This window comes from Salmo trutta, chromosome 16 (assembly GCF_901001165.1).
Source record: "Salmo trutta chromosome 16, fSalTru1.1, whole genome shotgun sequence".
Taxonomy (NCBI): domain Eukaryota; kingdom Metazoa; phylum Chordata; class Actinopteri; order Salmoniformes; family Salmonidae; genus Salmo; species Salmo trutta.
This window is the reverse complement of record NC_042972.1, coordinates 32,497,609-32,569,697: the sequence shown is the minus strand read 5'-3', so window position 1 is coordinate 32,569,697 and position 72,089 is coordinate 32,497,609. Positions and strand designations below refer to the sequence as shown.

General features: G+C 43.5%; 3 protein-coding genes across 3 annotated transcripts; 2 read left to right on the top strand and 1 right to left on the bottom strand.

Moving 5' to 3' along the window:
- Window positions 1-3,710: 3,710 nt before the first annotated feature.
- LOC115149867 (vasopressin V2 receptor-like) lies at window positions 3,711-5,516 on the bottom strand. The gene is made up of 3 exons (XM_029692676.1): window positions 5,471-5,516; window positions 4,204-5,123; window positions 3,711-4,047 (listed from the first exon to the last, which is right to left on the bottom strand). The coding sequence occupies exons 2-3, from the start codon at window positions 5,066-5,068 to the stop codon at window positions 3,839-3,841; spliced, it is 1,074 nt and encodes a 357-aa protein (XP_029548536.1). The 5' UTR covers window positions 5,069-5,123; window positions 5,471-5,516; the 3' UTR covers window positions 3,711-3,838.
- A 30,556-nt stretch (window positions 5,517-36,072) lies between these two features.
- LOC115150562 (coiled-coil domain-containing protein 174) lies at window positions 36,073-40,015 on the top strand. Its single transcript, XM_029693994.1, has 11 exons — window positions 36,073-36,219; window positions 36,584-36,685; window positions 36,803-36,903; window positions 37,038-37,096; window positions 37,358-37,505; window positions 37,642-37,737; window positions 37,886-38,022; window positions 38,239-38,333; window positions 38,462-38,609; window positions 38,755-38,904; window positions 39,168-40,015. The coding sequence occupies exons 1-11, from the start codon at window positions 36,178-36,180 to the stop codon at window positions 39,794-39,796; spliced, it is 1,707 nt and encodes a 568-aa protein (XP_029549854.1). The 5' UTR covers window positions 36,073-36,177; the 3' UTR covers window positions 39,797-40,015.
- Window positions 40,016-41,254: 1,239 nt separating this feature from the next.
- Window positions 41,255-70,394, top strand: LOC115150561 (uncharacterized protein C3orf20-like). The gene is made up of 15 exons (XM_029693993.1): window positions 41,255-41,783; window positions 51,363-51,791; window positions 51,986-52,069; window positions 52,390-52,486; window positions 52,656-52,868; window positions 53,052-53,207; window positions 54,623-54,746; window positions 54,819-54,926; window positions 55,952-56,096; window positions 56,231-56,444; window positions 56,589-56,922; window positions 57,620-57,736; window positions 65,380-65,522; window positions 69,723-69,872; window positions 69,997-70,394. The coding sequence occupies exons 2-15, from the start codon at window positions 51,398-51,400 to the stop codon at window positions 70,109-70,111; spliced, it is 2,394 nt and encodes a 797-aa protein (XP_029549853.1). The 5' UTR covers window positions 41,255-41,783; window positions 51,363-51,397; the 3' UTR covers window positions 70,112-70,394.
- The last annotated feature ends 1,695 nt before the right edge of the window (window positions 70,395-72,089 follow it).

The following is a 72,089-nucleotide window of genomic DNA, read 5'->3' as shown; positions in this document are numbered from 1 at the left end:
ATATTTCAGGTTTTTATTTATTTATATATTAGCAAACATTTCTAAAAACCTGTTTTTGCTTTGTCATTATGGGGTATTGTGTGTAGATTGATGAGGGGGAAAAAACAATTAAATACATTTTAGAATAAGGCTGTAACGTAACAAAATGTGGAAAAAGTCAAGGGATTTTAATACTTTCCAAATGCACTGTAAGTATTGCCCCAGAATTTCCACATCTGTTCCTTCCTAACTTGAATGTCAAAACCAGAAAGAAAATACAGTATGTAGAAATGACATGGACCTAAATGTGTACATTTTAAAATAACTGCCCTTTTTCTTGCCCACAAACTGCTTTGATGATCAAATCGGTCCCCAAAAAATCTGTGTGGCTCTCCGTAGAATTTTAACATGTTATATGTGGTCATGCACATACCTTTACTAGTGAAGGGCATTTCAAGTCTTTCAGTTAGCCTTTTCATTCTGCTTCGAACAGCCCTTTGTTCAGTAGACATGATTGTGTTAAATAGACATGGGCGGGGCCTCAGACTGGCCTCCAAATCGCTTACACACACATACACATTACCTGTGATTGATTGACAGGCTGACACACAGTACAGCCTGGTTTCCCAGTGCTGCACAGTGACTGATCCTGGAAAAGAACAGCTAATAACAGCTTTCTGATGACATGTATTGATCTTTGGAACACTTCATCTGACAAACCATTCTTCCAATGCAACATTGTAAATGGAGCAGAAAATATGCTTATATCCATTCCCTTGGAAAGCCACATGATTCTGTTGTGTCACCTGTTCATACGGTAGAGCAGGATTTCCCAAACCCATGACCGAGTTTGGGAAACCTTGCTGTAGAGTAAGAGTGTTTTCACATGTAGTCCTCTTTAAAATAACCAATCTCAGTCCTCTTAAAGTGAACTCAGTTATTTTTGTATTCATACTGCCTTTGCCTTTGAATGAGGACTCAACTCTTTTGCCAGTTCACTTCGCCCATTTTGTGGTCTGAGTCTTCTTTGCATTCACATTGCAATGTTTAGAAAGGAACCACGATTTTTTCCCCAACATTCACTCAATGCACTCTGGGTTTTTACAAAGGACAGGTCAAGCCATTTCATCAGAACATGTTATCGGACAGCTAGAGATACAGTACAGGTAGCTTACTTTAAAAAAAAAAAAAACATTTTGGAAGCTAATCGATTACATTTAGTTAAAATATGACATAGTAATTGAGATCAGAAGATACTATTAACATGTGAATATTATTGGTAACAGCATAAACAGCAGAAGAATAACTGCAGATGAAATAATGCTGTAAATGATCATTGTACACCCAATGTAGGCTACAGCCCCTTTAAGGGATAGAATGTATGTTGTGATTCTCATCAAATACAGTATGTTGTGGCCTCTAACACTATTCAAACTCCACAATCGAATAAACGTCTTATATAGATCACATATTGCAAACAAATAATCTGAACTAAAATCTCCACACATATTTTGGAATTACTGTGCATCAGTGACAATCACTAATCAATATACAAAAACAGCTCACATTATTTTCTCTCTATTGTGGCACCAATGAAAAGGTGTTGCAGTAGACTAGTGGTTAGAGCGTTGGACTTGTAACCGAAAGGTTGGCACTAGGTTACCTGCCGCCCCGTTAGTAACACAAAGCTCCCCAGGTTCGCTTGTCATTATTCCCGCACGACACACTAGTCTACTGCAACACCTTTTCATTGGTGCCACAATAGAGAAGATGATGATGTGCTGGTTCGCAGAAAATAATGTGCTGTTTTTCTATATTGATTAGTGATTGTTAACCCACTGTTCCTAGGCCGTCATTGAAAATAAGAATTTGTTGTTAACTGACTTGCCTAGTTAAATAATGGTAAAATAAATAAAACATTGCCTTAAAAAGGGAACCGCAGTGCGGATTTCAAGCGAACCGAACTCAGACCACTTATTGAAACCGGCACAGTTGGGTTCGCTTCAGGGGCTCTTTTGAGCGGTCTGGGTTTCTTTGGCGTGTTCACACTGCACACAAAAATAAGCGAAACAAAAAAATGATCTGAAAGGGACCAAGTGTGAAACACCCTAAGCCTATAGTCAGGGAGAAACTATGGTAAGCAGCTCTTATAAAGATTCATACCGGTAAACCTAGCTTGATCCCAGATATGTTCTTATTCTTGCCAACTCCATTGCTGTCAGTAACCAGGTTTCCATCCAACCTTTTTATGCTACTAAAGTACATGTTGGATAAAAAATGTCGTGACAGATGATGAAAACACATTTGTCGGTAAAATGTTCTAAATACTCTAGACAAAATGGGATCGTTTTGTACAATTTATTATGCGAGAAATTGCGGTGGAAATGCCTTTGTGCTCAAATATTGATATACTGCAATAACCATCATATCTAAGTAAACTTGGAGTCACGCGATGACATGTTGTGTGTTCCTTCCACTACGACTCGGGAAAGCATGCAGTTTATTAAGCTACAGATGAAATAAGTTATGATGAACTTCACAGAATGGTGAAAGTTCACGGTGATGAGCTTGTTGCTCTTTTCCAATACATATTGAGGGTCTTATTCTGGTGACATATGATCGATGTTTGGCTGCCATTTGACAAAAAAAATATCTCGCTCTTTTGTCCATAATAATCTCATCATGTAGGCTATACGTGCGCTCTAGCCAACAGCGCTCAGATACACGACTGTACAGAATCTACTATATGGCTAGAGCGCACGTGCCAATACCAGAGTGGGCACACTTGCTCAATAAAGCACATTTATTTTGTGAGTAAACCATCTGTAGAGTTGAAAATGCGATGGAAACCCATTTAACTTGTATTTTCTTATTCGGTACATGGCAATTTATCGCTACAAGGTATTTTTTTTATCGTGCAACAAATCAATTTGATGGAAACACATCTTTAATGCGAAAATGAGCATATTGTTTTTATGCGACTTTTTAAATTCTTTAATATTCATTCGCATGAAAACCTAGCTATTGACTCACAAAAATGTGGTAGTTTATTTTATAATCGCTTGCACTACAAAATCATTGGTGTCTTTCTCAGTTTACAACATAGAAGATAAACATTAGAGAAGACTTTCAAGCATCGTTTTTTTGTATGTACAAAGTTAAGGTTTTCCAAAAATCTGTCTGGTCTCTCTAAAGTTGGCTTGTCGGCCTGTCTTGTTAAACTACATCAAACCTGGACTGTCTCTGTGAACACACAGCTTCTATTTTGTAAATTATTATTTCACAATGTCTCTGCCTGGCCTGACTTGCCTAGTTAAATAAAGGTTAAATAAATAAATACATAATCCTAAAAGCACTAAACAGCTTCTCCACTGTTGATGATGAAAGTTTGATCGTTTACAATAGATGTATTACATATAACAATAATAACAGGCAGTAAATGCATTCTATATGCCTGCTATACAAAATGTTGTCAAACAGTTTGCAGGTGTTAACATGGATTTTGTGAGATTAGATTTGGACGATTATTCACAAAAGGTACCAAACGAATCTATTTTCTGGACTCCACCGACATGTTGACCACACCTTGTCACAATGTCTCTCATTCCTATGTTGTCTGACATAGGTATTACAACCTTGATTTAGCTCCCTGTGACGCTCAGCACCAGCCTACAGCACCTTTATCCATTAGCGGTGCACATACCCTACGGTCAGCTCACAATTATCCTACCTATTTCTGGCTCCATTATAGTGAGTGCTTTAATGTCCCCGAAAGATCACTTGACATATCTTGACCATGATATCGAGGGAGTAAATAGCATGGAAATAGCCCGTCATTAGAGCTGCGTATTAGAGCTGCCTATTTGGAGTCGGAAATGCTTTTGAAGCTCACGTAGAGCGAGCTGACCACCGCGGCCTCATCATTAAAGGAGTCTTTCGCTTCGGACGGACTCCGGCACAGCACCGTTTCCAGCTTCTTGGGCAGCTGGCCGCTGAAGAGCAGGTAGATGCAGGGGTTTGTGCAGCTGTTCAGACTCGCCAACAGCATCAGGATGGTGAACGTTGTCGCTGCAATGACAATAACACACGATGAAATTACGCACAGGTAGACTAGCTTACCCAAAGTCAGAGGGCGAGTAAACAATAAATCACTAGGCTACATCGACAGTCATAATTGTTGACTTTTTTATTTAGTTATAATAAGATTGATATCCGTGTTCTTACTTTCCGTCGGCGCGTCCATGTCCCAAACAGACCAAAGCTGGACCATGAAGAACGGAGTCCAGCAGATGATGTAGACGAGCACAATAACCACCGTCATCTTCACGGTCTTGATTCGTGCTTTGGACACCCTGGCCACGCTGCTGGCTCTGGAGGGCAGTGGAAAGGCCACCCCGCTGCCCCCCTCCTGATGCGTCTTTAGATAAAGGTTGACCTGGATGGCTCGACAGATTTGCACCTGGCACACCACCACGGTCAAAATGGGTAAGACAAAGATGACCAGCGTGGTCCAAGTGATGTAGGTCTTCAGGCCCCAGGGCTGGATGAAGTCCGCCCAGCAGTCGAACACCCCGGGCGCCACCTGGACCCTCGAGAAGATGAAAATCTGAGGCAGGCCGCCCACGAGGGAGATCGTCCAGGCGACGAACACTGGGATGTTCCAGCGCGCGTGCCTCCTCTGAAACTTGACCATGGGGTTGCATATAGCCTGGTAGCGGTCAATGGTCATCACCACGATCATGTAGGTGGACGCAAACATGCCCACTACCTGCAGATACTTCACCAAGCGGCACACCAGGTCTGGTCCAATGAACCTGTCCGTAATGTCCCACATGAGCTGCGGGCAAACCTGGAAAAACGCAACCACCAGGTCTGCGATGCACAGATGGAACACGAAGACACGCATCCTGGAGACCTGTTTGCGCCGCTTCCACAGAACCAGTAATAGCCCGGTGTTCAGGATAGAGGCGCTTACGAAGATAACACTGAGCAGCGCGATCTCTACTTTGGCCAGTTTCTCATCCCTGGGCGTGTCCTCAACCTCCAGCATCATACTGAAGTTACCGAGACTGCTGTTAAACGGGTGCATGGTTTACTGATGGAGAGCGAAGAGGAGGCCAGCAACTTTACGCACGAGTGGTCTTCTGCAGAGAAACAAATACAAAGATTCATACACTGACACAATGAGAAACTTTGATATGCAATTACACTATTGTTATGATTTACCTACCATATCTGATCTGAACTTCTCAAATAACAATACAAAGAAAGTCTGAGTGAGTAAGTTAAATTGCGTTTTAGGCTAATTAAACTTCGAAATTACAATGAATAAATGCTTATCAAATACTGACATCATCACATCTATGTCAAAACAAAATGGCCTAAATGTCCAAATAGCTCAATGATTTCAATCCATCCCCCCAAAATATCTAAAAAATAGGACCATAGGCTAAAGAAACGTAGGCCTATAACTTAAACAAAGACAACTTACTGATCATTCGTTTGATTGAAGTGCGCAGGAAAAGTCTACTGACGAGGTGTTGCAGTGGTTTGTCTGGGTTTTATATTATTCGCATGGGAGAGGGTGGGGTGGAGCTTCAGCACCACAGTCCGCGCGTACAGCGGCTGACGCTTTTCATGACTAGAGAGCCATTTCCACTCTAGCGAGAAGCCTCAAATAGGATTACTTGTATAATTTTTAAAAATGCAAATATTGTTTTCTTTTTTGGCATAACGCGTTCGGGTCAGCTAAAATCGAATTAAATCTAAGTCAAACGTATTTGTCACAGGTATAAAAGGTGCAGCGAAATGCTTCTGTGCGATAGCTCCCTCAACAATGCAGTAGGCCTACATTAATAAATAATACACAATAATAACGAAAAGAGTTTAAAAAATAGAAGTAGTAGAAGTAATAGAAGAGGTAGTATGCATAGTAATAATGGACTGTATTTACACTATTTACAAATATAAAGTGGGTAGTGGAATCATTAATAGAACAGCATAGTTGACTGTGTGTGTATGTTCTGAGTGCTCGTGTGTGCGTGTGTGTGTGTTTGTAAGTTTGTGTGTAAAGGTTGGATGTGTCGTTAGAATGCAAATACTTTCTAGCGTGTCAGGCTGCTACAGTAGGTTGTCTGTACTGTATTAGGCTAACAGATGTTAGCATTGGACTGCACTAGGTATAGGCCTACTTGTTACATACAGTAAGCACCCAGTCTTTGGAAGTTGTCTCAGCCTGGAAATCAGTTTCCCTTTCCATAAAGAGCTCCATGCTTCTACATAATAATTCAGGTCTTTAGCCTATGTATTAGCTTCCTGGGAGAATGAGAACATCCCAACTTACACAGATCTGAGTGTTCCTGCAACCCTAACCCCAAACTCCAAAATTAAATGTTCCTCAAATAAGTAAGTTTCAGTAATACAAATGTACACTTTCAAAAACCAAAACTCGATACAATTATCATAATTCATAAGCCTAAGTCTGATGGTCGGTGGCATTGCTTATTAAAAATGAATGATATTATATTTCTTTGAGTGCACAATTGTACATCACCAGACACTTAACGATCAAGACGTCGGTTTCTCCCATGGGAGACCACGGTTCAGACCCCGCCTGTGACAAATGCTTTGTATTTACATTGATATGACAAGTTTTCATAATTGCACAAACACAAAATGGATCAATCCTGACAATAAACAATCTACCCTAATACCCTATGACCTATAGTCTCATCCTCCCTATATTGGCCTATCCAGACAGACAATCAGTCCCATCACAGGGCATGGAGATGTGCCAATGTAGCAGAACACCATTAGTGTTTCTAACAACCCCCAGATGTCATGAAACAGTCATTGTTGATTCCAGACAGACAGTTGACTTCAGCTGGTTAAATATGTTTCTGTGGAAAAATTACTCTGACACTGTGGCCCTTTGGGTCCCTCCTTCTGGAGGTGACTATCACAACTATATCACACGCTAGTGTTCATGTGGAACAAATGAAAAATCAGGAGAATTATATCACTAATTACTCTCACATGCCCATTGTAAAGATGTTGTGATGATAGGCGCCTTATGATCTGTGAATCTGACTGATAATATAAGATTTGGTGATCAGCTCAGCCTCTGTGCCCAGCTTGTCCTCCCCTCCCTCTGACTCGCTGCACATATTCCTCTGGATCAGAATCCCTGGGAATTGCAGGTGCTCCTCTGGTCTTATAAGACATACATCATTGGATTTACCCACTAAAGGAGAGGCAAGGGAAAGTTCAATTGGACACAGCCTCTCCTCTCCTGGGACACAGCTCACACAGCCTTGTGGATATCCAGAATGTGTCTCTTCCATGGGGAGAGATGTGGAGAAGGTGAGATCAGAGGACCCGTATTGTCACCAGAGAGTGAGTGACCTCAATACTGGGAGTCTAACCCCAGTTGGAGATAAACACTCAATACTTTCTTAGAATGCTAACACATCTGTGTTTTGTGCATCGTGTAAAAATCATTCAAAATGACTGATCAGAGAGACATACCTTTGGAGTCAGTCTTTTCGGTTGACTATATGAGAGAGAGAGAGAGAGAGAGAGAGAGAGAGCCCCATAGATCTGATTATCTGTCTATGGTACAGTCCTCCATGAACATCTTTTGAAGATTTTGAGGTTTTGGGCAGTGGGGGCAGCTGAATAGTGTAATAAGCCTATGTACACAGTTAGTATAGGGAATACAATAAAATACTTATTTCTCATGTTTTCTTTATTATATACTGAACAAAAATATAAATGCAACATGCAACAATTTCAAAGATTTTACTGAGTTACAGTTCATATAAGGAATCAGTCAATTGAAAGAAATAAATTAGGCCCTAATCTTTGGATTTTACATAACTGGGAATACAGATATGCATCTGTTGGTCACAGTACCTTAAAAAAAGTAGGGGTGTGGATCAGAAAACCAGTCTTTTGGATGGGGTGTTAACCCCGGTGTCCTGGCTATATTCCCAATCTTAAAAAAATATATATATATTTAACCTTTATTTAACGAGGCAAGTCAGTTAAGAACAAATTCTGATTTTCAATGACGGCCTAGGAACAGTGGGTTAACTGCCTTCTTCAGGGGCAGAACGACAGATTTTTACCTTGTCAGCTCAGTATCATGCTGAAACATGAGGTGATGGCGGCGGATGAATGTCACAACAATGGGCCTCAGGATCTCGTCACGGTATCTCTGTGCATTCAAATTGTTATCGATAAAATGCAATCGTGTTCATTGTCAGTAGCTTATGCCTTCCCATACCATAACCCCACCGCCACCACGGGGCACGCTGTTCACAACATTGACATCAACCACCCACACGACGCCATACACATGGTCTGCGATTGTGAGGCCGGTTGGACGTATATTGCCAAATTCTCTACAATGACGTTGGAGGCGGCTTATGGTACAGAAATTAACATTCAATTCTCTGGCAACAGCTCTGGTGAACATTCTTGCAGTCAGCATGCCAATTGCACGCTCCCTCAAAATTTGAGACATCTGTGGCATTGTGTTGTGTGACAAAACTGCACAATTTAGAGTGGCCTTTTATTGTCCTAATTTGATATTGATTACTGCACTGTTGGGTAGAGCATGCAAGTTAAACTGACTGTTGTGCATAGGACAATAACACATGACCCCCTTTGGATACATTTTGGGGAATTTAGTTTGAGGTCTCAAGCTACTGTTGCGAGTTAGAATAGTAGAATACACAAGGTCAAGTTCAGACTTTTGGTGGCCCCCACCCTCATCAAAATTGTCCATCCCTGGTGTAGAGTATATGACTGGGTGTATGCCTGATAAGAAAAGGTGTAGACTACCTAGGTGACTCAAAAGCATGTTAATATAGAGTGCTTTTTGTGGTGCAATGGAAACTCAAGGCACTGCAACGTGCTGCCGGAAGAGGTAGGGTTTGATGTCGTGCTTGTAATGACAGACAAATGTCAAACCATGTTCACTACAAAAATAGGAACAAAATTGCAACAATAATATCAGAGCTCCCTTCACTTCTAAAGAGGGTAATTGTACTACCACCATTTTATTAACCTCGTCCCCAGCCTCTATTGCTACAGCATAGAGACAGCTGAGAGCCGGCCGGGTTGGCGAGATAACCATTTTATTTGCGTCTTCTCTGTGAGTAAACATAAATAGACTGTAATACCTTTTTGCCACCATTTCAAACATTCCACCGTAGGGTAAAAATAAAATGCTGCACATTTAGAAAACAACTTTACAAGAATCACACTTTTGCATTTCAATTTTACTTGAAACAGAAACTGTTTAAACATTTTTAAGGCCAGGCACCACAGGTTGAAATACATTTTTTGATTTGTTGGTATTTTGATCCACTACTATTAGTATTTTCAAAAAGTACAGACTTTTAAGCAGGTTGACGTTTATTATCACGAATCTGCCCTGGAGGCAGATAGGGCAGCTGCAAATTCAAAATGATCTATATCGTAAACATTTATGAAAACAAAAATGTGCTTGTTGGTCTTAATTTAAGGTTAGTGTTAGGCATTAGGGTTATCAGTGTGGTTAAGGTTAGGGTTAGGTTTAAAATACGTTTTTATTACTTTTTCGCTGTGCCAGCTAGTGAGGCATGACCCCTCTGCAGACCTGCCTCCAGGGAAAGATTTGTGACAATTAATGCTAAACTGCAATTTTTTTAATGGATGAATACATCATTTCAAAGCTCACTACACAGAATTACACATTTAAAAGCCCAATTCATAGAGAATGTAACATTCTCAACTATATGTACTGTAGTTACTTACTTTGAAGAGATGGTGATTGGGTCTAAATTGAAATAGGTGTTTGATGTTTGATAATCAAAAGGAAGTATACTTGTCTTTAACTGCCATTTCCCGAAAGTCAGATGCCAATTCATTTTCCTCAGCTTCAGAAGCATCTACATTCACAACATTTTGTGTAGTTATCCTTAGATATATTCTCGAGACTTGTTGTAAATCTTTTATTCTAGATTAAATTGTCTTCAGAAAAATTTGACAAAAATGCATTTTATGTACATGTCTTTAGTATTTGACAGATAGAACGACAAAAAAAGTATTTAGCCACAATCTGCTCTGAGTAAATTCGCTCCTGGAGTGTCTTAACAAAATTATGCTGCGTTCATGTGCTAGTCGGAACTATTAAACTCGGAAATGTGTGACTTGCTAACTGGTTGTAGTTATTCACATGCCGTGTTCAACCAGTTAGCAAGTCGGAAATGTCAGAGTTTCATAGTTCTGACTAGCACTTGAACCCGGCATGAAACCAATATTTAGGCTGACTAATGCCGTGTTCACTTGCTAGTCGGAATTGGAACCTCTAAGTTAAAGGGAAAGTAAATTATTTACTTATAGCTTCCTATTGGTTGAATCTGATACTTCCCAAGTGGGGAACTCGGGATCATATTTCTATAATGAGTCAGCAAATCGGAAACTTCTGAGTTTATTATTTCCGACTAGCATGTAAACGCGGCTTTAATCCAGTGTCCAGAAAAATGTATAAGCATATGCACACATTTGAGATATAACCTACTTTGCATATTTTAATATAATATTCCCCCCAAAAATTCTATACAAAAAAGTATTACATTTGTATCTGTATTCAACTGCCCAGTGGTGGAAAAAGTACTCAATTGTCATACACTGCGCCACTTGGGAGGCCCCTACTTAAGTACTTTACACCACTGCTCATGCCTGGCCTTAACTGAGTTCAAATGATTTATTTCCCAATAAATAAGTAACCATTAATAACTATGTAGACATCTTCTGTATAAATATTGTCAAAAATGTACCTTACATGTAAAATACGTAATTGGTCAAGGTCCATTGACAGACCGTAAAACAGGCCACTTAGTAGAGACGTTCACTCCCCTGCCCTTAACATAAAATAATTACCTAAAATGGGAGGAACTGCGATGAAAAGAAAGCAAAACAAACCTTCGTCGCCTGAATACAAGCCAAGTAAAATTACTTATAAATCTACTTTGTCTCTTGAGCATCCTACAAAAGGAAAGCCAGCCACGAGCTGCTCAGTGACGCGAGCCTACCAGACAAGCTAAATGCCTTATAAGCTCGCTTCGAGGCAAGCAACACTGAAGCATGCATGAGAGCACCAGCTGTTTTGGACGACTGTGTGATAACGCTCTCGGTAGCCGATGTGAGTAAAACCTTTGAACAGGTCAACATTCACAAAGCCGTGGGGCCAGAAGGATTACCAGGACGTGTACTCAAACCATGCGCGGACCAACTGGCAAGTGTCTTCACTGACATTTTCAACCTCTCCCTGACCAAGTCTGTAATACCTACATGTTTCAAGCAGACCACCATAGTCCCTGTGCCCAAGGAAGTGAAGGTAACCTGTCTAAATTATTACCGCCCCATAGCACTCACGCCGGTAGCCATGAAGTGCTTTGAAAGGCTGGTCATGGCTCACATCAACAGCATCCTCCCGGACACACTAGACCCACTCCAATTCGCATACCGCCTCAACAGATCCACAGATGATGCAATCTCAATTGCACTCCACACTGCCCTTTCCCACCTGGACAAAAGGAAAACCTATGTGAGAATGCTGTTCATTGACTACAGCTCAGCGTTCAACACCATAGTGCCCTCAAAGCTCATCACTAAGCTAATGACCCTGGAACTAAACACCTCCCTCTGCAACTGGATCCTTGACTTCCTGACAGGCCGCTCCCAGGTGGTAAGGGTAGGCAACAACATGTCTGCTACGCGGATCATCAACACTGGGGCCCTTCAGAGGTGTGTGCTTAGTCCCCTCCTGTACTCCCTGTTCACCAATGACTGGGTGGCCAAACACGACTCCAATACCATCATTAAGTTTGCGGACGACACAACAGTGGTTTGGCCTGATCACCGACAACGATGAGACAGCCTATGGGGAGGAGTTCAAAGACCTGGCAGTGTGGTTCCAGGACACCAACCTCTCCTTCAATTTGAGCAAGACAAAGGAGCTGATCGTGGACTACAGGAAAAGGCGGGCCGAACAGGCCAGCATTAACATCGACAGGGCTATAGTGGAGCGGGTCGAGAGTTTAGAGTTCCTTGGTGTCCATGTCACCAACAAACTATCATGGTCCAAACTCACCAAGACAGTCGTGAAGAGGGCACGACAACACCTTTTCGCCCTCAGTAGACTGAAAAGATTTGGCATGGGTCCCCAGATCATCAAAATGTTCTACAGCTGCACCATCGAGAGCATCCTGACCAGTTGCATTACCGCCTGGTATGGTAACTGCTCAGCATCTGACCGTAAAGCGTTACAGAGGGTAGTGCATACGGCCCAGTACATCACTGGGGCCAAGCTTCCTGCCATCCAGGACCTATATACTAGGCAGTGTCAGAGGAAAGGCCAAAAAATTGTCAAAGACTCCAGTCACCCAAGTCATAGACAGTTTTTTTCTGCTACCGCACGGCAAGCGGTACTGGAGCGCCAAGTCTAGGACCAAAAGGCTCCATAACAACTTCTACCCCCAAGCCATAAGACTGCTGAACAATTACCCAAATGGCCACTGGATTATTTACATTGACACCCCCCCTCCCCCATTTGTTTTTCACACTGCTGCTACTCACTGTTTATTATCTATGCATAGTCACTTCACCCCTACCTACATGTACAAATTACCTCAATTCACCTGTACCCCCGCACATTGACTCGGTACCGGTACCCCCTGTACTATATAGCCTCGTTATTGTGTTACTTTTTATTCTTTTTTACTTTAGTTTATTTGGTAAATATTTTCTTAACTCTTTCTTGAACTGCACTGTTGGTTAAGGGCTTGTAAGTAAGCATTTCATGGTAAGGTCTACACATGTTGTGTTCAGGGCACGTGACAAATAAAGTTGTGATTTGATCCTTAGGATGTTGGATCCCATGGGTCTGCTGGCTTTCTTGAGAATCATGAGATGGAGTCAGTCGGCAGTAATGATTCCTCTGAAATTGAGCTCAACCAGGATTAAGGCCTACCTGTGGTGGCAGGTGTGGTGGTAGAGATTTCAAATGTTTGCCCTAAGAATCCTATGAGAGATGATTTTAGACCTGTATGAGTGAGGTTGCTTTGGCCGACCCATACAGCATGTTGTTTCAAGCTGGGTAAAGGATGAACTGGGAACTGTTATGTTCGTCAAAGTTTTGTGAACTGGAATTGTTTGTATTAATTTGGGGACAGGTCGAAACACACGAAACATTCATGGCTGTTTAGCTAGCTAGCTTGCTGTTGCTAGCTACTTTGTCCTGGGATATAAACATTGGGTTGTTATTTTACCTGAAATGCTCAAAGTCCTTTTTTCTGGATCTTTGTAGAATTTTGACCCATTTTGAGTCACACCAAATCGTGTGTTCTCTACTCCGACAATTAATCCACAGATAAAAGGGGAAACCTAGTTAGTTTCTAGTAATCTCTCTTCCTTCTTCTTCAGTCTTCTCATGGAGCCTGGTGTCTTCATGAGGAGCTTGAGGACCTTCCCAGCGTGCTGAACGAGCTGAGCCATATCACCCAGTGTATGGAACAGTGCCTCCTAGAAGACAGGCAGCAACCCAAGGAGGCATAATGACATGGGCCAAATGTATCAAGTGTCTCAGAGTAGGAGTGCTGATCTAGGATCAGGTCCCCCCGTCCTTTTAATCTTATTCATTATGATCTCAAAGGCAAAACTACATGAATACTGTATCCTTCACTATCTATTCTGTATTATCTATTGCATCTTAGCTGCTCTGTCACTGCTCATCCATATATTTTATATTTATATATCCTCATCCCATTCCTTTACTAGACTGTGTGTATTAGGTTTTGTTGTGGAATTTGTTAGATGTTAGGTTTTGTTGTGGAATTTGTTAGATATTAGGTTAGATATTAGATATGACCTGTTAGATACTGCTGCACTATCGGATCTTGAAGAATAAGCATTTCGCTACACTCACAATAAAATCTGCTAACCATGTGTATATGACCAATAAAATTTGATTCGATTTTGATTTGATCCTAGATCAGCACTCCTACTCTGAGACACTTCATGAATATGGTATGGATAGTCATGTAATTATTCAGCTCAGAGTCATATATATATACTAGATATCTTTATATGGCTCTGATTTCGCTGTATTTGATGAATTCTCAATCTATACAAATAATGAGATAACAGCATGTAAAATGGTATGACTGGACACAGGTAAGTCAGGGTGAATTCAGTGCTGTAGCAACTAGTGAGGTCTTCTCCATTTATTTAGCAATTGCTTAATATGGACTTTGTAGCCTACATGCCTGTGCATTCATTGAGTCAATAATGTGTTAATAATAACAATAATAATAATTCCAATTCAGTGGCCTGATTTTAGAGCAGGTTTTGCTCATCAGCTTGTTAGTCACATTTACTGGGTTTGGAAGAGATTAAAGATGAAGTCGGGGATTTAAAGCACAACAAATTCTTAAAATATGTATTATTGTGTCAATGGTTATCTTCGTGAGACTACCAATGCTGCATAAGGTGACAAGTCCCTCAAGCATAAGTGATTATATGCTTTGGTTATACTAACGACAGAGTTTAATTCTATTAAGGAAAGAGACCAATGTCATTTTTATATTCAGTTCTATGGCTGTTCCATTCATGTGTTAGGTCATGTACTATTCTATAGTGTCTATAGGTGTGTGTGTGCATTCTATGCAAATTCACCTCTGAAGATTTGAATGTGTGCTACATGTCAGTGGCTGAAGTTATTTCCCCCAGCACCTGTCATGCTAGAGGAGGGAGATTGTTGGTGACCTGTTGCTAGGCTACGAAGAAACACAATCTGTCCCTGTCTTTGTAGTTGTTGCAGAAACATGCAGGCCGGGGAGAAGAGGAAGAAAACCTGGGACCCCAGTCCCTTCAGACAACAGCAGTGAGTCCAATCATCTTTCATCTTTCTTTCACTATGGAACCATTTAACTCTTATCCCTATTCCACAGCTCATTTGCCTGACATACCAAGTGTACCAAGTGTGGATAAATTGACCTACCACAGGGTTATATGCAGAGTAGACACAGCTAGATTATTTAGTTTCATAGGTTAGGCAAGGCTGTATATTGGTCATACTTGAATACTGATTCACATACCAAAATAGTATGCAGTAGGCTGTAATGTGTATGCATGCAAGCAATTTTCTGTAGGAAGGCACTTTGTATCTCATATGGGTGAAAATGTGGAGATATTTTATGCCGCTATATTTTTTGAATGCATGAACACAATGACACACACATCATCACAGATACAGATTGAGTGCTCTCTTTGTGGTGGATATTTATCTGCCCCTTATCTTGATTCTGGCAGACATTTGAAGATTACAACATGTTCCTCTGCCAAAGACGTCAATCAGATATAGAATAGAAGATAAACGGTTTCCTGCCAGCTATCAGTCATGTGAATTTATCCCAATAGTAAAGATTAGACTGTTGATTAACACACTGATACAGTTCTGGTTTACTTCAACAGCATGACATTTTGGCCCCAGGGTCACCCTGTGGTGTTTCCACACGTCCACACAGACCACTGGACCAAAATGAAGACTGTGGTATGGACGTTACCAGTACTTTATATGTAGCTCAAAGCAGTATCACTGGTTATGCATAGGGCCAGGAGTTTTTACTGGTAAGGTCTTGTGGTCAGGAAAATCCCCTGGCCTTACATGAATAATTGAGTAAAACTATCATATACTGTAGCTACACCCTTGAACTTTTTCATATTTTGTTACGTTACAAAGTGGGATTAAAATAGATTTAATTGTAATTTCTGGTCATTGATCTACACAAAATACTCCATTATGTCAAAGTGAAAAGAAAATTATACACAGTTTTTACTAATTAATAAAAAGTGAATAACTTAATATAGTCGTTGCATATGTATTCACCCCCTTTATTTTCCCCAAGAGTCACGTCTGGGCAAAATCTTGCACCATCCTTACGGTGAAGCATGGTGGTGACAGCATCATGCTGTGGGGATGTTTTTCAGTGGCAGGGATTGGGAGACTAGTCAGGATCAAGGGAAAGATGAATAGAGCAAAGTACAGAGAGATCCTTGATGAAAACCTGCTCCAAAGTACTCAGGACCTCAGACTGGGTCAAAGGTTCACCTTCTAACAGGACAACGACCTTAAAACCTGTTTGGGCTAGGGGGCAGTATTGAGAATTTTGGAAAAAATATGTGCCCATTTTTAACTGCCTCCTACACCAACTCAGAAGCTAGAATATGCATATTATTGTTCAGGTTTGGATAGAAAACACCCTAAAGTTTCTAAAACTGTTTGAATGGTGTCTGTGATTATAACAGAACTCCTATGGCAGGCAAAAACCTGACAAGGTTTCATGCAGGAAGTGGCCTGTCTGACAAGGAGTCGTGTGTCTTGCATCTGTTTATTGAAAAGTAAGGATCTTAGCTGTAACGTGACAATTCCTAGGGCTCCAATAGGCTCTCAGAACCCGGGAAAAACCTGAAGGATGACGAGGCGGCCTCTGGCTGAAACAGATTATCGCCTTTGGTAAGTGGCCGATCAGAGGACCATTGAATGAGGCGCGTGCACGATTCGCCCCCGTGGAGAAATTTCATTCGGCTGTTTAGGCTCATTGCAGATTCCCGGTCGGAATATTATCGCTTTTCTACGAGATAAATGGCATAAAAATTGGTTTTAAACAGCGGTTGACATGCTTCGAAGTACGGTAATGGAATATTTAGACATTTTTTGTCACGCCATGCGCCATGCTCGTGACCGTGATGTAGCATTCTGATAGTGTCTAGAACTCACGAACAAAACGTCGCTGTTTGGATATAACGATGGATTATTTGGGACCAAACCTACATTTGTTATTGAAGTAGAAGTCCTGGCAGTGTATTCTGACGAAGAACAGGAAAGGTAAGAACATTTTTCTTATAGGAAATGTGATTTTGGTGAAGGCTGAACTGGGTGGGTGTCTAAATAGCTAGCCCGTGATGCCGGGCTATGTACTTAGAATATTGCAAAATGTGCTTCATCCGAAAAGCTATTTTAAAATCGGACATATCGAGTGCATAGAGGAGTAATGTATCTATAATTCTTAAAATAATTGTTATGCTTTTTGTGAACGTTTATCGTGAGTAATTTAGCAAACTGTTAGTAAATTCCCCGGAAGTTTGCGGGGGGTATGCTTTTTCTGAACGTCACATGCTAATGTAAAAAGCTGGTTTTTGATATAAATATGAACTTGATTGAACAGACATGCATGTATTGTATAACATAATGTCCTAGGTGTGTCATCTGATGAAGATTTTAAAAGGTTAGTGCTGCATTTAGTTGTGGTTTGGGTTTATGTGACATGATATGCTAGCTTGAAAAATGGGTGTCTGATTATTTCTGGCTGGGCACTCTCCTGACATAATCTAATGTTTTGCTTTCGTTGTAAAGCCTTTTTGAAATCGGACAGTGTGGTTAGATTAACGAGATTCTTGTCTTTAAATAGCTGTAAAATAGTCATATGTTTGAGAAATTGAAGTAATAGTATTTCAAACGATTCAAAAATCGCGCCACTGGATTGAAGTGGCTGTTACGTAGGTGGGACGAATTCGTCCCACATGCGCCAGAGAGGTTAAGCACACAGCCAATACAACGCAGGAGTGGCTTTGGGACAAGTCTCTGAATGTCCTTGATTGGCACAGCCAGAGCCTTGAGTGGCAAAGCCAGAGGTCTCTCCAAAGAACATCTTTGGAGAGACCTAAAAATAGCTGTGCAGCGACGCTCCCAATCCAACCTGACAGAGCTTGAGAGGATCTTCAGAGAAGAATGGGATAAACTCCCCAAATAAAGGTGTGCCACGCTTGTAGCGTCATACCCATGAAGACTGTAATAACTGCCAAAAGTGCTTCAACAAAGTACTGAGTAAAGGGTGAGCACAGACATTATACCCAAACATCATGGAACATCCCCTTTCACAGAGTTAATAAATGGACTCGTGACAATTTATATATTTTATTTATTTAACCTTTATTTAACCAGGAAGGGCTCATTGAGATTTAAAATCTCTTTTTCAAGAGCGCCCTGGCCAAGATAGCCAGCGCCAAGTCATTACAAAAATTACAGACAAACAACATGAAAAACTACAAGTAATCTAGTAAAAACCATAGAATTAACAAAGAATATAACAAAATCAAAAACAGCAAATTAAAAACATTGACATGTCAGGGAATCAGTCTCCAGATTATTCATCCGGGATTTAAAAATACCAATCGGGACAAGTTCATCCAGTTTAAAAGTATTTTGTAAGGCATTCCAAGACGATGGCGCAGAGTACATAAAAGCCCTTTTACCAAATTCAGTACGGACATTTGAAACAGTTAGCAGGATAAAGTCCCGCGAACGAAGAGAGTACCCACCCCATTTCTGAACAATAAAAATGCCCAAATAAAAAGGTAGTAAACCCAAAATGGCTTTGTAAATAAAAGTATACCAGTGACTGAGCCTACGAGTGACTAGAGAAGGCCAGCCAACCCTGGTATACAAAGTGCAGTGGTGCGTAAGGGTTTTGCAATTTAAAATAAATCTCAGAGTGCCATGGTAAAGGGTGTCAATTGATCTCAAACACTGAGCGGAAGCATTCATATATAAAATATCCCCATAGTCTAGTAAAGGCATAAATGTAGCTGATACTAGCCTCCTGGCTTCAAAAGAAAAACAAGCCTTATTCCTAAAATAAAATCCTAATTTCAGCTTCAATTTTTTTGTCAGTTGTTGAATATGCATTTTAAAAGAGAGGCCATCATCAATCAACATTCCAAGATATTTATATGAGGTTACAACCTCAATCTCCTTGCCCTGACAGGTAGTAATAGGTGAAAGGTTCAGAGGTCTATTTCTTGCTTTAGAAAACACCAGTAGTTTTGTTTTGTCAGTATTGAGGATAAGCTTAAATTGAGACAAGGTATGTTGAACAGTATTAAAAGCAGTTTGTAAGTTCTGGAAAGCTTTTGTAAGAGATGAAGCACAACAGTAAATAACAGTATCATCAGCATAAAAATGAAGTTGTGCATTTTGGACATTTTTGTCTAAATTATTTATATAAATAGTGAATAAGAGAGGACCAAGTACAGAGCCTTGGGGCACACCATTTAAGACAGACAATTTAACAGACCTAAGCCCATCAAATTGAGTGCACTGAGTTCTATCAGACAGATAGTTAACAAACCATTAGACCAGAAAGCATGGTGCTGTTGCTACATGGTGAAATGGTTGGCAATTTAAATAGAGTCAAGAGAACGCAGGGACGAGGTCCCAACGTTGGAATGGCTTCCACTCTATAGACCAAGCAGAGTAAGGCGTGAGCCGGATGTTGCAAAATGGTTAAAACTAAATCTCTACCATAGGACAAGACCAGAGAACGTGGGGATCATCCCCATGCTGAAATGGTTAAGAAATCTACAAACTAAAGACCAATTATTCAGTCTGCAGCTGTTTAAATACTTTAGTCTGGTAAACGCATTGGATCTAAGAACAAAGTTACTCTGAAAGATCTATTCTCAAGGAGAATTCCGAATGGTACTCTGATGTATCCATTATAACAAGCTACAACTACGAAAGACTTTGATCTCTCAACAGATTTTCCAGCAGACGGACCGGCGATCGCAAAGAGGGACAACAAAGGCATACACTCGTAAATACGTAAATTGCATTTTCTTTTCGAATGAGCGGTTGTTCATGTTCAAAGTATTCGCATTTCCATGAGTGTAGTTATCGACTGTATGGACGTGGGTCCGGTCTGAGTTTCCCGCTCTTGGAAAAAGTCAAGGGATCTGAATATTTTCAGAATGCACCGTATTAGTGCTTTTTTGTTATTTATTTCAAATATTATAATATTAGAAGTTTTCTTCCACTTTGACATTTGAGTATTTTGTTGAGATCATTGACAAAAAAAATGACTTAAGTCCAATTTAATCCCACTTTGTAAGACAATAAAATGTGAAGAAATCTAAGGGGGGTGTATACTTTCTATATGCACTGTATATCCTTTAGAATGATTTGTAAATCACATTTGGGTTCTATTCACCCAGGTACCCACGTATCTGGTCTTAATGCCAGCTGCCATGGTGAAGGAAAAAGGTACTGTAATATTACGCCTGAGCATGAGCAAACTAATTATACATATGATAAGGTTTCTCATAACTGATCATGCAATCATCAGACATAATGAAAATGTGAAAGAACATTCAATAAACAAGTCTTTCTTCTAAATGAAGTTAAGTAATGCTGATGGAATTGATTGAAGTCCAAGTCTACTATTCCTCCACTCCTGATAGTGTACCTCTCGTTAACACAACCAGTCCATATTTAATTAGATTTTAATTACGTCAGCATCCCACTCTATTCACACACAAGCACTGGAGTCATTGTCCAGTCTCCAAAAAGTAATAGATGGGATTTTGAAGAGGACATTTTACACTGACTGTGATTATTTTCGCCTTTCTCCTACTTTGCAGTTTGATGACATAACCCGAGAGTCCAGAGAACAGGTTTTGTGAATAGTTCTGTAAAGTTCAACATATTTTGTCTTGACCTCAAAGCCTTCTCACTAGGAGCGTGGCAGTGGCTCTTTTCAAACTCACTGTGTACTGACTGTCTCTGCGCTGACAGCTGTTGATCTGCTTGCTGTATTTATCTCTTCTGTAGCTTGTAGGTTGGTGTATCTAGTCATTTGGTGACTGGTATTTCTTACAGTAGGTCTTCTTGCTAGGCCGGGTATGAGGGTCCAGTGTGTTGGTAGGTTGAAATAAGGCTCTACTGTGCTGGCATGAGTTCCCCAAAAACATAAAGATCATCTTTTGCATGAAGAACATTGTTGGTCCCTGCCCTTGTTCCTAGATCCTCAAGTGTATGGGATGGGTCCGGCTGGTTTGCATAGCCATCTATTTCCTCCCCTGACTCAAATGTCTGAGGCTTCACCTAATGATCCTAACACTTCTAAGGCACAAGGTAAATCCTCTTCAGGGTTATTAATGATCTGTTCGACATAAATAATGACCGAGATAATGACTTGATCTAACTGAGCTCGGACTGGAATTTTTCTGGGCAAATTTGCTCATGTCATGCTGTTTTGTTTGCCTCTAGGCATGTCCCATAGTACTCTGGGGGGTAACACCTCTCTCCAAAACCTGCCCCAGTACAGGAACGAGTACAACGACCGTGCCAGGAGGGGTTTCCGCTACTGGCCCATTGAGAAGAAGGCCCCTAAATGTGAGTGTCTATAAACAGGCATTTGTCTTCTCCCCTCTTATGTCTCCCTGGTTACACAGGTTTTCATAATCTATATCACACAGGACTGTGTGACATTCACATACACATGTGAGAGAGGGGAATGAGATCTCTCCTTAAGTCTCTTTAATTTAAGTTCCTGCTGTGCAAGGTCCCTGGCCTTCTCAACCTTTACACTTTCATCTCTGTCATATTTATAAAGCTGACACCAGGATCTGCAGAGACAAACCCTGTTAACTCCATCTCTCCCTCCGCTCCACAGAGTTGACACCCATCCCTTTTCCTGCTCCACAGAGTGGACACCCATCCCTCCATTTTCTCCACAGAGTTGACACCCATCCTCCACTCTGCTTCACGATCTCTAATCCCCATCCCTTCTTCTCCTACAGGCTTTGGTTGTAACCCACTCCCTCCCTCTGCTTTAGATCCTCTTAGATCCCTTATCTAAATGTTTCTGACTCATGTAGGTTAGTAAATGAATTCTCACATATGCCAGGGTTTAACACTACAGGAAATACAGTATTACTGCCTATACCAAGTCAAAGTTTATTGGTTGTGTACACAGATTTACAGATGTTATCGCAATCCAAAAAATGTAAAGAAAGAACTTAAGAAATATCAGAATGAGCAATGTCAGAGTACATTTAAATATCAGCTAATATACAGTTTGGATGGAACTATGTCTTCTCTGACTTACCTACTTTGCATGGGATTTGATCATCAGTACAATGCTTTGTGAAGTAGTGCATATTGGTGTCTCCATAAAAGGGTTTCAGACTGAGAGGCCCAAAGCGATGCCTATATTTTAGAGTAACAGCATGCCTGTGAGTTATGATAGAATGGATTGTCTCTTTGGAGATGATGTTGACTAGCACCTAGCCAGGTGACTGATGATGATGTAATACCTCTGCTCTAGGTCATGGACACAGCTTTGGAGCCTACAAGACCTTACTGGGATTACCAAGAGTCTGAAGGAGGAGAAGCTTTAGCTATTTTCAATGTTTGAAGTTTGATGAAACATTCTTATCTTTCATGGATTCTAGTGTAGTAGGATGTCCCTTGGGGGTATCCATACCTATGTATGACATGCGCGGACTGGGCTAGTAAACAGGCTGGAGCTAGAACCTCGTTGTTGTGCCTCCTTATTTTAGATCATACTACATGGTGTCAGACGTGGTTTTAATAATCACATAAACGTGAAGGACGTACCAAGTCAATCATACATTCAGGCCGACAGGCTGTTTCAAAGCAGGGAGGGCACAGTGTTGGAGATAGCTAGCACAATAATGATCTGCGCTGTTTAACTAGCAAGGACTAAGTTACTGCTAAGCAACATGTTGCAAGAGGAAGAAACTGGCGGGATTTCAGGATTTGCGACTCCAAGTTCTAAGGGCTCTCGCGCAAACAAGGACAGGCCAGTGGCTAGTGCTGACGGATTTCGTATTAGTCCCCTGGAGAATTTTGATTATATGAACATTTAAAACTGGCCAAAATGGATCAGTCGCTTTGAAAGGTACAGAGTAGCATCAGGCTTAAATGTGAAAAATGAGGCATTTCAAGTTAATACACTGATCTACTCTATGGGTGATGAAGCTGAGGATATATTAAATGCTTCACTGTTGACTGAGGAAGAGAAACAACTACAGTGACGTTAAAGACTGTTTTGAAATGCATTTTGTAGGGAGACACAACATTCTATTTGAGAGAGCAAGGTTTAATGTGCGCAAACAGGTGCAGGGTGAAACCACCAACAGTTTTATTACAGCTGTTCACAAGCTAGCAGAACATTGTCAGTTTGGGGCACTCAGGGAAGAGCTGATCCGAGATCAGATTGTAGTGGGAATAAGAAATATATAACTTTCTGAAAAGTTACAGTTGGATTCCCAGCTTACCTTGTCCAAAGCTGTAAACCAGGTTAGGCAGAGTGAGACAGTAAAAAGACAGCTAATGATGCTGCTGGCAGCAGCTCCTTGCAGAGCGAAGAGAGTGAGGAAATAAATGCGTTTTCATACCGAGCTAAAAAAAATGGAGGGGAACACAGAACAGAGACAGACGTGGAGAAAACAGTCACAGACTGCACGAGTAGTCGCAAATGTGGGAAATCCCCTTTCCACAGCTAGAAAGATTGCCCAGCAAAGGATGCGGAATGCAGGAAATGTCACAGGAGAGGACACTTTCAGCTGTCTGTCGATTAAAGCAAATGCATGAGGTCTCAGAGGAGTTACAGCAGGACAGCATCTTTCTGGGAGAAGTAAGGGAAAACAAGGCTGGCTTGCATTCAGACATTAAACTCAATGGGGAGGTTGTGTCATTTAAACTAGACACAGGGGAAGCAGTGACAGCAATCCCAACTAGGCTGTATAGCTATAATAGAGATGGCCCTTTGCTCTCCATAAACAAAAAACTGTACGGGCCCAGTAATAAGATATTACCAGTGGTAGGAGAGTAAAGACAAAAGTGCCATCCAGCCTGTCTTAGTCATTGACTCTCTGGCCAGACCGTTGCTGGGGCTGCCAGTAATTGAAGCATTGCAACTCATTGAGAGTGAGCGAACTGGAGGACCCAGGGGAAGTTTTCAAAAAGAAATTCCCAAAAGTGTTTTCTGGCCTAGGAAGGATAGAAGGTGACTACAAAATCCACCTGAAAGATGACGCTGCCCCCTATGCCCTTACCACCCCCCGCCATGTGCCTATCCCTTTATTGGCCAGAGTAAAGGAAGAGTTGGGGAGGATGGAAGAAATTGGGGCGGTGTCTAAAATAGAGAGTCCCACTGACTGGTGTGCAGGGATGGTGTTGGTCCCAAAAGCCAATGGGGACATGAGGATCTGTGTGGACATGACTAACTTGAATGAGGCACTCCGCAGAAAGAGACACATCGTTCCATCATTGGAGCAGTCACTGGCTCAGTTGGATGGCTCACAAGTCTTCACAAAGCTGGATGCCTGCTCAGGCTTCTGGCAGATACCGCTGTCACCAGAGAGTAGGGCGCTCACAACGTTATTAACACCGTTTGGCCGATACTGTTTTAACGTTTTGCCATTTGGAATCGCTTCTGGTCCTGAGCATTTCCAAAGATGCATGTTCCAGCTGTTTGATGGGCTGAGTGGCGTCATAGTCCACGCGGATGACGTGCTTGTGTGTGGATTGTACAGAGCAGAACATGATGTAAGGCTCACAGCAGTTCTGAAAAGACTCCAGGAGACTGGCCTGACACTCAAGAAAAATGCACTTTTGCACAGTCAGAGGTATTGTTCTTGGGACACAAAATCAGTGCAGCTGGAATAGAGCCGGACCTGGAGAAGATCAGCAGCATCACAGATATGCCCATCCTCCAGAATGTGGCTGAAGTCAGGACCTTCTTAGGCATGGCCACATATGTAGGTTAGTTCCTGTCACGAGAATTTTCAATCCCAATGATGATAACAATCACTATAGCTTTGACCAATTCCCCCTAGGTTAATAAGAATTAGGCAAAGACTCAGATTCTGCAAAAGGTTTGTTGTAGTTTATTCATGAGAGCTCTCCCCTCAACCGAAATTTGAACAGTCTTTATAACCCTCTCTATATACACACACACACACACACACACACACACACACACACACACACACACACACACACACACACACACACACACACAGGTTTATCACTTTTCTACCAGCCTTGGCAGTTTCTCGCCGTTCCTTTCCTCCCCAGATAAGAGGGACCTTCGGAAGGAGCCTGTTGTCCTTTGTTCTCTCAACTCTCACACCATTACACAGCAACACAATGGCCTAGTCACACATATTATGGAATTATGACTACTAACACATTTCATACAAGTATATGATTTCAAGGTGGAATCCTTTAGTCATTACTTTGAACATATAAATTCCCTTATTAGTTCCTCCCACAGTTTTCAGATACAACCAAACCCCTGAGAGACGTACTAGCCAAAGAGAATGACTGGTCATGGGGTCACGTGCAACAGGTGGTGTTTGACAAAATCAAAGGAGACCTGGCCTCACAGAGAGCGCTGACCCAGTACCATCCCCACGCTAAGACAAAGGTATCAGCAGAAGCATAATCCTTTGGGCTAGGGGCGGTCCTCACACAGATGCAGGACAACATGGTGTGGCGTCCAATAGCATACATTTCCCGAAGCTTATCTGACACGGAACAAAGGTGGAGAAGGAGGTATTGGCTCAGCCAATACATTATTGGCCTGCAGTTTACAGCAGAGACTGACAATGCATCTAATCCAAGCAGCTGACCGAAAACAACGGTGATGCAGAAGGTGCAGACGGAGCGGTGTTCTGGTCAGGCTTCGTAAAGGGGCACATTGTTCACCGCTCCCGAGTATACTACTCGCCAATGTCCAGTCTCTTGACAACAAGGTAGACGAAATTCAAGCAAGGGTTGCCTTCCAGAGAGACATCAGAGATTGTAACATTCTCTGTTTCACAGAAACATGGCTCTCTCGGGATATATTGTCCGAATCGGTCCAGCCACCGGGCTTCTCCATGCATCGCGCCGACAGAGATAAAAACCTCTCTGGGAAGAGGAAGGGCGGGGTGTATGCTTTATGATTAACAACTCATGGTGTGATCATAACAACACACAGGAACTCAAGTCCTTCTGCTTACCCGACCTAGAATTCCTTCCAATAAAATTCCGGCCATTCTATCTACCAAGAGAATTCTCGTCAGTTATAGTCACAACACCCCCCTCAAGCGAACACCAAGACGGCCCTCATGTCACGTCCTGACCAGTAAAGGGGTCATTTGTCATTGTAGTATGGTCAGGGCGTGGCAGGGGGGTGTTGTTTCTGTGTGTTTTGGGGTTTGTTTGTTTCCAGGGCATATGTTCTAGTTTTCTATGTTCATTTTCTAGGTGTGGCCGAGTATGGTTTCCAATCAGAGGCAGGTGTCTTTCGTTGTCTCTGATTGGAAGCCATACTTAGGCAGCCTGTTTTTTCCTTTGGGTTTGTGGGTGGTTGTTTTCGGTATAGCCTATGTGCCTTACGGAACTGTTGATTGTCGGTTTGTTATTTTTGTTTAAGTGTTCACTTTATTAAATAATAAAAGAAGATGAGCACTTTACCCGCTGCGCTTTGGTCCCCTTTCATCGACGCCTGTGACACCTCAAGGAACTTTACTCGACTCTATGTAAACTGGAATCTATATACCCGGAGGCTGCATTTATTGTAGCTGGGGATTTTAACAAAGCAAATTTCAGATCAATGTTACCTAAATGTTATCAGCATATCAATTGCACGACACAAAGGGCTAATACTCTCGACCACTGCTACTCCAACTTCCGCGATGCATACAAAGCCCCCCCCCCCCTCCGCCCTCCCTTTGGCAAATCCGACCATAACGCCATCTTGCTAGTCCCGACTTATAGGCAGAAACTCAAACAGGATGTACCAGTGATGAGAACCATTCAACGCTGGTCTGACCAATCGGAAGCCACGCTCCAAGATTGTTTTGATTACGCGGACTGGAATATGTTCCAGTCAGCCTCAAAGAACAACATTGATCTATACACTGACTCGGTGAGTGAGTTTATAAATAAGTGCATTGGAGATGTCGTACCCACTGTGACTGTTAAAACCTACCCTAACCAGAAACCGTGCATGGATGGCGGCATTCGCGAAAAACTGAAAGTGCGATCCACCACATTTAACCATGGAAAGTGGTCTGGTGATATGGCTGCATATAAACAGTCTAGTTATTCCCTCTGCAAGTCAATCAAACAAGCGAACTGCCGGTACAGGGACAAGGTGGAGTCGCAATTCAACGGCTCAGACACAAGACGTATGTGGCAGGGTCTACAGGAAATCATGTACTACAAAAACAGTCACGTCACAGATAGCAACGTCACGCTTCCAGACAAACTAAACACCTTCTTTGCCTGTTTTGAGGATAATACAGTGCCACCGTCGCGGCTCGCTAACAAAGACTGCGCCCCCCCCTCCCTCCTTCTCAGTGGCTGATGTGAGTGAAAAATTTAAACATGTTAACCCTCGCAAGGCTGCTGGCCCAGACGGCTATCCCTAGCCGCGTCCTCAGAGCATGCGCAGACCAGCTGGCTGGTGTGTTTACGGACATATTTAATCTCTCCCTATCCCAGTCTGTTGTCCCCACATGCTTCAAGATGGCTACCATTGTTCCTGTACCCAAGAAGGCAAAGATAACTGAACTAAATGACTACCGCCCCATAGCACTCACTTCTGTCATCATGATGTGCATTGAGAGGCTAGTAAAGGATCATATCACAGCCACCTTACCGGCCACCCTAGACCCACTTCAGTTTGCATACCGCCCCAACAGGTCCACAGATGATGCAATCGCCATCGCACTGCGCACTGCCCTATCCCATCTGGACAAAAATAATACTTATGTAAGAATGCTGTTCATTGACTACAGCTCAGCATTCAACACCATAGTACCCTCCAAGATCGTCATCAAGCTGGAGACCCGGGTCTCAACCCCTCCCTGTGCAACTGGGTCCTGGACCTTCTGACGGGCCGCCCCCAGGTGGTGAAGGTAGGAAACAACATTTCCACTTCACTGACCCTCAACACTGGGGCCCCACATGGGTGTGTGCTCAGCCCTCTCCTGTACTCCCCGTTCACCCACGAATGCATGGCCATGCACACCTCCAACTCAATCATCAAGTTTGCAGACGACACAACAGTAGTGGGCTTGATCACCAACAATGACGAGACAGCTTACAGGGACAAGATGAGGGCACTCAGAGTGTGGTGTCAGGAAAACAACCTCTCACTCAACATCAACAGAACAAAGGAGATGATTGTGGACTTCAGGAAACAGCAGTTTTAAGTACCTCCGCGTACACATCACAAATGAACTGAAATGGTCCACCTACACAGACAGCGTGGTGAAGAAGGCGCAACAGCGCCTCTTCAACCTCAGGAGGCTGAAGAAATTTGGCTTGCCCAAAACCCTCACTACCTTTTACAGATTCACAATCGAGAGCATCCTGTCGGGCTGTATCACCGCCTGGTACGGCAACTGCACCGCTCTCAACCGCATGGCTCTCCAGAGGGTGGTGCGGTCTGCACAACGCATCACCGGGGGCAAACTACCTGCCCTCCATGACACCTACAGCACCCGATGTCACAGGAAGGCCAAAAACATCATCAAGGACAACAACCACCCGAGCCACTGCCTGTTCACCCCACTATCATCCAGAAGGTGAGGTCAGTACAGTGCATCAACGCTGGGACCGAGAGATTGAGAAACAGCTTCTATCTCAAGGCCATCAGACTACTAAACAGCAATCACTAACTCAGAGAGGCTGCTGCCCACATTGAGACCCAATCACTGGACACTTTAATAAATGGATCACTAGTCACTTTAAACAATGCTACTCTAAATAACGCCACTTTAATAATGTCTACATATCTTACATTACTCATATCACATTTAAATACTGTATTGAGACCCAATCACTGGACACTTTAATAAATGGATCACTAGTTACTTTAAAATGCCACTTTAAAAATGTTTACATATCTTACATTACTCATATCACATGTATATACTTTATTTTATACCATCTATTGCACCTTGCCTATGCCGCTCGACCATCGCTCATCCATACTTATTTGTACATATTCACATTCACCCCTTTACATTTGTGTGCTTTAGGTCGTTGTTGGGAATTGTTAGATTATTTGTTAGACATTACTGAACTGTTGGAACTAGAAGCATAAGCATTTCGCTACACTTGCATTAACATCTGCTAACCATGTGTATGTGACCAATAAAATTGTATTTTATATGACCACAAACCACTGTTGGCTCTGTTAGGGACAAAAGCACTGGACGACTTGCCTCCGAGGTCTGCGCTTTCACCTCAGATTACTGAGGTTCACCTACAAGATGGTGTATGTGCCAGGGAAGGCACTGATCACAGCTGATGCACTCTCCAGGGCCCCAATGAAAAGTCCATTATCAGAGGAGGAGCAATGTCTAGAGGGTGAGGTACAGGGGTCCATTAATGCAGTAAGAGACAGCCTACCTGCATCTCAGACCAAACTGCAGCAGATTGCAGAGGAGCAACAACGAGACCCCATCTGCCGACAGATAGTCCAGCAGTGCAAAAAGGGATGGCCCAGGCAGGAGGAACTGCCTCAGCTGCTGAAGCCCTATTGGGTGCACCAAAGTGACTGGAGACCTTCTCATGAAAGGACAACGGATAGTTATCCCAGAGACTCTACAACCAGAAATGCTAGACAGAGCGCATACGGGACACATGGGGATAACCAAATGCAGACTGAGGGCTCAACAGTCGGTGTGGTGGCTGGGTCTGAGTACTCAGATTGCCAAGCTGGTGGACCAGTGTGAGGTGTGTACAAAATGTCAACCTTGTCATCCGGAGCCAATGATGGCAACGGAGCTGCCAAAACGGCCATGGCAAAAGGTAGTGGCAGAGATGTTCTATTGGAAAACTGACACTTGCTAGTGGTAGATTACTATTCAAGATAAATTGAAATAGCGAAGACACCCATAACCACATCAGCTGGTGTTATCAATGGATTAAAGTCAATTTTTTCGAGGCAAGGGGTAGCTGAGGTCCTGGTTACAGATAACGCTCCTCAGTTCTCCGTGAGCTCCTTTTCCAGCAGAATATGACTTCACACATGTGACCAGTAGCCCCTACCATGCACAGAGTAACGGTGAGGCAGAGAGAGCTGTGAAAACAGTCAAGGGACTGCTGAAAAAGAACAAGGATCCATACAGGGCTCTGTTAGCTTACAGAGTTACACCACTGCATCATGGGCCGTCACCTGCCGAGCTCCCCATTGTCTGTCTCGCTGACTCAGCTTAAACCCCGATGGCCTAACAGGAAGGCCTTCACTGAGAGGGACAAACAGCTGAAACAAACGGAAACTGGAGACTTTAATCGGAGACACCGTGCTACAGAAAGACCAGAGCTGGCAGAAGGTCAACGTGTATGGATTACAAACTCAAAGACACCAGCAATAGTGCTGAGAAAAGCGGATGCCCCACGCTCCTATGTGGTGGACACAGGTTCAGAGGCGGTATGGAGGAACATAACACACCTCAGAGCTCTTCCAGATCTACCAGCCACACAGACTGAGGCCACAGACAACGCACAAAAAGAGGGGGAAGGAGAAAGAATGCTCACAGATCCACAAGCTCACCCAAAAAGGGATGTGAAGCCAGCAGAGTGACTGAAATACTATGTTACGTGAAGAGAATATATAGTGTTGGGGACCATACACAGCAAAAAGAGACTGTACCTAAGTTAATGTTCATGCTGTGTAATTTAATGCTTTCACACTGTTTCAAGATGTGAAGTAGCATGTTAGAGAATAATACTGGTTTCCAAATTGCATTTCGAGTATGCTTCAGTGGTTATGCATGTTTAGTTCTTGTTCATTGGAGGGGAAGATGTAGTAGGATGTCCCTTGGGGGTATCCGTACCTATGTATGTGTAGCAGTCCCTCTCTTTGCCCCAACCCGGGCTCGAACCAGGGACCCTTGCACACATCAACAACTGACACCCCACGAAGCATCGTTACCCATCGCGCCACAAAAGCCGCGGTCCTTGCAAAGCAAGGGGAAACCCTACTTCAAGTCTCAGAGCGAGTGACGTCACTGATTGAAACGCTATTAGCGCGCACCACCGCTAACTAACTAGCCATTTCACATCGGTTTCATATGACATGTGCGGACTGGGCTAGTAAACCTCGTTCTTGTGCCTCCTTATTTTAGATAATACTACACAGTACATCTTTTTTCTGTCAGTATTTTAATTACCATTACTGTATTATGCTCTCTGGTGTGTGAATTACATTTAACATTTACATTTAAGTCATTTAGCAGACGCTCTTATCCAGAGCGACTTACAAATTGGTGCATTCACCTATAATATCCAGTAGAACAACCACTTTACAATAGTGCATCTAAATCTTTTAAAGGGGGGGGGGGGTAGAAGGATTACTTTATCCTATCCCAGGTATTCCTTAAAGAGGTGGGGTTTCAGGTGTCTCCGGAAGGTGGTGATTGACTCCGCTGTCCTGGCATCGTGAGGGAGCTTGTTCCACCATTGGGGTGCCAGAGCGGCGAACAGTTTTGACTGGGCTGAGCGGGAACTGTGCTTCCTCAGAGGTAGGGAGGCGAGCAGGCCAGAGGTGGATGAACGCAGTGCCCTTGTTTGGGTGTAGGGCCTGATCAGAGCCTGAAGGTACGGAGGTGCCGTTCCCCTCACAGCTCCGTAGGCAAGCACCATGGTCTTGTAGCGGATGCGAGCTTCAACTGGAAGCCAGTGGAGAGAGCGGAGGAGCGGGGTGACGTGAGAGAACTTGGGAAGGTTGAACACCAGACGGGCTGCGGCGTTCTGGATGAGTTGTAGGGGTTTGATGGCACAGGCAGGGAGCCCAGCCAACAGCGAGTTGCAGTAATCCAGACGGGAGATGACAAGTGCCTGGATTAGGACCTGCGCCGCTTCCTGTGTGAGGCAGGGTCGTACTCGGCGTTTGAATCAGTGTTTGTAAATGAACAATTATGAATAATATTAAAGGACTTCAGAGTAAATTCTGTTATTGTACAGTTTGTTTCCCCAGAAATCCTATCCTGAAACTCTCACTAGTCACTATACATGTTGCCAGGATTGTAAACTTCAAGTACCATTTGTTCAGGCTTTATTTACATCTATCATAACCATTATGAGAAAATGTAATTATGTACATCCTCACTATCTAGGTTTCCATCCAATTGGCAACACATCTTCATGCAAATATTCTAAAATCCGCATAAAGAAAATATGTGCATTTTCCTACCAATGGTATGTTCGAATCCCCGAGCTGATAAGGTAAAAATCTGTTGTTCTGCCCCTGAACAAGGCAGTTAACCCACTGTTCCTAGGCCGTCATTGTAAATAAGAATTTGTTCTTAACTGACTTGCCTAGTTAAATGTCTCCACCAAAGGACTTGTTGCGGATATAAATCAGTGCATGATAACATAGTGCACACAAAATGTACTTTTTCGCTTAAGCTTTAATGTACCGAATAAAAATCCAAATTTCAATGTGTTTCCATCGCATTTTAAACTGTACCGATAGTTTTGTCACAAAAACTGTTGCATTTCATAGCAAATGGGCTTACTCTGGTCTTGGCACACAAACACGGCACTACGCAGCTGATTCAAATAACCAACTCATCATCAAGCTTTGATTATTCGATATCAGCTGTGTACATTACATAGACTTAATCATTAGGTTGTTCTCTACAATATTATAACCTTAATGTATTTTTACTTGACAGTGTTGATGAAATAAGACCGTTGCTAGGTTAAACTGCCCCGTCTTGGTTGTATCTCTTCCATATTTTGTGTGGTGAGATGGTACCATTTTGAGGTGTTTCCGCTGGTTGGACCAATCAAAATCAACTTGATACCTTCATCATTTTCACATCCAGATCCTTGGCTTTCATTGCCTATAACTGTGATCAATCTACGTTGAGAGGAGCCGTTTTTTGGCGTTTTAAAATGAATGACTCAGAAATACGCAACGCAAACAGGAACAGGTTGTCTTCCCGGAGAGTAGATATTGAAATTCAGTACGTTAGCTTCGTGAATAAATATATATTGAGTCCCTATTTAGTTTTGTATTCAGCGAATTTCATTTAGAAAAAGCCTATGTTTTCACTCACAAACCTGCAGCCACTAGTTAGCTTGTCAGTTGACTTTCGAAGTTAGCGCCGTTCTGCCGCAGAGCAGCTCCACAGTTATTTCGAGCAGTGACCACTTTTTGATCATGCATGTGATGACATTTCATTCACCCTGAACATGCTAAATTCTTAGAGTAAGTCGTCGGTAACTTTTGAACCATATATGGTAGAGACATGGGGTTTGGACTACTGACATAATTTTCTATTGAATGGACATATTTGTATAAAACTTGAATTAATTAATACGTTTATGGGTGAACACCCTATATTACCGCATGACTCCAAATTCAGGCTAATTCGATGTATTATGTCAATATATGCGCTTGGCGTTTACACCGCCATTTCGCACATAATTCATTTTGACAGATAAAGATCCCACGATGTCTAACAAACAAATTAACTGTCGGTATTTATACAATATTGTACCGAAACTTCCTGTATATATATATATATATATATATATATATGAATGTGTGTGTGTGTGTGTGTGTGGTATGACTTTCCTTGCATCAAACTGTGGATGGAAAGTTGGAAACGAGGTCAGTAGACAGGTTTTCATCCAACATTTTTATGCGAGTAATGTAGGCATACATGTCAGATAAAAAATTGTCATGACAGGCCTGATGGAAACAGCTAATTTGTCGGTAAACTTTCCAAATGTCTGCAAAACATAGTTCAGCTAGACATGGTGAGATAATTTTGTGTCGGTAAAATTAATAATGCGAAAATGGCGGTGGAAACGCATTTAAGCGCAAAAATTAATATAGCCCAATAACCATCATATCGGTCGGAGTCACGCAATCAACATGTTGTATGGTCCGCCCACTACTATGAGGCGTTATACGTGTCTATACCTCGATTGTAACATGTAATATTAAACTAACAACTAATAAAGCAATGCCAAAATAGAGTGATTATTGGAAGAATCTAACTGCTCATGCATCGAGAACCGGAAGTGCCGACTGCTAGGGGAAACACAGCATGCAGTTTTTAGGCTACAGTTGAAATAAATGATGATGAACTTCACAGGGTGGTGAAAGTGCAAGGTGGTGAGCTTGATGCTCCTTTTCAATAAATATCGAGTGTTTTATTCTGGTGACATGATGATCGATGCTTGGCTGCCTTTTAACAAATTAAAATAATTTTGCCATTTTGTCCATAATTATCTCATCATGTAGATTTAACCCGCACTGTATCTGCAAGCTTTTGTCGGCGCACATGCCAATAACAGAATGGGCACATTCGCTATATGACACATTTTTTTGTGACAGTAGAGTTGAAAATGAGATGAAGCCCCATTTAACTTGTATTTTTTTATTTGGTACACGGTGGCCTACAAGTATAGAATGTATTAAGTCCTACACCAGACTGATAAAACCATGCATCGTTAGTGCAATAATTATTAATGTATTTATTTCTCTATATAGTAACAACACTGTTATCAAATGGAGTCTTGCAAAATGGCAGGAATATAGAGCTTCCAGATGAACTCACAAATTGATAGATTTAGTATCAGTTTACCCTACCCAAATACATTAGGGGACGACTCAAGAACTGATCTAAGATCAGTATGTAGGGTCAGTCATACTATTCCACATTGTGCTCTTGAATTTTGTGTTCCTTGAGGAATATTTGCTTGAACTTTTTCTAACTACCAAAAGATCCAAACCAGGGACTCAATCGCCAATGTCTTTTTGACATCAAATCAGTCACGTGGATTCCCCTTTCAGCGCACACGTGGCAGATCCACAGATGACGCAATCTCTTTTGCACTCCACACTGCCCTTTCCCACCTGGACAAAAGTAACACCTATGTGAGAATGCTATTCATTGACTACAGCTCAGCGTTCAACACCATAGGGCCCACAAAGCTCATCACTAAGCTAAGGACCCTGGGACTAAACACCTCCCTCTGCAACTGGATCGTGGACTTCCTGACAGGCTGCCCCCAGGTGGTAAGGGTGGGTAACAACACATCCGCCACGCTGATCCTCAACACGGGCCCCTCAGGGGTGCGTGCTCAGTCTCCTCCTGTACTCCCTCTTCACTCATGACTGCACGACTCCAACACCATCATTAAGTTTGCCGATGACACAACAGTGGTAGGCCTGATCACCGACAACAACGAGACAGCCTATAGGGAGGAGGTCAGAGACCTGGACGTGTGGTGGCAGGACAACAACCTCTCCCTCAACGTGATCAAGACAAAGGAGATGATTATGGATTACAGGAAAAAGAGGACCGAGCACGCCCCCATTCTCATCGACGGGGCTGCAGTGGAGCAGGTTGAGAGCTTCAAGTTCCTTGGTATCCACATCACCAGAAAATTAACATGGTCCAAGCACACCAAGACAGTCGTGAAGAGGGCACGACAAAACCTACTCCCCCTCAGGAGACTGAAAAGATTTGGCATGGGTCCTATTTCCTGAGTCTGCAATAGACATATTCACTGTCCTGTGTACGGAAATATGCCAAGAACACATTATGTCAACATGCCGTTCTTTGTCAGCTATAATGGGCAGAATGTTGTCCATCATTGTAAGCTTAGAAATAGTATATTATTGGTTACAAGATCACATTAGTAAATGAACTATCTCTGTCCATCTCTGATATACATGTGCCCCTCTATTACATAATCAACTGCATGTTCAAGAGCCTAAATCCATGATGTGATTAACCCAAAACAAATTTGGCAAACATTGAAAGCATCTAGTGATTAGGATTCGAGGCTGCCACAGCCCGAACATGCATTTGGGCTCCCGAGTGGCGTAGTGGTCCATGGTACTGCATCTCAGGACTAGAGGCGTTATTACAGACCCTAGTTTGATTGTTGGCTGTATCACAACTGGCAGTGATTGGGAGTCCCATAGGGCAGCGCACAATTGGCCCAGCGTTGTTAGGGTTTGGCTGGGGTAGGCAGTCATTGTAAATAATATTTTTTTCTTAACTGAATTGCCTATTTAAATAAAGGTTAAATAAAAATAAAACATCTATAAAAGTAATAATACAAAAAATATACACGCTAGGTTTTTTTACTCCACACTAGTAGGTGGCAGTCTTGAGTCTACTTAGCTAGCTACATCCCCCCGGAATGATCACGTGACCCAAACAGCACGCCTTCTTCGAAGTTGTGGATTGTTATTTCACTATCTAGCTGGTTGTGAGCTAATATATCGAAATCTAACAGCCATGGATAAAAAGAAAAAGCAATATGCCGTGACTGCTTCATCTGTGAGTTGTTCAGAATAATTAATATTGTCATATTGTCTCTAATGTTGCTTGTCATCAGTGTGTGAACCATAGCTCGCTAGTTAGTTAACGGTCGCTAGCTAGCTAGCCTAGTCAGTACCCTAACGTAGGAAGCTAGGCTACTTTCTGCTGACATCTTAGTCAGCAGGCAAACTAACAATGTTATAGTCAAAGTAAATGTTAAAAAAATAAAGCATTGTCTATTGTTGTCGAGGTTCATGGGTATTCAAATGGTGACACGACTTATTGGGCTAACGTTAGTTGCTATCAGTTTAACCACTAAAATGGCGACCACACTGCTACGTTACAAATTTCAATGGAGAATACATCACACTCTCATCTGCAGCTGGTTGATCTCAAGGCTGAACTCTACAGGAAACAAGAGCAATTCAAACATGAAAAATTGGGGCAAGATGCTGGAACTAGTACCAAAGCCCCCAAAATCAAGGTATGTATTGAACATTGTACAGGACAGAGACATGTAATGAACAGGATACCACACATTTTGACTAGCATATCCTAACTTTGTCTCCATAACATCCATTGTGTTCTTTTCCCTGTGTAGAAACCTAATGTTTGGATCAAACAGAATGAGGGTGTTTCAGAGCGGGCTCAGAAAGATGTGGAACTGGTGGCAGAGGAAGAGAACAACCTTGACAAGGCAAAGTGAGTACAAAGTGATGTACTACACGCTGACAACATGTTTACTGCACCATAACTGACTTCTATTAGGTCTTTTTTTGTAGTATAGCAGAAGTCTCTCATTGCTGCTTGTCTTCCATGTCTCTCTTTTCCCGCAGGCGCAAGCTAGAGGAGAAGGCAAAACTGTATGAGCAGATGACCAAAGGAGACTTCCCTGGTATAGTGTTATTTTACATTTTAGTCATTTAGCAGATGCTCTTATCCAGAGCGACTTACAGTAGTGAATGCATACATTTAATTTCATGCATTTTTTTTAAATCTTATTATTATTATTATTTTTTTGTACATGTTATGTCGTTTGTGATACTGTACAAGAAATGCTGTCATATTCTGTATGTAAAGTTGACATTTGAAGGCCCTGTAAATGCCTTTTGTCTTTCTCACATTGGAATTACTATCCTCTTTTCCAATGTGTCAGATGAGGAGACAGAGGGACTTTTTCTGGTGGATTTCGCCCAGAAGATTATTGACAAGAACAGAGAGAATCATGCCCAACGAGAGAGTGAGAGAGAGGATAGAGAGAGCTCCTCCCCCATCCCACCCCCTGAGAACCCTGGCGAGGAATGGTAATGTATCTACAGCACATGAAGCCCCAAACTACTGTATGTCTCATCTATAGCAGAATCGGAGTATTGGACTGTAGATGCCATTGAGTGGTCGAGGGTTAGGAGTTAAAGTAACCATTTACTGATTTCTACTCAGGGTGGACTATGTAGATGCTTTGGGACGATCTCGGAGATGCATGAAGAAAGACCTACCAGGGTTCAAGAAAATGGACAAAGACTTTCAGGGAAAAAGGTATATTTTACTCTGATCAAACCTGGAAATTAATGTAAGCTTCTTTTTAGAAGAAGATGTTAGTACCAATAGTGTTGTTCTGGTTATTCATTTTTTATATATTTACTTTGTTAATGTTTTTTATGTGTTCTTGTTTTTATCTACACAGACATGACCCGGCTGAGAAGGACCTGCTGTCAGAGGACATGCGTAGAGAGCTGCAAAGGCAGGAGTGGGAGAGGGAGGAGGAGGAGGCCATGAACAGACCTGTGGGTCCAATCCACTATGAGAACATCAGGGAGCAAGGTTAGCAAGACACCTGTTACAGAGATACATTAGTGAACTCATCAAATCAAATGCTATTTACTGTACATTTTACAGCAAACCCAGAGAGGTGTGTTCTCTGTGGATTATGGATTGACTTGTGCTCTTCTCCACTCTCTCTGATCTCCGGCCTCTTCCTTCTCCATCTCTCAACCTTCTATTTTTCCTCTCTGTTATCTTTCCGTCTGTCCACGTCAGAGGCCCGTGAGCTGGGTGTGGGGTACTTTGCATTCTCTCAGGACCAGGAGCAGCGCAGGAAACAGAGAGAGACCCTGGACATGCTCAGAGATCAGGTGAGTTGCTCTCAGCCTTGGCAACCCCTGAGATTAGGACCTTACTTATATTATGCATCAGTTAATTTAAATGGCTGAGTTTGAAGCAGATTGTCAATGTTTTTTTTCTCTCCCTTTCTTTTTCATAGACAACAGACCAGCGCAGTAAGAGGGACCAGCTGAAGGAGAGGAGAAAGACTCTGCTGGATGCTCGGCTGGCCAAGGTGAGGCAGAGGAAGATGAAGAAGGCCAAGCTGGACGGAACTGAGGACGACCAGGGAGATGAACACAACCAAGGTTAGAGGAAACTCCCACAACAATACTGCATCAGGGACAATGATAACTGATCACGCTAGATTGAATGGCTATGACTACTGCTCTGTATACTTTGGGCTGTAGTGAATGCTATTGTAAGTGTTATCGGTTGTATTGCTTCTCTCAGAAGGGAAGGAGGACCTGATTGGGCCCCTACCCCCATCAGGTGGAGCACCTGAAGAGGCCTCTGCATTGAAGAAGGTGGTGGTGGAGATCCAGGAGAGGAGGGACACCAAGCCAGGAGTACCCCACGTCAGAGAGTGGGACAGGGGCAAAGGTAAACGCTACTCCTTGTTTGGGGCTGACACGATTGGCATGGGTCTTTTATAATTAATGGTAATCATTGATGAATCACTTCCACCACACTAACTCAACACGTATAACACGACAAATTAGAGCAGGAGAGATCTAGGTGTAACCAAGGCCTGTCATCTCTGGCAATTTCCTCCAGTGGGACACTGATGACTGGTATGCTGTCGGGGGTTAAGTCATTAACTAACTGTCTTCTCTTTCCAATATGACAACACATTCCTTTCATAGTGGACTTTTTTGGCGAGTGGACGAGTCGGCGGCGGGATGAGAGGGAGTCGGAATTCGCCCCTCCCTCTGCGTACTTCAGCAATAATAAAAGACAGAGCTATGGGAAAGAGGCCAAACGTGAGAAGGACAAACCCAAAATGTCCTTCAAGTGGTCAGAGGGGCAGGGTGGAGGGTGCAAGGTGCCCCAGGCCAACCCCAAAAGTACTCCTGTACCCCAGCCAAGTACCCCTGTACCCTCACAACCTCAACCCACACCATCCCCTGCTCAGCCCCAAAACACTGTCCATTTCCAAAATACACCTGCACCTCCAGCCCCTCAGTGTCCCCCCCAACCCCCACCTCAGTACCCCCCCTCCCAACAGCCTCAACCCCAATATACACCACCTCCACCACCACAAACACACCCTCAGTTTGATTACCCATTTCAGCCCCAATTTGCACATCTACCCTTTCATCCCCAGTATCCCACTCCACCTCACCTCCAGTATGCAGCCCCACCTCACTTCCCCCCTCAATACACCCCACAGTATCCCCCCCAGCCCCAAACTCAGCCCCAGTGCCCCCCTCAGCCCCAGCCCCCCTCCCAGAGCCTGGATGACATGCTGTCCTTCTACAAAAATTATTCTTGATCCTCACAGACATGTCTCACACAGGTGACGCACACCTGTATTAATCTACCCTAACACACAAACAACGTCAATGTGTGTTAGACTATAATGACATTACCATGATCTTTGACCCCTCAGCGGGCACCAAAGAGAAGGAACCATTTTTGTAATTTGACCTGGGATCTGTAACCTGCTTTCTTTATTTATGATCTGTTATTAAAGGATAGCATTTTCATTTGACATTGTGTTTTCTGATTTGCTATATTTGTGATTCAAGGCACTTGTCTATAGCTAAAGATGTCTGTTTAATGGATTGATGCATGACTGAATCAGTCCATAGTTCATTTTGTTTAGACTGGTGATCTTGTTAATGTTTGATGATTGTGTTTTGAGACCCCTTGACTTTTTCCACATTTTAAAATTGATGAGAACATTTTTTAAATCAATCTACACACAATACACCATAATGACAAAGTGAAAACAGGTTTTTAGAAGTTGTAGCAAATGTATTAAAAATATAAAACAAATACCTTATTTACATAAGTATTCACACCCTTTGCTATGAGAATTGAAATTGAGCTCCAGGTCATCCTTGAAATGTTTCTACAACTTGATTGGAGTCCAGCACAGATATGGGAAAGAGTACCAAAAAATGTCTGCAGGATTGAAACTCCCCAAGGACACAGTGGCCACCACCATTCTTAAATGGAAGAAGTTTGGAGCCACCAAGACTTCCTAGAGCTGGCCGCCTGGCCAAACTGAGTAATCGGGAGAAGGGCCTCGGGCAGAGAGGTGACCAAGAACCCGATGGTCACTTTGACACAGTTCCTCTGTGGAGATGGGAGAACCTTCCAGAAAGACAACCGTCTCTGCAGCACTCCACCAATCAGGCCTTTATGGTAGAGTGGCCAGACGGAAGCCACTCCTCAGTAAAAGGCACATGACAGCCCGCTTGGAGTTTGCCAAAAGGCACCTAAAGGACTCAGACCATGAGAAACAAGATTCTCTTGTCTGATGAAACCAAGATTTAACTCCTTGGCCTGAATGCAAATCGTCACAGGAAACCTGTCACCATCCCTACAGTGAAGCATGGTGGTGGAAGCATCATGCTATGGCAATGTTTTTCAGCAGACTAGTCCGGATCGAGGGAAAGATGAAGGGAGCAAAGTGCAGAGAGATCCTTGATGAAAACCTGCTCCAGAGCGCTCAGACCGGGGTGAAGGTTCACCTTCCAACAGGACAACGACCCAAAGCACACAGCCAGGAAAACACAGGAATGGCTTCGGGCAACTCTCTTAATATCCTTGAGTGGTCCGGACTTGAACCTGATCGAACATCTCTGGAGAGACCTGAAAATGGCTATAAAGGGACATTCCGCATTCAACCTGACAGAGCTTGAGAGGATCTGCAGAGAAGAATGGGAGAAACTCCCTATGTACAGGTGTGCCAAGCTTGTAGCATCATACTCAAGGCTGTCATTGCTGCCAAAGGTGCTTCAACAAAGTACTGAGTAAAGGGTCTGAATACTTATGTAAATGTATTATTTAATTATTTTCACAAATGTCTAAACTTATTTGTACTTGGTCATTATGGGGTATTCTGTGTAGATTGAGGGGAAAATGTAAAATAAAAAAACTTACCTTGACTTTTTCCACATTTTGTTTTCTGAATGCTTTCCGAATGCACTCGATATAATTGATAATGTTTGGGGATGGATGTAGTTTTAAATGAGGAAGGATTCACTGACATTACTGCAGAAGGAGCCTCTAGATGGTGCTGTGTCCATTTACTTTTTGTGAGCCACCAGACTCAGAGCAGGGGTGTGTTCAGATTGTGTAACATTGCAATGTTTTTCAATCCAGCAAAGTACACCCTGGCCTAAACTGTTGTGGTCCATCTCATGGGCTTGACAGGGAGGCATATGCGTTTGTCCCATCAACAAGGCAGGTCATGGAAATGACACACTGATCCGGGAAAATCTTTCGCTTCTTCAAACGGCCAGTGAAGGGTAACTTTAATCATTCTGATTAATCATTGGATTTTTATTAAAGAGTTATTTATGCTATGTGAGTGTATTATATAACACAAGGAGACAATAATATAAACTTTACTGAGGCACATGTTAAATAGCGTTTCTGTTTTGGAGCACTCATTACATGTTTAAACCATTTTGAAAACACCTCTGAAGTAGCTCAGGTAATGTCACCACTGTTTTGCAAATTACGTTTTATCACCTTTTTATCGTTTTTTTTCTTGCCACTGAAAAGCATAGTATCTTATCACTAACAGGCACTAATACAATATTACACTGACCAAAAATAAAAATGCAACTTGCAACAATTTCTACGATTCTACTGAGTTCCAGTTCATAAGGAAATCAGTCAATTGAAATAAATTCACTAGGCCCTAATCTATGGATTTCACATGATGGCAGCCAATGACTTGTTCTCCACAAAGGGATTCATTACAGAGAGAAATAATCCTCAGCACCCCCCTTGTTATTTCAACAAGCGAGGAAGCAACATGTCTTGCTGTGGCCTATTTAGGGCCCAGAAGAGCCAGAAAACAAAAAAAGACCATGGAGAGGGTAGCGAGAAAAATCAGTTGGATGGCCTAACAGGAAAGGAGGAAGAGGCTCATTGAGGAGCAGGCCCAAGGAGAGCAAGATAGGGACCTCCTTACTGTGGTGTCTGGTCGCACCAGGGGTGTGGCCCTGCGGGCAGGGGGGCAGAGGAGATACCCAGAACCCCCACAGAGGTTATTAAAAAGCTCCATGATCTGAGACTGAGCTTCTCATGGATGGATGAATGGGTGGGAGGCTTCCCACATCTGGGCTGCCTGCCCCTTTGGACCCAGCAGGAGGTGTCACTGCCTAGATAAGAAAGCCCATACAGGTAGCAAAATTCTCTATTGCTCATATTTCTGTAAAGTACTCTACAGTAATTGACTGTTTTTGTCCATGTATCAATGGCTGGTCAGGCGCAGTGTCTACTATCTGTTCTTCTGGCTGGGGAAGTGTAACAGCATAGCTTCCGTCCCTCTCCTCGCCCATACCTGGGCTCGAACCAGGGACCCTCTGCACACATCAACAACAGCGTCCCACGAAGCATCGTTACCCATCAATCCACAAAAGCCGCAGCCCTTGCAGAGCATGGGGAACAACTACTTCAAGGTCTCAGAGCGAGTGACGTCACCGATTGAAAACGCTATTAGCTTGCACCCCGCTGACTAGCTAGCCATTTCACATCGGTTACAGAAGCACCTGGTGTTTGTCTGCATGGCGGCTAGCAGAGTGGAGAGCTGTATCGCAATGGTGACCACTACTCACCTAGTGGCCCTGCTGCACTGGATCCTTACAGCCAATTTGTCACTTGAAGAGCCAAGCACAGCAAGTTAGGGGTACTGTGGGGAGGAGCACTCAGCATTTGGTAGATGGCTGTTACTAGGCTGCTTCTGCCATATAATTAGGAATTAGACTACTCGAATTGACATAGACCTTCTTATGATGGGACAAAGATCAGTCATTTTGGTCAGGGAGTTGGTCAACCATGGTTTGCCAGTGCTGTGATAAGATATTGTGTAAAATACTGAATTTGAAGAATTTATTTGCACTGTATGTTTGTTAGCTAGCTAGCCAGTCAGTTTTAAAGGAATGTTTAATGTTTCAAATGAATTAAGTTTAGTTCGTTTTTTATAGTTTTTTTGTGCGTTTCATTCATTAAACATGTGGAACCCATATCACGCTGCGCTTTGGGTTCGAATATTGTTACGACGATCGTGACAGAAGATCCCACCAAACCAGGACCAAGCAGCGTGCCCAGGAGGAGAAGGTATCCTGGGCTTGGGAGGAGATCAAGGAGGAGAAGATATCCTGGACATGGGAGGAAATCATGCAGGGACACGAAAGCCTTCCTTGGAAACAGACGCAAGGAGATAAGGGAGGTCAGCGACGACGCCGGTGTTCGCGGCCACAACGAAAGCCCAAAGGACAGCCCCAAGATTTTTTTGGGGGTGGGCACAAGGAGCTGGCGGCTGAGCAGAGGGAAGAGCCAGAGACCACCTGGGAGGAGATAGAGAAGTGGTTGGTAGACCCAAGGAGAGTACCAGAGCCCGCCTGGGATTCGATGGAACAGTGCAAGGAGGAATACCGGAGAATGGAGTTGGCTAGGAGTATGCGGCAACGCAGGCGTTTGAAGGAACGTGTCATCAGTCCGGTGAAACCTGGGCCGGCTCCACCTATCTGGCCTCCATTGCGCATCCCCAGTCTGGTTCGTCCTGTGTCTCCTCCTCACACTCTCCCTGAAGTGCGTGTTCCCAGTCCGGTATGTCCTGTGCCTGCTCCTTGCACTCTCCCTGAATTGTGTGTCACCAGTCCGGTACCACCTGTGCCGGCTCCATGCACTAGGCCTCCAGTGCGCCTTCCCAGTCCGGAACGTCCTGTGCCTGCTCCCTGTACTCGCCCTGAAGAGCATGTCACCAGACCGGTGCAACCTGTGCCGCCCCCACGCATCAGGCCTACAGTGCGCCTCCCCAGTCCGGTACGTCCTGTGCCTGCTCCCCGCACTCGCCCTGAAGTGCGTGTCACCAGTCCGGTGCCACCTGTACCGGCTCCACGCACTAGGCCTCCAGTGCGCATTCACAGTCCAGAGCTTCCGGTGACGGTTCACAGTCCAGAGCTGCCAGCGACGGTCCCCAGTCCAGAGCTTCCGGCGACGGTTCCCAGTCCAGAGCTTCCGGCGACGGTCCACAGTCCGGAACCTCCTGCGACGGTCCACAGTTCGGAACCTCCTGCGACGGTCCACAGTTCGGAACCTCCTGCGACGGTCCACAGTCCGGAACCTTCTGCGCCGATGCCCAGTCCAGGCACGGTGTCCAGTCCTGCTCCATGGCCAGAGCCTTCTTCTGCGCCGGTGCCCAGTCCAGGCACAGCGCCCAGTCCCGCTCCATGGCAGGAGCCTTCCTCTGCACCGGTGACCAGTCCAGGCACGGCGTCCAGTCCTGCTCCATGGCAGGAGCCTTCCTCTGCGCTGGTGCCCAGTCCAGGCACGGCATCCAGTCCCGCTCCAAGGCTGGAGCCTTCCTCTGCGCCGGTGCCCAGTCCGGGCACGGCATTCTACCCGGCTCCATGGCCGGATCCGTGGTCTGGGCGGGGGCAAAGACCCGCACCGGAGCCGCCACCCACGCTAGATGCCCACCCGGACCCTCCCCTATAGAGTCAGGTTTTTTTTGGGGGGGGGGGGACTGTTGAGTCTGCCGATAAGAATGTAGTGATTGACAGAGTCGAAAGCCTTGGCCAGGTCGATGAATACGGCTGCACAGTAGTGTCTCTTATCGATGGCGGTTAGGATATTGTTTAGGACCTTGAGCGTGGCTGAGGTGCACCCATGACCAGCTCTGAAACCAGATTGCATAGCGGAGAAGGTACGGTGGGATTCGAAATGGTCGGTAATCTGTTTGTTAACTTGGCTTTCGAAGACCTTAGATAGGCAGGGTAGGATAGATATAGGTCTGAAGCAGTTTGGGTCTAGAGTGTCTCCCCTTTGAAGAGGGGGATGACCGTGGCAGCTTTCCAATCTTTGGGAAATCTCAAACGATACGAAAGAGAGGTTGAACAGGCTATTAATAGGGTTTGCAACAATTTCAGCAGATCATTTTAGAAAGAGAGGGTCTAGATTGTCTAGCCTGGCTGATTTGTAGGGGTCCAGATTAGCTCTTTCAGAACATCAGCTATCTGGATTTGGGTGAAGGAGAAATGGGGAGGTTTGGGCGAGTTGCTGTGGGGGGTGGAGAGCTGTTGACCAGGGTAGGGGTAGCCAGGTGGAAAGCATGGCCAGCCGTAGAAAAATGCTTATTGAAATTCTCAATTATAGTGGATTTATCGGTGGTGACAGTGTTTCCTAGCCTCTGTGCAGTGGGCAGCTGGGAGGAGGTGCTCTTATTCTCCATGGACTTTACAGTGTCCCGGAACTTTTTTGAGTTTGTGCTACAGGATGCAAATTTCTGCTTTAAAAAGCTAGCCTTAGCTTCCTAACTGCCTGTGTATATTGGTTCCTAACTTTGTTGCATATCACGGGGGCTATTCGATGCTAATGCAGAACGCCACAGGATGTTTTTGTGCTGGTCAAGGGCAGTCAGGTCTAGAGAGAACCAAGGGCTATATCTGTTCCTGGTTCAATTTTTTTTTTGAATGGGGCATGCTTATTTAAGATGGTGAGGAAGGAACATTTAAAGAATATCCAGGCATCCTCTACTGACGGGATGAGGTCAATATCCTTACAGGATACCCGGGCCAGGTCGATTAGAAAGGCCTGCTCGCTGAAGTGTGTTTTAGGGAGTGTTTGACAGTGAGGAGGGGTGGTCGTTTGACCGCAGACCCATTACGGATGCAGGCAATGAGGCAGTGATCGCTGATATCTTGGTTGAAAACAGCAGAGGTGTATTTGGAGGGCAAGTTGGTTAGGATGATATCTATGAGGGTGCCCGTGTTTACGGATTTGGGGTTGTACCTGGTGGGTTCATTGATAATTTGTGTGAGATTGAGGGCATCAAGCTTAGATTGTAAGATGGCCGGGGTGTTAAACATGTGCCAGTTTAGGTCACCTAGCAGCACGAGCTCTGAAGATAGATGGGGGGCAATCAATTCACATATGGTGTCCAGGGCACAGCTGGGGGCAGAGGGTGGTCTGTAGCTAACGGCAACGGTGAGAGACTTGTTTCTGGAAAGGTGGATTTTTAAAAGTAGAAGCTCAAATTGTTTGGGTACAGACCTGGATAGTAAGACAGAACTCTGCAGGCTATCTCTGCAGTAGATTGCAACACCACCCCCTTTGGCAGTTCTATCTTGTTGGAAAATGTTATAGTTAGGGATGGAATTTCAGGGTTTTTGGTGGTCTTCCTAAGCCAGGATTCAGACACGGCTTGGACATCCGGGTTGGCAGAGTGTGCTAAAGCAGTGAATAAAACAAACTTAGGGAGGAGGCTTCTGATGTTAACATGCATGAAACCAAGGCTTTTACGGTTACAGAAGTCAACAAATGAGAGCACCTGGGGAGTAGTAGTGGAGCTTGGCACTGCAGGGCCTGGATTAACCTCTGCATCACCAGAGGACCAGAGGAGGTGTAGGATAAGGGTACGGCTAAAGGCTATCAGAACTGGTCGTCTCATACGTTCGGAACAGAGAGTAAAAGGAGCAGGTTTCTGGGCGTTATAGAATAGATTCAAGGCATAATGTACAGACAAAGGTATGGTAGGATGTGAGTACATTGGAGGTAAACCTAGGCATTGAGTAATGATTACGAGAGATATTGTCTCTGGAGACATTTAAACCAGGTGTTGTCACTGCATATGTGAGAGGTGGAACAACATGGTTGGTTAAGGCATATTGAGCAGGGCTGGAGGCTCTACAGTGAAATCACTAACCAGGACAGCAATGGACAAGGCATATTGATATTAGGGAGAGGCATGCATAGCCGAGTGATCATAGGGGTCCAGTGAGTGGTTGGGCTGGCTGGAGACACATGGCGATTCAGACAGCTAGCAGGCTGGGGCTAGCAAGCTAGCAGAAGGGCCTTAGAGGGACGTCTCAACGGAGGAAAGTCTGTTTTAGCCTCCTCGTGCGGTGACGTCGATAGACCAGTCGTGATGGATTAGTAGGGTTCCGAGTAGCAGAGGGGTCCAAGTCTAATTGGCAAAATAGGTATAGTGGCCCAAGAAATTTGCCGATGGATCTATACGGCTAACAGTTGAAAAACAAGTTTTAATGATTCCAACCTAAGTGTATGTAAACTTCCGACTTCAACTGTACCACGGCTAAGGGCTGTTCTTACATACCACACAACGTGCAGTGCCTGGATACAGTGCCTGGAAACATCTAGGTGCAACAACAGCTAGGCGCGAAGTGGTAGGCCACATAAGCTTACAGAATAGGACAGCCGAGTGCTGAAGCGCACACTCACTACCGAATTCCAAACTGCCTCTGGAAGCAACGTCAGCACAAGAACTGATTGTCTGGAGCTTCATGAAATGGTTTTCCATGGCTGAGCAGCCGCACACAAGCCTAAGATCACCATGCGTAATGCCAAGTGTCGGCTGGAGTGGTGAATCACGCTTCCCCATCTGGCAGTCCGACAGATGAATCTGAGCTTGGCAGATGCCAGGAAAATGCTACCTGCCCTAATGCATAGTGCCAACTGTAAAGTTTGGTGGAGGAGGAATAATGGTCTGGAGCTTGTCATGACTGGCCGGTTCGGGTCAGGTTACCGTGGACCACAGTCCTACAGAGATACATGTCACACCCACCAGAGGAGGGGGGGATAGAGAAGTGGGGGGGGTTTTACGACATTTTAAATCTTAAGGCAGCAGACAAAATCCTTTGTCCTCTCAGTGTGAAGGATTGGAATGTGTGAGTGGGACCTATGGAGAATCTAACTCAGAACAATAACATGCATTAAATGGACTTCGGGACAAATATTTCATCAGCCAAAATGCTGGTAATAACGATAGATGGAATATGAAAATGAATGTCGTTTTTTTTATGTTATTAAAAGTTAAATGACGACGTTATAATGAAAACATTGTAACTTGAAGAGTTTCCATAATATGCACATGATGTTTACATATTGTACATTGTGTGGAAATGTCCAGATCAAAGATAATGTTAGTTGTCTAAACTTGATCGGAGTACAATCTTGACGCCTTGCCTCATAACTACATACGCCCAGAGAATTTGCCATGAAGGCGGAAACACCCATTTCTACCCTGCGGTATAAAACATGTGAGTTAAGAATTTACATATCAGACTAGGTAACCATGCACCACAGCCAAAGTCCGAGTAGTCACAACCCCAAAACGCAACACGAGGTTGGAGAAGACAAAATAACCTCTTAATAGTCTATGCTACAGATGAGTAGCTGTGTCTAAGAGGGTGAATTCAAGCAGGATCACCTGGTTATTCTATCCAAGGAATTGTGTGTCTACACTGTTTTCATTCCCACGCTGGAACCATCTATACAAGGCTGATTAGCCGTCCAGAGAAGACCCCCTTTGAGAACAAGGGCGAGGAAACAGACCACTAAGAGAGAAGACACTGACATCGTGTGGACAATCAGAGACTTACACCAGGTAACCAAAGAGGTGCTGACATCAGAGGAGAAGGCGAACTCCGTCCACGAAGAGACACCCCTTCAGAGACCTTCGACAAGTAATTACATCATTATATTCTGACCCATAGGAGCGGCAGTTCGGGGCAAGGTGTTAGGGCTAAACTAAGCATAGTTTACAAATGTATCCAAGTGTGCTTTTTCTCGTGCATTCTCTCTCTCTCCTTCTAAATCCCTATTTTGTGTAACACATGTCATATTGTGTTGGTCCGCTAGGGACCTGTTTCATTGTACTAACTTCTAATCAGTGGCCTAGACTGTGTGTTTGTGTATCTTATGTTATCATTTAGCTTGTTAGTAAATAAATAATCAACTGGTATGGTACGGAATAATTTAGTGAGACTCGCGTTTGTGCAGATTCCCGAATTATGCAACGTTCAGGATGAGACTGTAGAGGAAATTAATTAATTAGCAACTGCTATAAAATCGATATTCTGATATTCTTTGAGTTCATTTGGGAAACGGAAACTCAATAAAAACTACTTTTCCCATGGTGCCCCAGGTTACTGAGTTAATGATTACCTGATTAACTTAATCACGTAATTATAAACAGTTAATCATTCGATGAACAACAGTCGTCACATGAATCAATACAACATTACGACAGGCTGTTTTTCATGGTTCGGGCTAGGCCCCTTAGTTTCAGTGAACTAAGTGGCCTCGACATTCTAGACGATTCTGTACTTCCAACTTTGTGGCAACAGTTTGGAGAAGGCCCTCTCTTGTTTCAGCATGACAATGCCCATGTGTACAAAGCGAGGTCTATACAGAAATGTTTTGTCAAGATCGGTGTGGAAGAACTCGACTGGCCTGCACAGAGCCCTGACCTCAACCCCATCGAACACCTTTGGGATGAATTGGAACACCGACTGCGAGCCAGGACTAATCGCCCAACATCAGTGCCCAACTTCACTAATGCTCTTGTGGTGGAATAGAAGCAAGTCCTCGCAGTAATGTTCCAAAATCTAGTGGATAGCCTTCCCAGAAGAGTGGGGGCTGTTATAGCAGCAAAGGGGTGACCAACTCCATATTACTCCATATTAATGCCCATGATTTTGGAATGAGAAGTTCGACGACCGGGTGTCCACATACTTTTGGTCATGTAGTGTACCACAGCTTTCAACCAATCAGCATTCAGGTCTCGAACGACCCAGTGTTTCTGACGTACAAGGCTGACATCATGGGTGCCGCTGCTAAAGATTGACCTGAGGACACTGACCTCCAGCCATTAGTGAAACGTAGTTTCTAGGCTGACTCATAATCACCCTTAAACAGATTTATCACCTATTAACGTGTTCTAGAACTCTTTTGATTGTGACCAACATGTCCCTGTAGTGTTGAGCCTCCAGGACAACTGTCTTTGCCTTTCTTTTATACACAACAGTTCAGTAATTTAATATTTTCCTGTGAATCTTTCTGGCTGACACAAGGCCATCCCACTGGCCTTCATCAGTGTTGCCATTTTCTATGGCTTATGGGCATTTGATGCCTTTGGATGATAGGCCTAGTGTTTGAAAATAAACAAGTACTATTTGCTGCTAAATGCCAAAAGTACTGTATTTGCATGAGAGACCTTGTTCAAGTGGGATTACTGTCAACCATTTCACATTTGTCACAAAGGGTAATCCAGTCATCACACAAAATAATGTCACTCGAGATAAGTTGTTAGTTAGTTATGTACAATCGGCTCAAATGCAACATATCCCCTCAACTACTACTTAAAATGATCATATATAAGCAACAAACGTCCAGATGAACTATAGTTGATTCGTTTTATACAGTAGTGCATCTCCAGATGCTCAAAACTAACAATGCATTCAGATATACAAACTACTTTACACCTAGAAAAGGTGTCATCAGCTTCAATGGATTGAATTAAAGTTGAGTAATTTTTCAACGTAATAGCAGCCATTTATATTTGTGTATTCACTTTCATTTAATACATTTTTAGGCCTTTGAAGTTTCCACTGCTGGATAAGCAGCCATTAGTTGTGTGTGTTTCCATCAGACAAGCCTTGATGTTAGAGCCTTGTGTGACTTTGATCATTTGACAGGGCTGCCTAGTTCATTGATGTCTGGTTCTGCTTTATGATATCCACAAATCCCATTTAATGGGACAGTCAGTACAAGAGCTGCTCTCTTTGCTGTCACTCCAGTGCCATAGAACATTTTCGGAGAGTTCTGAACAGAACTGCATCAAAACTCTCAAAGTTTGGTCATAAAGAGTCATTGTTGACCCATGTTCTAGAATGGACCAGGAACCACCTCAACATTCTATGGGTTAGCCTGAACAGAGAATTCACATGTTCCATTTCCAAATTTGCTTTCTAATTGTTACACTAATAATCTTCTCTAAATGAAATACATTATGAGAGTTTGCCATGTTTAAAGCTAATCCTGAGATTACACTTGACCAATGTTGGCCTTAGCGTTTATCCGGTGACCTGAACTCCAAGGGACAGACATGGACCTGAAGACATTCCAGTGCTACATGGCTGAGGCTCCGGACCTCTTGGAGCAGATAGCTCAGCTCCTCCAGGAATGTCGGGAGAAGGAGATCCTGCTTCCCAAGGGAATCCGGAACCTGTGTGCCCTGTCCTGGGAGGAACTCTCAGACATCCCCGCTGACGCCAAACCCTTCCACCAGACCAGGGTGTCTGGTAGACTCCCGCGGCCCTACCCCACCCAGGTCGCCTTAACCCCGGACACCCGGTACAGGATGTCCGTTGTCACCAGTCAGATCCTGCTGCCTACTGAGTCCTCCCTGTCTGTCCGCCAGCCAACCGCTCGCTTCAGCACCTTGAAGTTCAAGAAAAAGTTCCCTGCTGACCGGGACAACAACAGTGAGAAACAGATATGTAAGTCACACAAAGCAAAACACTTCCGGTTACAGTATATCTCTGAGCTCAAACAATGCAAATATCATGTGGCTTTATCGAGGGAAATGGCAAAGGGGTTGTAAACTATTGGGTTGCGATTGAAAGAATGTTTATTTTGTTCAATGTGAAGTATCCTGTGGATGAATGGTACATTGATCTCTGTCTGTCTGCAGCGACCTGTATTCCTGTGACGTCCACTCTGAGGCTCTGCCTGGAGGAGTGTCTGTCCCATCTCTCCTTCTCTCTAACGTACAAAGGTAACACACTAATGACAGCAGGACAGGACCCAAGGCCATGCCTCCCCTTTAAAAAACTGTCAGCAAACCACACCATCACCATGCAGACTTCAAAACAGATTCTACAAAATGCTTAGCAGAGCCCGATGAAGACAATTTAGAGTTGTGAATGCTACACTATTGTCTGGTGGGAAAACATGCATTTTCCACCCAGACTAGGCTGTAGATATGCAGTAGTGTTGCAAGTGTAACCCTCACCCTTTGTCTCTCTCTCTCTCTCTCTCTCTCTCTCTCTCTCTCTCTCTCTCTCTCTCTGTATCGGTCTCTCCATCTCCCTATAGAGGTAAACAATGTCCCCTGTACTCCACGTCTTCACAGCAGGACTCTGGAGGTGTGTTACTGGGCTGTCAACAAGCTTAGACCTATCCTCGAACAGATGTAAGTGGTATAAACCTTTAGAGCAGACCTCCTCTCTCAGCACTACAGATCAACCTGTAAAACCAAGACACTCCTTCTCCTTCCCCCGTCTACCCTTCTATGTCTTAACATATATGACTTACATAGACACTTGTGTAGCCATTGTGTTGATTTGATTATGCTCCTATAGAAAAGAGGAGAATGCCCGGCTGGATCCGAGAGGCCACATACGCCCCATGGTGGCTCAACACTACCAGGACTATAAGGTCCTCCAGCTGCCACAGCCGGTCCCAGCCCATGCAGAGGACTGCCTCTTCCCCTTAATCCCCAACACCAAGTACTTGAGCTACAGCATCTCCCCAAAACTGCACTATGGCCTGCCTGATGGAACCAGCTATCTCTAGTATCCTTGCCTCACCACTTCTGCTTTCTACCACTGCTGACTTCCATGTTTTTCCACCCTCCCTCTCTATCTATCTCTCTCTCCCTCCCTCTATCCTTTCCCAATGCTCTCTGCTCTTTTCACATCCTTAATCTATTTTAGCATGCAGCCCTCCTCTCAGTGCTGTCCCTGACTGTGTCTCAGCTACCCATCTGGTTCAGTAGCAGTGTGCCAGCTGCCCAGTGCCATGCCCGGAGGAGGCGTTTACACAAACATCTTCTCTGACAGTCCCTATGACATCCTGGTGGCCTCCTTCAAGCCCAGTGGCCATGGTGTTGTGTACCACACAGGCAAGCACAGGTATGGTCAGATCCCCAGCTGTTTGAAACCAAAATACACTAACACAGTTGTTCTAAAAGTGTGGTCGGCGCACCCCTGGGGGTTTGCGATGGTGCTGCATAATAAAAAATTTAGAAAATAATATTACTAACGACAACAGATTCAACATATTTTGGCTAAGGGATCCGTGGAATACATTAAGATGGTCTAATGCAATACAATGTAATATTATTAATCTACAATGGATGTTCTTACCCCTGGGCAACATGGACCTGGGAGGCTCACAGGGATATTGGTATCCACAGTACTCTGTTCTTAACCCTGGACAACATGGACCTGGGAGGCTCACAGGGATATTGGTATCCACAGTACTCTGTTCTTAACCCTGGGCAACATGGACCTGGGAGGCTCACAGGGATATTGGTATCCACAGTACTCTGTTCTTACCCCTGGGCAACATGGACCTGGGAGGCTCACAGGGATATTGGTATCCACAGTACTCTGTTCTTACCCCTGGGCAACATGGACCTGGGAGGCTCACAGGGATATTGGTATCCACAGTACTCTGTTCTTACCCCTGGGCAACATGGACCTGGGAGGCTCACAGGGATATTGGTATCCACAGTACTCTGTTCTTACCCCTGGGCAACATGGACCTGGGAGGCTCACAGGGATGTTGGTATCCACAGTACTCTGTTCTTAACCCTGGGCAACATGGACCTGGGAGGCTCACAGGGATATTGGTATCCACAGTACTCTGTTCTTACCCCTGGGCAACACGGACCTGGGAGGCTCACAGGGATGTTGGTATCCACAGTACTCTGTTCTTAACCCTGGGCAACATGGACCTGGGAGGCTCACAGGGATATTGGTATCCACAGTACTCTGTTCTTACCCCTGGGCAACATGGACCTGGGAGGCTCACAGGGATATTGGTATCCACAGTACGCCACCAATTATACATTTTTTCAACTCAATACTTCTTGTATTTAAAAAAAATGTAAATGCACTGTATTAGCTGTAAATTTGCAACAACAAAAAATCTCTCTGCCACTTGACAAAATATGTAGAATTGCATGAAATTAGCTTGAAAACTGCAACATTTTCTCTCCGATGCAAAGCGATGGGTCTTTAAAAAGTTTCTTCCCAGGACCAGAGACTTGGTTTGTCCGGCCATGCACTGCTAAAGTCATAGTACAACTCATTGTATGCTATTTTTATCTCACTCAAGTTATGTTCTGATTATGAGGGGGTCCCTGATGAATTTGCTACCACAAAAGAGGTCCCAGGCATCAAAAAGGGTTGAGATCCTCTGCACTACAGATGTGCAGTAATGGTAGCCATGCAATCACAAACTTTAGCAGTAATTTCAAGAGTAAACCTATGAGAGTCTGTAAAGGAGTCTGTAAACTAAGGACAGTGTGTTGTGTGATCAGGTCCAGCTGGGTTGCCTTGTTGGTGGGATCCTTGGGAGGTCAGCAGTACACAAGAGAGGGCTGTCTGACCAAGGAGTGGACCTTCAACCCCAGGTCTCAGAATGAAGTTCTGCACAAATACAAGGTGTGTGTGTACGTACGTGTGCGTGTGTGCAGCCCAAACACATCTACTATAGATTTTGTGTGTATTCATCAGGTGAACGAGAACATAACACTGACCTTCAGTAACCACTTGAACATGACCCTGATATTCAGCGTCCTGGCGGAGAATGACATCACCTTGAGTCTGAGGAAGGAGAAGCCGGTAAGAACCCAGAATCTAGGATAGAGCCCCTAAACACAGTCCTACATACTGAATATGGCTTCTACATACTGTAGGCACAGAAAGAGTGAGAGCAAGGAAGGGAGGGATAACAAGAGACAGCATGACTGCATTGGGCCTGCTATGATAAACTACTGAGCAAAACAATGTGATTGACTGATTAAATTCAGCAGGGCCGTCTCTAGTCTTTTGGGGGGCCCTAAGCGAGATTTGGTTATGCCCACCCCCCCATCACCTCGTGGGCAAAACATTTTAGTGGCCCCCCTCTTGATGGCAGAGCAATGTTGATTTTAAAGTTAGTTTCCTGCAATTCTACACATTTTGTCATGGGGTGTAGACAGGACCTAAAATTAGCACCCGGGTCATTTCTATTATGCAGTGACTTTTGGACCTCATAACTTTCTGGGAAAAACGTATACACATACAGTACCAGTCAAAAGTTTGGACACACCTACTCATTCAAGGGTTTTTCTTTATTTGTACTACTTTCTACATTGTAGAATAATAGTGAAGACATCAAAACTATGAAATAACACATATGGAGTCATGTAGTAACCAAAAAAGGGTTAAACAAATCAAAATATATTTTTTTGATTTTAGATTCTTCAAAGTAGCCACCCTTTGCCTTGATGACAGCTTTGGACACTCTTGGTATTCTCTCATTCTTGTAAAAAGTTTAATGTCTAAGAGATATCTATTTGGTATTTGTTCGATGTGTTTTACTTAGTATCAGTATGGAAGACTTGACAGCCTTCACTGTAGGCGGTTTATGATCACTATGGAAACAGCACTTTTTTCTGTCTCTGCTGTTGTCTAATGCATCTATTTTAATTATCTCCTTCCCTCTCCCCTCCTCTCACATCACTCTCACTTCCCCTCTTATCCCCCCTTCTCTCCCTCTCCTCCTTTCCTTCCCTCTATCCCCTCCTCTTTCACCCTTCTTACTCCCCCTCTTATCCCTCCTTCCCTCCCTCTTCTCCTTTTCTCCCACTCCTCCCCATGTATAGCCTGTGAGTAGTGGAAGGGAGGGGCCAGGGGCAGCAGTGGTGGAGTCAGTGGAGGTCGAGGCCTACAGGGCGGAGTTACAGGGGATCAGGAAGAGAGTGAGAGATACAGCGCTGCGCTGGCTCCAACTCTACCTGATGGCCACAGGTACCCCATCACCCCATGGGCTATTCTCCATGATAGATGGCCCTAGAACAACCTTGTTTGTTGCGTGATGTTTATTTCTTGTAAACTAAACTACTAGTCTTCTAGCTATACTCCCTCTGTTCTTCATCCCCCAGGTCTCAGTGATGAACCACTGCTCCCAGACTACAAATCCAGACCACCTAAACGCAAAGAAGCTTGGACCGCAACTCCCAGAGTACCTCTCACCGTTGAGGAGATACCACCTACCTTTGTGCGTCCAGCCCGTCTGAGGAGGAAGGTCCCGAGGCCAGCCACCCGCAGCCTGCCCATGTCCACACCAGCCAACCTGTTCAGACCTACCTTACACAGGTGACACACACACACACACACACACACACACACACACACACACACACACACACACACACACACACACACACACACACACACACACACACACACACATACACATACAGATACACGCACTAATCTTACAGTCTCTCTCTCCCACAGGGCAAAGTCTGCAGGCCTGCCATGCATCTCCTCCCTCTCAGCCCTCTCCCCCAGTGAAACTCCTCCATGCCCTGTGGTTCTCAGACTCCTCCTCCTCCACAGCTCTCAGACTCCTCCTACTCCACAGGGCTGCCACTGCTCAACCCGCCTTCCCCTCCTGTCTGACTTGGAGCTGGAGCTGTTCCTCCGGGCCCCCTGGGCCCCCCGGGGCCACATCCTGGTGATCTACGTCACTTCCTCCCTCTGCCCCCCACCCAGGGCCCGCAACGTGGAGGTCATACTGCGGAGGGTCCATCACAGGCAGGTCCATGCCTCCGCCAATCCCTGTGCCAAGGTGAGGAGCTGGGGGTGTGGAGGAGGTGTTACTTCTGTCCAAATGATACTCTTCCTACTCATATATGGTGCACTGCTTTTGGTCTCTGATCCCAAATGGACGCAGTATTTTAGAAAGTAGTGCACAATATGGGGAATAGGGTGTCTTTAGGGATATACTGTATATCGACTATGTCTGATCATGGCTCAGACCAGAGTTGCCAGGTGTAGATCAAATTACTTGATCAAAGACGACTCAAAACCCGCCAACAAGGCCTGAAAACGACCCACATTTATTGGCGGGCAGCAAGAGAGGAGTTGCCACATTTATCCAATAGGTGTTTCCATTCATGACGTGCGCACATGTTACTCTCCTCTCACTCACGTGACTCAGTTGACTGCTGCAGCGCTCTCTCAACACACACACCCTTCCGCTCCTCCCACTCACTCAGAAACACACACACACCGCTCCTGCCCTCCTCCTCATCACTCACTCAACAGAGAGAAATGCCATGGCGGCCGTGGTGAAGTTTAGAAGTAGCCCAGAAACTGAAACCCGCGACCATTACATTTTCACACGCAACATTGTTTTCAAAGTAGCCCAATTTGCAGCAAAACTGCAGACATGGCAACCCTGGCTCAGACATACAGTGGGAGTATGCTAGATGATTTTGCTGTTTGTTGAGTGTTAATACTTATGATGTTTATGTCTGTGATAGACTTCTCAGGACCCGTTCAGGCTGGTCAAATACGACACAGACACGGCAACTCGTCTGACCCAGTCATCACTTCCTGTCCTGGTCAAGAGGCATGGCATTGGACCCGGAACACTTCTGGTACACGACATGGGGGCACAGGGAGGAACAGGGGATTTGGAAGTAGTTGATTATGGTTGGGACAGCCCAGCTAGCACAGAATGTTCTGAGAACCATATGTTTCTTATAGCTTGGCGAGAGCATGGATGTCCTATGGTTATTTTTCATTCTCACAACTTTATGGGAATGGTGCAGGATAGTTGCTTGGCTTCGGAACATTCTCAGCACATTTAAGGAACTTGACAAAGTAATGTTATTTTCTTGGTATTTCATTACTTTAACAGAATGTTTCCTAAAAATTCAAACATGGTAACATTTCATAACATTTTTGGTAATGTTCTACATTTGTCATTTAGCAGACGCTCTTATTCAGAGTGACTTAAAGGAGCAATTAGGGTTAAGTGCGTTGCTCAAGGATTTTTCACCTAGTCAGCTCGGGGATTTGAACCAGTGACCTTTCAGTTACTGGCCAACTCTCTTAACCGCAAGGATACCTGCCGCCCTAGAAAGGTACTCCAACTGGTTTGACATTGCAAATTCTCTCAGAATGTTCAGAGAACGTTAAGAAACAACGTTCTTCTGTGGGAATTTCAGTACTTCAGCATAACGTTTTCTGCAGGTTTCCTTATGGTTCTATTTAAAGTCATGTTCTCAGAACATTAAGAGCTTTCCATTCAAAGAACGGTCTAAGAATGTTATTACAAAACATATTCATTCTGTTCTCAGTGTCAACAAAACTCTCTCTATCCTCTATCTTGTTAAAAAAAACTGAAAGCGTCAACCACCGCAAGGTGACTGGGAATATGGTCGAATACAAACAGTGTAGTCATTCTCTCCATAAGGCAATCAAACAGGCAAAACGTCAGTACAGAGACAAAGTGGAGTCGCAATTCAACGGCTCAGACACGAGACATATGTTGCAGGGTCTACAGACAATCCCGGGTTACAAAGGGAAAACCAGCCTCGTCGCGGACACCGATGTCTTGCTCCCAGACAAGCGAAACCCCTTCTTCGCCCGCTTTGAGGATAACACAGTGCCACTGACGAGGCCCGCTCCCAAGGACTGTGGGCTCTCGTTCTAAATGGCCAACGTGAGCAAGACATTTAAGTGTGTTAACCCTTGCAAGACTGCTGGCCCAGACGGCATCCTTAGCCACGTCTTCAGAGCATGTGCAGACCAGCTGGCTGGAGTGTTTACGGACATATTCAATCTCTCCCTATCCCAGTCTGCTGTTCCCACTTGCTTCAAGATGTCCACCATTGTTCCTGTACCCAAGAAAGCAAAGGTCACTGAACTGAATGACTATCACTCACTTCTGTCATCATGAAGTCCTTTGAGAGTCTAGTTAAAAACCTCTTACATCTAGATGTTCCGCTAGCGGAACACCACTCCAATATCCAATGATAAGGCGTGGCGCGAAATACAAACTCCTCGAAAATCCGAAAACTTCCATTTTTCAAACATATGACTATTTCAGACCATTTTAAAGACAAGACTCTCCTTTATCTAACCACACTGTCCGATTTCAAAAAGGCTTTACAACGAAAGCAAAACATTAGATTATGTCAGCAGAGTACCCAGCCAGAAATAATCACACACCCATTTTTCAAGCTAGCATATAATGTCACAAAAACCAAAACCACAGCTAAATGCAGCACTAACCTTTGATGATCTTCATCAGATGACACTCCTAGGACATTATGTTATACATGACATGCATGTTTTGTTCAATCAAGTACATATTTATATAAAAAACAGCTTTTTACATTAGCATGTGACGTTCAGAACTAGCATTCCCACCGAACACTTCCGGTGAATTTACTAAATTACTCACGATAAACGTTCACAAAAAACATAACAATTATTTTAAGAATTATAGATACAGAACTCCTTTATGCAATCACGGTGTCCGATTTTAAAATAGCTTTTCAGTGAAAGCACATTTTGCAATATTCTGAGTAGATAGCTCGCCATCATGGGCTAGCTAATTTGACACCCACCAAGTTTGGTACTCACCAAACTCAGATTTACTATAAGAAAAATGTTATTACCTTTGCTGTTCTTCGTCAGAATGCACTCCCAGGACTTCTACTTCAACAACAAATGTTGGTTTGGTTCCAAATAATCCATAGTTATATCCAAATAGCGGCGTTTTGTTTGTGCGTTCAAGACACTATCCGAAGGGTGACGAAGGGTGACGCGCGGATGCGTATCGTGACAAAAAAAATCAAAATATTCCATTACCGTACTTCGAAGCATGTCAAACGCTGTTTAAAATCAATTTTTATGCGATTTTTCTCGTAAAATAGTGATAATATTCCGACCGGGAGACGTCCTTTCCGTTCAAAGACTCAAAATCTAAAATGGACTCTTCACATGCACACGCGCACCCTTCTCATTGTTCTCAGATCGACCACTTACCAAATGCGCTACTGTTTTTCAGCCATGGACAGCAGAGTCGTCATTCAATGTTCTGGCGCCTTCTGAGAGCCTATGGGAGTGTTAGAAAGTGTCACGTTACAGCAGAGATCCTTTGTTTTGGATAGAGATGACAAAGAAGGCCAAGAAATGGTACTTCCTTTACAGAATCTTCTCAGGTTTTGGCCTGCCATTTGAGTTCTGTTATACTCACAGACACCATTCAAACAGTTTTAGAAACTTTGGAGTTTTCTATCCAAAGCTACTAATTATATGCATATTCTAGTTTCTGGGCAGGAGTAATAACCAGATTAAATCGGGTACGTTTTTTATCCGGCCGTGAAAATACTGCCCCCTATCCATAACAAGTTAAGGATTATATCACCTTTACCTTACCTGACTTCCTAGACCCACTTTAATTTTCTTTACCCGCCCCAATAGATCCACAGACGATGCAATTGGCATCGCACTGCACACTGCCCTATCCATCTGGACTAGAAGAATACCTATGTCAGAATGCTGTTCATTGACTATAGCTCAACCTTCAACACCATAGTACCATGCAAGCTCATCATTAAGCTCGGGGTCCTGGGTCTGAACCCCACCCTGTGCAACTGGGTCCTGGACTTCCTGACGGGCCGCCAAAAGGTGGTAGGAAACAACACCTCCACTTCGCTGATCCTCAATACAGGGGCCCCACAAGGGTTCATTCTCAGCCCCCTGCTGTACTCCCTGTTCACCCATGACTGTGTGGCCACGCACGCCTCCAACTCAATCATCATGTTTGCAGACAACATAACAGTAGGCCTGATTGCCAACAATGAAAAAACAGCCTACAGGGAGGAGGTGAGGGCCCTCATGGACTGGTGCCAGGAAAATAACCTCTCCCTCAACGTCAACAAGACGAAGGAGATGATCATTGACTTCAGGAAACAGCAGAGGGAGCACGCCCCTATCCCCATCGACAGGACCGCAGTGGAGAAGGTGGAAAGCTTCAAGTTCCTCGGCGTACACATCACTGACAATCTGAAATGGTCCACCCACACAGACAGTGTGGTGAAGAAGGTGCAACAGCGCCTCTTCAACCTCAGGAGGCTGAATAAATTTGGCTTGGCCCATAAGACCGTCAAACTTTTACAGATGCACATTTGAGAGCATCCTGTCGGACATTATCACCGCACCGCCCGCAACCGCAGGGCTCGCCAGAGGGTGGTGCGGTCTGTCCTACGCATCACCGGGTGCACAGTCTTGAAGGGAACTCCTTCAAGACTGTTGGAAAAGCATTCCAGGTGAAATTGGTTGAGAGAATACCAAGAGTGTGCAAAGCTGTCATCAAGGCAAAGGGAGGCTACTTTGAAGAGTCTCAAATATAAAATATATTTTGATTTGTTTAACACTTTCTTGGTTACTACATGATTCCATATGTGTTATTTCATAGTTGTGATGCCTTCACTATTATTCTACAATGTAGAAAATAGTAAAAAATAAAGAAAAACCCTTGAATGGACTCCAGAGTGGCGCAGCAATCTAAGGCACTGCATCTCAGTGCTAGAGGCATCCCTACAGATCCTGGTTCGATTCCAGGCTGTATCACAACCAGACGTTATTGGAAGTCCCGTAGGGCGGCGCACAATTGGCCCAGCGTCGTCCGGGTTAGGGTTTGGCCGGGGTAGACAGTCATTGTAAATAAGAATTTGTTCTTAACTGACTTGCCTAGATAAATAAAGGTTAAATAAAAATAAAATAAAAATGAGTAGCTGTGTCCAAACTTTTTTCTGTACATGAACATGGACTCACTGGCCACTTTAATATTGGAACACTAGTCACATTAATAATGTTTACATACTGCTTCACTCATCTCATATGTATATACTGCATTCTATTCTACTGTATTTTAGTCAATGCCAATTTGTGTGCAGATGTGTTGGCCGCACCTACTAATTAGCCACACATCTTAATGGGTGTTTCCTTTCAAATGGGATTTGTTTGAATAGACTAAAATGAACACCTTTGTAATGAGTAAAAAAAACGTCATGCTAGCTCCATTCTGGTGATGCAGTGGACTAATTCCATGGATAGAGAACTGAAGATCTTAGGTTGTATCTCACTGACACCGTGCCACAATAAAAAATAAATGCTTAAGCAAATTAATTTCCATGTATTTTATCTGTGCTTGGAGTTCAAACCCATTAACCTAAGCTAGCAGTGTTATTAAAAGTCTTATTGAAACATTCAGTGAACATTTTAAGGAAGTTATTCATAAACCTCCAAATACCCTTTACATTTTGTTCAAAACATTCACTACAGAATGTTCTCAGAACGTTATTTAATAACCTTCAAATACCCTATGATTTCTGTTCTCAGAACATTAATTTGTTAAACCTCTCAGGAAAACTTTCAAGGAACCATAGTGAAACATTCTAACAACCTCCCTGCAACCTAAAAATTAACGTTCCCAGAAAAGGTGAAATTTCTACTTCCATTCTCAAAATGTTTAAAAAACGTTCTGTTTTACCTGTCAGGAAAATGATGGCTTTGTTCCCAGAACCAATGGGAAAACAAAAATGTACGTTGCCACAACTTCCAAGGAACCACATGTGCTAGCTGGGAGTGTAGGAGATCACTGTCCTACAGAAGGCGGGGGTGCTACTGTATAGTTGTCTGTTAATAGTTTTAACTTCCTCTCCTTGTCTCCTTTCCTCCATGATCACTGATCTGGCATCATTCGAAAGGTTGAGGCAATATGGTGGAAACTTACCCAGTTCTCTCATGAAGGAAAGGAGACAAGGAAATGGAGCCCATGTTATAGTATTGAGAGACATCCTGTATGGAGGGGCGAGGCGCTTCCTGGTTTGGTGGAGGGAAGACCCCCATGTGACCTTGACCCCCCCCTCTTTGTTTCCATTTGCCTCTGGTGAGACCGTCCCAACAGACTGGGAAACAATCACTCAGACAGTCACAGCTCTTCTGTAACCATCTGTGTATGTTTGTTATGTGTGTTACTGTTTGTGTGTGTGTGTGTGTGTGTGTGTGTGTGTGTGTGTGTGTGTGTGTGTGTGTGTGTGTGTGTGTGTGTGTGTGTGTGTGTGTGTGTGTGTGTGTATGTGACTGTGTGTTTGTCTGCACTCCCATTTATGAAGATGCATTTATGTGTTGCTACCAGGGCACATTTTGGAGGGAGGGAGAGAAGAAGAATATAATATATTTCTAAACATTAATGTGGATGCTACAGTGATTATGGATAATCCTGAATGAATCGTGAATAATGATGAGTGAGAAAGTTACAAATATCATACCCCCAAGACATGCTAACCTCCCCTTTAATTGGTAATGGTGAGAGGTTAGCACAGCGTTTCCCAAACTCGGTCCTCGGGACCCCAAGGGATGCCCTAACACTACGCAGCTGATTCCAATGATCAAAGCTTGAGGATTAGTTGATTATTTGAATAAGCTGTGTGGTGCTACGGCAATAAATAAAACGTGCAACCCTTGGGGTCCTGAGGACTAAGTTTAGGAAACCCTGGGTTAGCATGTCTTGGGTGTATGATCTTTGACCCTCTGTAAATTTCTCACTCTGTCAGGTGCGTTGTAAAAAGTGGACCAAAACGCAGCGGGTACGTGAATACTCATCTTCTTTTAATAGAAGGAAACCAAAACAAAACACTTATACAAAAACAACGATGAAAAATAGTCCTGTAAGCTACTAGACTATACAAAGAACAACTACCCACAAAACCCATGGAAAAACACCCCTACTAAATAGGACCTTCAATTAGAGGCAATGAGGAACAGCTGCCTCCAATTGAAGGTCAGCCCAATTAACTAAACATAGAAATATAAGAACTAGAACGAACATAGAAATATATTAACATAGAACATAACCCCCAAAAAAACGAAACACACAAAACAAACACACCCCTGCCACGTCCTGACCAACTACAATAACAAAATGACCCCTTTTCTGGTCAGGACGTGACACACTCATCATTATTCACAATTCCTTCTGGATTCCTTAAATTCTTTGGAGCATACAACAGCTCAGCATATTAATTATTTTATACAGTCGTTATTGATAGTTTTAGTTTATTAATTTGACCATTTAAAAAAAACAAGCACACATAAAACTTGAAAAAGGAAAACATGCGCATGAGTAAAATCATTGAGGATAACACAATAAAGTCTGGGACTTATTTCCATTGTGGTCCTCTTGAAACAAGATGGCTAGGCAAGATCGAACACGGTTGAACACAGCGCTCATATCTTTATCAACAGTGTCAATAATTTCAGACCCCACTATACATGCATATACACTGAGTGTATAAAACATTAAGAACACCTGCTCTTTCCATGTCATAGACTGACCAGGTCAATCCAGGTTAAATCTATGATCCCTTATTGATGTTGCTTGTTAAATCCACTTCAATCAGTACAATGAAGGGCAGGAGTCTGTAAAATAACGATTTTTAAGGCCTTGAGACATGGATTGTGTATATGTGCTATTCAGAGGGTGAATGGACAAGACAAAATGTTTAAGTGCCTTTGAACGGGGTATGGTAGTAGGTTCCAGGCGCACCGGTTTTACTGCATCAAGAACTGCGACCCTGCTGGGTTTTTCACACTCCACAGTTTCCCGTGTGTATGAAGAATGGTCCACCACCCAAAGGACATCTAGCAAACTTTACATAACTGTGGGAAGCATTGGAGTCAACACGGGCCAGCATCCCTGTAGAACGCTTTCGACACCTTGTAGAGTCAGTGCACTGCCAAATTGACGCTGTTCTGAGGGCAAAAGGGGGTGCAACTCAATATTAGGAAGGTGTTCCAACTGTTTTGTACACTCAGTGTATAATGCAGTGCAAGGCAGAATGCACACAACAATAACCTTCAATAAGTGGCTTTTTCTTTATGACCAAATAATTTCACTTAATAAGAGCAGAGAGATACGCACAATGATTTTGCTTGCCTCAGATGAAAAACGATAAGCCATATTTTTTGCCCTGTTGTCATTGCTTTATTTTCTATGGTATTTATATGTTATTGTGCAGCTAGATAGAGACACTGTAAAATTACTTTCTCGCTAGATGGCCACGAAATTAGATTTTTTTGTATTTTGCCCTAAAGTTGAGGTTTCTAACCAAAACCATATCCAAATTTGAAATTTTCTTCTATTTATTTATTTTTACCAACCTGACACCCTTTACTGTTTTCTCTCCTTGTGTGTGCAACTGGTCATGTGTGTCCACAGATGTATGCTGGGGGAAAGTTGATTTTCGGAGGCAGTGCTCTGAATGGCTATGGCTTCAGCAAGACCAACCTCCTGAAGCAGATTGCCAAAACCCAGAGTGACTATGCCAAGGGCAACTTCCTACCTCATGATTACAAACTGGGGTGAGTCTGGCACAGAACCACATAGGACCATCACCTTGCTCACTGACTACTCAAACAGCCAAGGGTCTTACCAAAATCTGCCTGTGGGGTCATCTAGACCAGAGGTTTTCAAACTTTTCATGCCCAGGGACCCCTGCCCAGGCAAACCGGCTACCCAGGGACTCCATAGTATGTGAGCAAAGAAAATGAATCATGTCTTGTCTTATCATCAGGTGAATGAAAATGGCAAGTAGAATTAATCAACAGTTTAAAATGAATATAGACAGTTTCATTATTTTGACCTCCTCACAGTTCATTGGTACAGAAAGTGTAAACTCTAACATAGCCTATTAACTAGAAAGGTAACTTGGCGGCGAAGAGAACATTTTGCTGTTGTAAAGCTATTTCTCTGCAATTAATCAAATTTTTACATTGAACTGAGATAACATTTTCATTTCGGAAGCAAATTTCCAGCAATTCTACACAGTTTGGCATTGAGCTGAGAGACAATTTTACAGTTTTAAAGCACATTTCCTGCAATTCAATGTATTTTGCCATGGCTAATTCTGTGTTCCTCTGCTCAAACATTATAAGAAAATCATTGGGCAAGTGGCCTGTTTTTGCAATTTTCGATTCTCCCTGACTGTCTAGCTTTTATTTGATTGTTAGTTCTCAAAGATGGTATTATTTAAAAATATATACACTACCGTTCAAAAGTTTGGGGTCACTTAGAAATGTCCTTGTTTTTGAAAGAAAATCACAGTTTGCGCTGTTCTGTGAAGGAAGTAATACACAGCGTTGTACGAGATCTTCAGTTTATTGGCAATTTCTCACATGGAATAGCCTTCATTTTTCAGAACAAGAATAGATTGACGAGTTTCAGAAGAAAGGTCTTTGCTTCTGGCCATTTTGAGCCTGTAATCGAACCCACAAATGCTGATGCTCCAGATACTCAACTAGTCTAAAGAAGGCCAGTTTTTTTGCTTCTTTAATCAGACCAACAGTTTTCAGCTGTGGTAACACAATTGCAAAAGGGTTTTCTAATGATCAATTAGCCTTTTAAAATTATTAACTTAGATTAGCTAACACAACGTGCCATTGGAACACAGGAGTGATGGTTGCTGATAATGGGCCTCTGTACGCCTACTGTATGTAGATATTACATTTTAAAAATCTGCCGTTTCCAGCTACAATAGTCACTTACAACATTAAAAATGTCTACACTGTATTTCTGATCAATTTCATGTTATTTTAATGGACATTTTTTTACATTTTCTTTCAAAAACAATGATGTTTCTAAGTGACCCCAAACTTTTGAACGGTAGTGAATATAGTTCAATATCTTTTCAGCATGCTTTCTGGTTTCTCGTGAGCATGCTTTCTCTGGTACTTTTGTATATTTTTTGGCCAATAGTTCTGAGGAGTAGCGCTCACGAGTCAAAAGCGGTCCCGAAAAATGTGTGTTACGTCACAAATGTGCAGATATGTGCACCACGCCATTGCTCTCTCTCTCTCTCTCTCTCTCTCTCGATCTACCGCATGTGCGTCTTGCTAGCTGTCACTCAAATGCAGAGAGGCTGAAGCTCATTGGCTAGAATTCGAATTGCTAGGGGCCTGGCCCACGTGGGGGTAAATGTAGGGAAAATGACGCCGCACAGCTTCCAGAAAACAGTCGCTTTCAAACTATGGATTTCGTGGCTAATTGAGGTTAAACAGTAATTCTACTCATAGATTATGCATGTATGAACTATGCACATCCAGCCCAAAGCGGGAGGTTTAAACAATATTTACTAGTCACCAGAGTACCGGCCGGAGTAAGAATTTTCTATACAGACAAAACCCTGTAATTGTCTCCAATGACTGTAATTTCCTCCATATTAAAGCGATAGTTCAAGATTTTAGCCTTTAATCTACAGTGCTTCGGAAAGTATTCAGACCTCTTGACTTTTTCCACATTTTATTATGTTACAGCCTTATTCAACAATTGATTAAATCGTTTTTTCCCTCATCAATCTACACACAATACCCCATAATGACAAAGCAAAAACAGGTTGTAAGAAATCTTTGCAAATGTAAATATATCATGAAATATCACATTTACATACAGTACCAGTCAAAAGTTTGGACACACCTATTCATCCCAGGGGTTTTCTTTATTTTTACTATTTTCTACATTGTAGAATAATAGTGAAGACATCAAAAATATGAAATAACACATATGGAATCATGTACTAACCAAAATAGTGTTAATTTCTGGAATTTGGACTCATCAGACCAAGGAAAGGGCTCTGCCCCACGTGCCCTGAATGACGGGCTGCCACTGGAGTCCAGTGAGTGTACATTGAGCCTATGCAAAGAGAGTCAGTGAAAAAAAAATAAACAAATATTCAGGGGGTCAATGAAAATAGTGTGGGTGGCCATTTTATTAACTGTTCAGCAGTCTTATGGTTTAGGGGGTAGAAGCTGTTAAGGAGCTATTTGGTCCCATACTTGGCGCTCCGGTACCACTTGCCGTGGGATAGCAGAGATAACAGTCCACTTGGGTGGCTGGAGTCTTTGACAATTTTTTGGGCCTTCCTCTGACACCGCCTGGTATAGAGGTCCTGCATGGCAGGAAGCTCGGCCCCAGTGATGTACTGGGCCATATGCACTACCCTCTTTCTGTAGCTATATCAAGCGGTGACGCAACCAGTCAGGATGCTCTCGATGGTGCAGCTGTAGAACTTTTTGAGGATCTGAGGACCCATGCCAAATCTTTTCAGCCTCCTGAGGGGGAATAGGTGTTGTCATGAAGACTGTCTTGTTGTGTTTGGACCATAATAGGTCCTTAGTGATGTGGACACCAAGGAACTTGAAGCTCTTGAACCGCTCCACTACAGCCCTGTCAATGTGAATGGGGGCGGGCTTGGCCCTCCTTTCCCTGTAGTCCAAGATCAGCTCCTTTGTCTTGCTTATGTGGATGGAGAGGTTGTTGTCCTGGCACCACACTGCCAGGTCTCTGACCTCCTCACTATAGGCCAGGATTCCCCAACTGGCAGCTCACGGGTGGTTTTATTTGGCCCCCAAGTTTTCAGAGCAATTTTGTGGAATTTTCATTGTTGGACATAAAAGACTAAAACACACCAGGAAATCAGCTCCAAGTGATTTTAATTTAAGAAATTGTTACCAATTATTCCCACGCATAATAGAGAGACACAATGCGATCGTATACAAATGTAAGTAAGGTTTGAAATTATTATGTTTTAGTCAAACATTATATCTGTTTGTGCTTCTTGCGGTCAATTTGCAGTCTACAAATTATTTGTAATTATTTTCCAGCCCCCTGACCGTCCGCTCAAGAAAAAATTGTCCCGAGGCTGAATCTAGTTGATGTTCCTTGCTATAGGCCGTCTCATTGTTGTTGGTGATCAGGTCTACCACTCTCGTGTCGTCGCCAAACTTAATGATGTTGTTGGAGTTGTGCGTGGCCACGTAGTCGTGGGTGAACAGGGAGTACAGAAGGGGGTCCACATGTTGAGGGTCCGTGTGGCAGATGTGGTGTTGCCTACCCTCACCATCTGGGAGCAGCCCGTCAGGAAGTCAAGAATCCAGTTGCAGAGGGAGATGTTCAGTCCCAGGGTCCTTAGCTTAGTAATGAACTTGGAGGGCATTATAGTGTTGAACACTGATCTGTAGTCAATGAACAGCATTCTCACATAGGTGTTCCTTTTGTCCAGGTGGGAAAGGGCAGTGTGGAGTGCAATAGAGATTGCGTCATCTGTGGATCTGTTGGGGCAGTATGTGAGTTGGAGTGGGCCTAGGGTTTCTAGGATGATGGTGTTGATGTGAGCCATGACCACCCTTTCAAAGTATTTCATGGCTACAGATGTGTGTGAGAATTATCATGTTTTTGCTCAGTCAGTGTGAGAATTATCATGTTTTGCGATCAAATCAAATCATTACATTCACACAGGCCAATTAACATGTGTTAACTTGTTCCAGCTCTTAAAGTAAAGGCATTGACAGGGGTGTAAAATATTGTATGTATTTGCGTCAGAGAGAGAAAGAGAATGTCTGTGTAGATGTATGAGTGTTTATAGGGATTGTGCAGTGTCAGATCAATGCTGTGATGGATGAAATGGAAAGTGAAAGCCTTTTCTTGGCCTGGAGAGCCAGCAGGCCTGTGGCCAATGACTTCAAGTGGACTGTAGTGTTAGTTTGTCACTTAGCTCTCCTTGATAGATCCCAAGGCTGGGAGGCCAAGTGTCCCCCTCAAACTGAGCCAGCAGGACGCAGTAAAGAGGACGGGCAAATGGAAGACAGACCCCTCAGATCCCGATCCACCTGCTCCCACTACAAGGAGAACCGGTTCCCTGATAAGCTTCTATCCAGGTAAACACGCACACACACACAAATTGTGAGACTTGTTTCAGCTGTCCGAAAGTATTTTTATGTTTGTGGAAAAAGTTTAAATTGAAGCTAGTGTATTGCAGACACACACTCCTTTCCCCCTAAGGTCTCTCGGGGGCACGGCCCTGGACTTTGTGGTGTCCAGCATGTCAGACAGGGTATGCATCCTGGCCATGCAGAGCAAGAGGCTGAGCATAGCCAGACCTGCCACCACAGCCTGATGCAGTGCCACTGACACCAGAGGGATGATGCTTGTTACTCCTCCCTCCTTTGTCATCTTCTCCTGACTCAGGACTTTTTTCATCAGGATGGGGGGGTCTCAGTGACTGATCTGCACTCTTCCCACAGTAACTGACTGTGATGACAAGGGAATGTAAGGGGGTTTAATTTGATTCTGACAGTGTTTGGAAAATATCTGAAGTTTATTTTTGTAATAGAAAATTGATTACTTTTCAAAGTGTCAAAGTTCAAATTGTCAATACAAAATAAAGCACATTCTTCTCATTTCTTGTTTTGACATCAATGTAACTACCCACTATGCAGGCTCGCGTGCGTGCGTGAAGTCGGAAGTTTACATACACCTTAGCCAAATACATTTAAGCTCAGTTTTTTCACAATTCCTGACATTTAATCCGAGTAACATTTCCCTGTCTTAGGTCAGTTAGGATCACCACTTTATTTTAAGAATGTGAAATGTCAGAATAATAGTAGAGAGAATGATTTATTTCAGCTTTTATTTCTTTCATCACATTTCCAGTTGGTCATAAGTTTACAGTACATACACTCAATTAGCCTTTAAATTGTTTAACTTGGGTCAAACGTTTCGGGTAGCCTTCCACAAGCTTCCCACAATAAGTTGGGTGAATTTTGGCACATTCTTCCTGACAGAGCTGGTGTAACTGAGTCAGGTTTGTAGGCCTCCTTGCTCGCACACACTTTTTCAGATTTGCCCACAAATTTTCTGTTGAATTGAGGTCAGGGCTTTGTGATGGCCACTCCAATACCTTGACTTTGTTGTCCTAAGCCACTTTATTTTAAGAATGTGAAATGTCAGAATAATAGTAGAGAGAATGATTTATTTCAGCTTTTATTTCTTTCATCACATTTCCAGTGGGTCATAAGTTTACATACACTCAATTAGTATAAGCCATTTTGCCACAACTTTGGAAGTAGGCTTGGGGTCATTAACAACATAACGATGGTCATTATGGCCAAACAGTTGTATTTTTGTTTCATCAGTCCAGAGGACATTTCTCGAAAAAGTACCATCTTTGTCCCCATGTGCAGTTGCACTGTACTCTGGCTTTTTATGGCAGTTTTGGAGCAGTGGCTTCTTCCTTTCTGAGTGGCCTTTCAGGTTATGTTGATATAGGACTCGTTTTTACTGTGGATATAGATACTTTTGTACCTGTTTCCTCCAGCATCTTCACAAGGTACTTTGCTGTTGTTCTGGGATTGATTTGCACTTTTCGCACCAAAGTACGTTCATCTCTAGGAGACAGAACGTGTCTCCTTCCTGAGCGCTATGACAGCTGCGTGGTCTCATGGTGTTTATACTTGAGTACTATTGTTTGTACAGATGAACATGGTAACTTCAGGCGTATGGAAATTGCTCCCCAGGCTGAACCAGACTTGTGGAGGTCTAGGCTGATTTCTTTTGATTTTCCCATGATGTCAAGCAAAGAGGCACTGGGTTTGAAGGTAGGCCTTGAAATGCATTCACAGGTACACCTCCAATTGACTCAAATGATGTCAATTAGCCTATCAGAAGCGTCTAAAGCCATGACATCATTTTCTGGAATTTTCCAAGCTGTTTAAAGGCAAAGTCAACTTAGTGTATGCAAACTTCTGACCCACTGGAATTGTAAAACAGTGAATTATAAGTGAAATAATCTGTCTGTAAACAATTGTTGGAAAAATTACTTGTGTCATGCACAAAGTAGATGTCCTAACTGACTTGCCAAAACTATAGTTTGTTAACAAGAAATTTGTGGAGTGGTTGAAAAACAAGTTTTAATGACTCCAACCTAAGTGTATGTAAACTTCCGACTTCAACTGTATTTTCTGGGTGATTTAAATATTGACTGGCTATCGTCAAGCTGCCCACTCAGGAAAAAACCTCAAACTGTAACCAGTGCATGCAACCTGGATCAGGTTATCAATCAACCTACCAGTGTAATTAGAAACAGCACGGTAATG

What these genes read in the sequence shown, in the direction of transcription:
- LOC115149867 (XM_029692676.1), bottom strand. Translation starts at nt 5,068, where the DNA reads ATGCACCCGTTTAACAGCAGTCTCGGTAACTTCAGTATGATGCTGGAG. An exon ending in CATGGACGCGCCGACGGAAA is followed by an intron (nt 4,048 to 4,203) that starts GTAAGAACACGG and finishes TTGTCATTGCAG; the next exon opens with CGACAACGTTCACCATCCTG.
- LOC115150562 (XM_029693994.1), top strand. Translation starts at nt 36,178, where the DNA reads ATGGATAAAAAGAAAAAGCAATATGCCGTGACTGCTTCATCT. An exon ending in TGGACATGCTCAGAGATCAG is followed by an intron (nt 38,334 to 38,461) that starts GTGAGTTGCTCT and finishes TCTTTTTCATAG; the next exon opens with ACAACAGACCAGCGCAGTAA. An exon ending in GGGAGATGAACACAACCAAG is followed by an intron (nt 38,610 to 38,754) that starts GTTAGAGGAAAC and finishes TGCTTCTCTCAG; the next exon opens with AAGGGAAGGAGGACCTGATT.
- LOC115150561 (XM_029693993.1), top strand. Translation starts at nt 51,398, where the DNA reads ATGGACCTGAAGACATTCCAGTGCTACATGGCTGAGGCTCCGGACCTC. An exon ending in TACCACACAGGCAAGCACAG is followed by an intron (nt 53,208 to 54,622) that starts GTATGGTCAGAT and finishes TTGTGTGATCAG; the next exon opens with GTCCAGCTGGGTTGCCTTGT. An exon ending in TTCAGACCTACCTTACACAG is followed by an intron (nt 56,445 to 56,588) that starts GTGACACACACA and finishes TCTCTCCCACAG; the next exon opens with GGCAAAGTCTGCAGGCCTGC.